General features: G+C 46.0%; 1 protein-coding gene and 1 long non-coding RNA gene across 2 annotated transcripts; one reads left to right on the top strand and one right to left on the bottom strand.

Annotated features, from left to right (window-relative positions):
- Positions 1 to 18,819: 18,819 nt before the first annotated feature.
- Positions 18,820 to 21,599, top strand: LOC147979203 (uncharacterized). Its single transcript, XR_015618578.1, has 2 exons — positions 18,820 to 19,843; positions 20,631 to 21,599. It is a non-coding gene; the product is annotated as an uncharacterized LOC147979203 (long non-coding RNA).
- Positions 21,600 to 57,698: 36,099 nt separating this feature from the next.
- Positions 57,699 to 58,967, bottom strand: LOC147979202 (uncharacterized). The gene is made up of 2 exons (XM_087515080.1): positions 58,648 to 58,967; positions 57,699 to 57,912 (listed from the first exon to the last, which is right to left on the bottom strand). The coding sequence occupies exons 1-2, from the start codon at positions 58,965 to 58,967 to the stop codon at positions 57,699 to 57,701; spliced, it is 534 nt and encodes a 177-aa protein (XP_087371206.1).
- Positions 58,968 to 72,089: the final 13,122 nt, after the last annotated feature.

Raw genomic sequence — 72,089 nt, 5'->3', positions numbered from 1 at the left:
TTTGTTTTTCCGCCCACCATGGATGAATGGGGAAATGGAGGGATACACTTTGAGTCAAACAGTTATTTCATCCAATACAATATGCTCACACGAAAAACAGTTCACCTTTTGTCAATCATACAAGTACTGAGGATTACCTCGCCTAAAAAATTCGGATCATTACAACGCATGGACAACATAGGGGGTCTTACAACATAATCCATTCAGAGACATGACACAACATGCAAGTACAATAATCTAATGACAATTTCAACTGCTATCTAAAGAAGAGCTGGGATTGCCCTGGGCTTCAGATAGCAGAAGCAGCAGGACCTCCTTCGTCTTCAAATGCAACATTCTTACTTCCTCCAATTCTTGAGTTGCTTGCATAATGCGTACAGCTAATTGCATAATTTCCAGCTTCAAGATCGAGATTACCTCATTCATGGCAGCCACACCATCTCTTTCTGCCTCTAGTAGAGCCTCAAGAACTATAATATCTGTGCTCAGACTGCTCTCCAGCAGTGTTGCCTCTGAACTGCTACCATCTGGTAACATGGATGGTGCACTGCTTCCACAAATAGATTCTGGGGTTGTACATTGTGTCCTAGTGTGAACGGCATCCTGAAAGGTTTTCGCTGGACATAAGTAAGAGATAGTTATCGCATGATCCAGGCAGTAAGCTTACATGGTAAATGACATACGAATTATTACCGAGCATGGCAAGCTATATTTAAATGGTTGGAAGCAGCATCAGCCGAAAAGAAATTAAAATGGTAAGATGAAACTAGGGATGTAAGTGGCAAATAAACGACATCCGCCAGTCCCATCTAGTTAGTTTTTGCTAGCTCCCTCGTTCCTTTTCCTCAAAAAACAAAAACTCTTTTGAACTATCATACCACTAGTGGACTTTAATCGGGATTAAACGGGACCCAGTTGACATCCCTAGTTGAAAGGGAGTGTACCACCGCTATATTTAAGTTGCCAAGGCATCTAAGCAGTTGAAATAATATGAGAAAACACTTAATAGTGTGGCCTCATATAAACTACGAAGACAGTCTTGTGATGAAGTTCAGAGGAAAAGTTAAGGACTCAAATGAACTAGGCATGCATTTCTTTACGATAGTACAGCAGGCACTGCTGACATATTGTCCAACTCAGGTATAGTGTAACAAGTAACAAACAAGCATTCGAATCAAGCAATACAACAAAGCAGACAACTGAACTATTTGTTATTCTGTAGGATTACAGGTTGAGGGCACAAGCCAAGAAAGCAGCCCACACGCATTACATTTCACATGTACTAAAACACACTGGCTTACCTTATGTTTCTGTGAAGCCTCGCTGCTGTTGCGATGTTCTTTGAAGATATCGTCAGCATCCCGTGGTTGCAAATCTACTTGTTGTAGTTTATTCTGCACCCTCTATTTAGGTAAAATTAATTTTAATCGCATGCGCTGGTTCGAATTGATCATCAATGGTTCATCTAAACTAATGAAAGAAGGGTGTGTGCATACACGACAATATATCTACCTCCCTCTATTTTTATGCTTGTTCGAGGTGCCATCCCCAAAAGAACAAATATTTTGCTTGATGGGGTTGGCAGCTCCATAATTAATAGAAGCATCAAATTAGTCATGCAACTTGGGAAGATCAAGAACACAAAAAAATTAATGAACAGAGGCTCGTAGCAGTGGTGTAATAGCTAGCATCAGAAAATGTAGGGTAAAACGAATAAAAACGAGCGGAACCACATGCTAGTTTGCTGATGTGTAATTAAGCATAGAGAACATGAAGCAGTCTGATGGAACCAATAGGTAGCATCAGAACAACACCATTATCATAAATATAGCATGCAAGAAGTAAAATAGTAGGCAGTGATATCTAGGAAGTACAATAATACTTAGGACAAAACGAAAGCATATTAACTATATGTGCACTGGTATGTAATTTAGCACATGTAACATGTTCACTTCCAGAAGTATGGCCCTACAGGTGCAAGCAAAATAACACGTCTCATGAAAAACTGAATGATGCCCTGAAGAAATTCAAAGGTGCGGTGCTTAAGCTAAGAAAGTGAACGTAGGCGTCGGCCGTTGGATAATAGTACCTGATTCTCGGCGGCGTATGGGTATAGTTGGCATACTTGATAGCTAAGGATCGTCGATGGTGCTCATCTTGCAGTTGAGTTTGGGTCGGCTGTCGCCGTCGCTGAAGCGGCTCTAGTGCTACGGTTGCGGCGCCTGTCGACATACAAGAAATCTCATCTGTGGTAAGTGAACATTTGCACGATAAAGAGATAAAACCAAAGGAGTACAGATTGAAATAACATGATGAGTGAGGGAGTCCTGGATTAGGGGGTCTCCGGACAGCCGGACTATATCCTTTGTCCGGACTGTTGGACTATGAAGATACAAGATTGAAGACTTCGTCTCGTGTCCGGATGGAACTCTACTTGGCGTGGAAGGCAAGCTAGGAAGTACAGATATGTATATCTCCTCCTTTGTAACCGACCTTGTGTAACCCTAGCCCCCTCCGGTGTCTATATAAAATGGAGGGTTTTAGTCCGTAGGACAACATACAATCATACCATAGGCTAGCTTCTAGGGTTTAGCCTCTCCGATCTCGTGGTAGATCAACTCTTGTAATACCGATATCATCAAGAATAAATCAAGCAAGACGTAGGGTTTTACCTCCATCAAGAGGGCCCGAACCTGGGTAAAACATCGTGTTCCCTGCCTCCTATTACCATCCGCCTCAGACGCACAGTTCGGGACCCCCTACCCGAGATCCGCCGGTTTTGACACCGACATTGGTGCTTTCATTGAGAGTTCCTCTGTGTCGTCACCGTTAGGCTTGATGGCTCCTACTATCATCGATAGCGATGCAGTCCAGGGTGAGATTTTTCTCCCCGGACAGATCTTTGTGTTCGGCGGCTTCGCACTGTGGGCCAACTCGCTTGGCCATCTGGAGAAGATCGAAAGTTACGCCCCTGGACACGAGGTCAGGTTTGGAAGATTAAATTACACGGCTGATATCTGCAGAGACTTGATCTTCGACGGATTCGAGCCCCTGCCTTGTGCGCTGCGCGTTCACGATGAGTACGATTTAGCTCTACCATCGGACCGTACTCAGAAGATCGCACTGGCAGCCGCTCCGAGCCTCAATTCGGAGCCAGTTGCGCCATCCATGGACGGGTGGATAGACCCCGCCACGAAGGTCGTATCCTTAGCGGCGATCGAGCCAAATATCGACCTTACCCTTCATGAGAGCCTGTTGCCAAACTATCGGATCCTTCTCCGGCCACGGACTCCGAACCGACTGCGCCCGTTCCTATCGAATCTGATTGGGCACTGATCATGGAGTGTACCTCCGCGGATATTTTTCAACACTCGCCCTTCGGCGACATACTGAACTCATTAAGGTCTCTCTCCGTGTCAGGAGGATCCTGGCCGAACTATGTCCGGCAGGATTGGGATGCGGATGACGAAGAAATTCGCCGCCCACCCACCACCCACTTAGTAGCCACTGTCGATGACTTAACCGACATGCTTGACTTCGACTCCGAAGACATCGACGGTATGGACGACGATGCGGGAGACGAAGAGGAACCACTGCCCACAGGGCACTAGACAGCCACCTCATCATACGATATATACATGGTGGACACACCCAAAGAAGGCAATGGCGACGAGGCAACGGAGGATGACCCGTCCAAAAAGCAACCCAAGCACCGGCGTTAGCGGCGCTGCTCTAAGTCCCGCCAAGGCAAAAGTGGTGATACCGGCACCAGAGATAATAGCACTTCGGACAGTGCCAAAGACAACAACAATCCCCTCCAGCAAGATTTAGAGCAGGAGGATGGAGGAGCCAGCCCTCCTGAGAGAGCGGAAGATGGAGAGGCGGAGGATGATAATTACATGCCTCCCTCCGAAGACGAGGCAAGCCTCGACTATGATGAATTCGTCGTGCCAGAGGATCCCGTCGAACAAGAGCGCTTCAAGCGCCGGCTTATAGCCACGGCAAATAGCCTTAAGAAAAAGCAGCAGCAACTTCAAGCTGATCAAGATTTGCTAGCTAACAGATGGACTGAAGTCCTGGCGGCCGAGGAATATAAACTCGAACGCCCCTCCAAGAGTTACCCAAAGTGCAGATTGCTACCCAGAATGGAGGAGGAAGCACCATCCCCGGTGTATGACGCGGCTAATCGGCCACCTCGTGGCCGCGACAGAGAGGCATTCCAGCCAAAAGCTCAGCCCACACCCCAACGCCATTCAAATAAAAAGGCATGGGGAAATACGCCAGACCTGCGATACGTATTGGAGGACAAAGCAAAACACGCAAGATCGATCTACGGATCACGAGGGCGCGCCACTGTGCGAGATGACAATCGTCATGTCGGATACAATAAAAGTAAGTCCGGCCGGGCCAAACACAGCGGGCAAGACTCATTTGAGTTGCGTCGCGACATAGCCCAGTACAGAGGTGCCGCACACCCCCTATGCTTCACATGAGAAGTAATGGATCATCAAATCCCAGAGGGTTTCAAACCCGTAAATATGGAATCATACGACGGCGCAACAGATCATGCGGTATGGATCGAGGATTTCCTCCTACATATCCACATGGCCCGCGGTGATGATCTACACGCCATTAAATACCTCCCACTCAAGCTCAAAGGACCAGCTCGGCATTGGCTCAATAGCTTGCCAGCAAAGTCCATTGGCTGTTGGGAGGATCTGGAAGCCGCATTCCTTGACAACTTCCAAGGCAATTATGTGCAACCCCCAGATGCCGATGACTTGAGCCACATAATTCAGCAGCCAGAGGAATCGGCCAGGCAATTCTGGACACGGTTCCTAACAAAGAAAAATCAAATTGTCGACTGTCCGAATGCAGAGGCCCTAGAAGCTTTTAAGCACAACATCCGCGACGAGTGTCTAGCCCGGCACCTTGGCCAGGAAAAGCCGAAATCTATGGCAGCCCTCACGACACTCATGACCCGCTTTTGTGCGGGAGAAGACAGCTGGCTGGCTCGCAGCAATAACATATCAAAGAACATGGTACTTCGGATACCAAGGATGGCAATGGCAGGTCACGTCGCAACAAACATAAGCGCCGCATTAATAGTGACAATACCAAGGATACGGCAGACAATGCCGGATTCAAAGGCTCTAAACCCGGTTAGCGGAAAAAGCCATTCAAAAGAAGCACTCCAAGCCCGTCCAGTTTGGACCGTATACTCGATCGCTCGTGCCAAATACACGGCACCCCCGACAAGCCAGCCAACCACACCAACAGGGATAGTTGGGTGTTCAAGCAGGCTGGCAAGTTAAATGCCGAAATCAAAGACAAGGGGTCACATAGCGATGATGAGGAGGAGCCCCGGCAGCCGAACACCTTAGGACAAAAGAGGTTCCCCCCACAAGTGTGGACGGTGAACATGATATACGCAACCCACATCCCCAAGAGGGAGCGGAAGCATGCGCTCAGGGACGTATATGCGTTGGAGCCAGTCGCCCCAAAGTTCAACCCATGGTCCTCCTGTCCGATCACCTTCAATCGCAGGGATCACCCCACTAGTATCCGTCATGGCGGATTCGCCGCACTGGTCCTAGACCCAATCATTGACGGATTTCACTTCACTCGAGTCCTAATGGACGGCGGCAGCAGCCTGAACCTGCTTTATCAGGACACAATGCGCAAAATGGTATAGACCCCTCAAGGATCAAAACCACAAAAACGACCTTTAAAGGTGTCATACCAGGTGTAGAGGCCCACTGCACAGGCTCAGTCACACTGGAAGTGGTCTTTGGATCCCTGGATAACTTCCGAAGCGAAGAGTTAATCTTCGACATAGTCCCGTTCCGCAGTGGCTACCATGCACTGCTCGGGCGAACCGCATTCGCGAGATTCAACGCGGTACCGCATTATGCATATCTCAAGCTCAAGATGTCAGGACCTCGGGGGGTCATAACAGGCAATGGAAACACAGAGCGCTCTCTCTGCATGGAGGAGCACACTACGGCCCTCGCAGCAGAAGCGCAAAGCAGCCTCTTAAGGCAATCCACTAGTTCGGCAATTTAGGACCTAGATATCTTCAAGCGCGCCCGGAGTAATCGGCAAATGGACCACCTGGCACGTTCCGAGCTCGCATAGCAATGCGGCCCCGACCCCGGTCCCATCCAAACGGCGAAATCCGTGCCACGTGTACATAATTACACATTAAAAATACCATGGGCACAGGAGGGGAGGGGGGCACGACTACGACACGCCCCAAGACGCGGCCTCAACCGCAGTAGGGGCAAGTTTATTCAAATATTACATCTTTCGCACACTCGTCCGCTACAAGACGGGCACCCTTCAGGACACCCTCATAGTACATCTCGGGGTGGCGATGCTCCTTGCCCTGCGGCGGCCCCTCCTTCACCAGCTTCACGGCGTCCATCTTAGCCCAGTGCACCTTCGCATGGGCGAAAGCCCGGTGTGCACCTTCGATGCAGACGGACCGCTTGATGACTTCCAGCCGTGGGCAGGCATCCACAAGCCGCCTCACCAGGCCGAAGTAGCTGTTGGGAAGGGCGTCGCCAGGCCACATCCGGACTATAAAGCCCTTCATGGCCTGTTCGGCCGCCTTGTGCAGCTCGACCAGTTGCTTCAGCTGGTCGCTCAGAGGCATCGGGTGTTCGGTCCCAGTATACTGAGACCAGAACAGCTTCTCCGTTGAGCTTCCCTCCTCGGCCTGGTAAAACTGTGCGGCATCCGACACGCTGCGGGGCAAATCTGTGAATGCTCCTGGAGAGCTCTGGATTCGGGTAAGTAACAAGTAATTTACTTTCACATGCTTGCTTTGCATATAGAATGCCTTACCCGTCGCTATATTCTTCATCGCATCAATCTCCTAGAGAGCCTTTTGGGCTTCAGCCTTGGCACTCTTTGCACTCTCAAGGGCCGCGGCAAGCTCGGACTCTCGCGTCTTCAAGTCAAGCTCCAACGCCTCGTGCTTCGTTACGAGAGCGTGGAGCTCTTGCTGCACCTCGCCCACCCGTCCCTCTTGTTTTTCCCGCTCGGTGTGCTCCTGGGCCACTTTGTTTTTGGCCTCGGATAGCGCTTGCTTCAGGGTCGCCACCTCGGTCGTGGCCCCTGGCAAATTTATGATGATCCTGTCATTTTGCAATCGCATTCTTTTTATATATATCCATAGACTAGGTACTACTTACCTTTGTTCTCCTCGAGCTGCCTCTTGGCTAGGCCGAGCTCTTCCTTGGACCCTTTGAGGTCCTGCTTCAGTGCGGCGACCTCCGCAGTCAGTGCGGCAGAGGCCAGCAGCAAAGCCTGCATACGCATATAGACATACTTATATTAGACTCCTGCGATATTGTTTGATCCTGTGTTCGGCTTTTCTTTGTGAACACCGAACAGAGCATCAGGGGCTACTGCCTATGTGGGAATATTTTTCCTATATTTCAAATACTTACCTCAAAGCCTGTTAGAAGGCTGGCACAGGCTTCAGTCAGTCCGCTCTTGGCGGACTGAACCTTCTGGATCACCACACTCATAATAGTGTGGTTCTCTTCGTCGATGGAAGCGTTGCGAAGCGCTCCCAGCAGATTGTCCAGTGCCCCTGGATGGGCAGAGGTCACCGGCACAGGCGTCTTGCCCCTTTTAGAAGGAGGCCGCCTGCCCAAGTCCGGAACCACTGGAGGTTCCGACGCGGTGTTCGGCTGAGGGCCGAACTCGGAGCCCTCGGGAGCCTTACTCCCTCTGCTCCTGGAGTCCGGAAGTTCGCCTTGAGGCGCCTCCGAGATTGTCTCCCCTCGACCCGGTGCCTCTTGAGACAATACCTTGGCATTGTCCGTAGGGCAAGGGGAGGTGGCGGTCGGAAGTGGATCGCTATCCATGTCCGACGATTCCAAGGAGCCGCCCGACGAAGATACATCGATACGGGCTTGGGGCGGTCTGCATAATCATATTCGGCGTTAGGGGAAGCAGTGCGACGAAGGTACACTATGAGTTACTCTGGTATCCAAATACTTACGACTTTGCCAGGGGCTTGGCCCTGAGCAGCCACTCGTCTTCGCCTTCGGCGGCGGTGGTGGAGTAGTCCGGAAGGAGGGTTCTCCACTTCTTGGACCCTTCGGCCCCCCCGGTCGGGGGGGCCTTCCTTTTCTTGTCTCCCCTGACTGAAGGGGGAGCATCTTCATCTTGCTCCTCGTCTTAGGGGGAGGAGTGCATCGCGGAGTTATCGGACGATGAGTCCGATAACACCTGGCGTCGGGAACTCTTTCGGGTTCCCTTGGCTTTCTTGGTCTTCTCCGGCACCTTGTAAGGAGCCGGAGTCAGCATCTCCGTCAGGAGAGCGTCCGCAGTGTCTTCGGGCAGAGGGGCCGAACTGTTAATCTGCCCTGACGTCTCCACCCAGTCCTGTCAAAGGCATGGAGCTCAGACCTCGCACATGGTTAAGCTAGGGGAAATAAATATCCTACCGGATGTATAGAACTCACCGAATGCGTTAGGCACTTCGTGCTTAGCCCGCGGTCCTCGGGAGAGAGGGAGGGACCTCGGCGCGCTTGAACAGCACCCTCTAGACGTCCTTGTGTGTCGTGTCGAAGAGCTCGCTCAGAGTCTGGTGCTGGGCCGGGTCGAACTCCCACAAGTTGAAATCTCGTTGTTGGCACGGGAGGATCCGGCAGATGAGCATGACCTGGACTATGTTGAAAAGCTTGAGCTTCTTGCTTGGCATATTCCGGATACATTTCTGGAGTCCGTCCATCTCCACCGATGAACCCCAGGATAGGCTCTTCTCTTTCCAGGAGGTGAGCCGCGTGGGGATTCCGGATTGAAACTTGGGGGCCAACACCCAGTTGGTGTCGCGCGGCTCGGTGATGTAGAACCATGCCGATTGCCACCCCTTTATGGTCTCCACGAAGGAGCCTTCAAGCCATGTAATGGGCATCTTGCCCACCATGGCTCCGCTGCATTCAGCTTGTTGGCCTCCCACCACTTTGAGCTTGATATTGAAGGTCTTTAACCACAGGCCGAAGTGGGGTCGGATGCGTAGGAAAGCCTCACACACGATGATGAACGCCAAAATGTTGAGGATGAAGTTCGGGGCTAGATCATGAAAGTCCAGCCCGTAGTAGAACATAAGACCATAGACGAACGGATGGAGGGGAAACCCCAGTCCGCGGAGGAAGTGGTGGAGGAAAACTACACTCTCGTGAGGTTCCGGGGTAGGAACAATCTGCCCCGCAGCGGGCAGCCGATGCGCGATGTTCGCGGCTAAGTATTCGGCTTCACGCAGCTTCTTGATGTGTCCCTCCGTAATGGAGGAAGCCATCCATTTGCCTCCCGCTCCAGACATGTTTGGAGAAGGTTGAGGGGAAGGATGTGGACTTGGGCGTTGGAGCTCCAGTGCGCAAGAACGGATGAGCAAGGAGGAAGAAGGCGTGGGTAGAGAAAGGTTAAACCTTATCCCTTTATAAGGGCGGCCGAAATTATGCACCCCCACTAGCCTGGTAAAACTCTCTTATCCCCCAAGCGCCGTAATTGATGGCGCGGTTGGGTTACCCACGCCCGTATTGATGAGAATCCTGTAATAAGGGGGACATGATCTCTGCTTTGACAAGACGTGTCAAGAAACTGCCTCGCGTTATGAGCGGGGCTGGTTAAAGAAAAACGGTTCGAATAATTACCGAGCCATGGCATGATGTCATGTTGCCAAAACGTGTCAGCGGATTAGATTTGTGGAAATATTATTCTCTCTACGGTGGTATGTGGAACTTATTTTGCAGGGTCGGACACTATCCTGTTATTCAAACTCTTCTGTGGTGTGTTCGGAGGAGGAACCCGCCTTGCAATGTCGAAGACAACACTGCGCGCCGGACTCATCGTCATTGAAGCCTGGTTCAAGGGCTACTGAGGGAGTCCTGGATTAGGGGGTCTCCGGACAGCCGGACTATATCCTTTGGCCGGACTGTTGGACTATGAAGATACAAGATTGAAGACTTCGTCTCATGTCCGGATGGAACTCTACTTGGCGTGGAAGGCAAGCTAGGCAGTATGGATATGTATATCTCCTCCTTTGTAACTGACCTTGTGTAACCCTAGCCCCCTCCGGTGTCTATATAAACCGGAGGGTTTTAGTCTGTAGGACAACATACAATCATACCATAGGCTAGCTTCTAGGGTTTAGCCTCTCCGATCTCGTGGTAGATCAACTCTTGTAATACCCATATCACCAAGAATAAATCAAGCAGGACATAGGGTTTTACCTCCATCAAGAGGGCCCGAACCTGGGTAAAACATAGTGTTCCCTGCCTCCTGTTACCATCTGCCTCAGACGCATAGTTCGGGACCCCCTACCCGAGATCCACCGGTTTTGACACTGACGATGAGGCAGTGGCGTCGGTAAAGCAGGGCCGGTGGAGTTGAATATGGCGTCCGTGGAGCGGGTCCGGTGCAGTGGACGAAGGCTTCGGTGGGCGCGTTGTACAGTGCTTTCGGTGAGGCGGATCTGTGTCGGCGGACGAGGGCTTGTATGAAGGGCCAGCGAAGGGACAGAAGAGGGAGTCAGTGAAGGGCCTACACTGTGGTGGACGAGGGCGCCGGTTAAGAAGATCCGGTGCGATGGACCATGATGGCGGTCAAGGAGATCTGGAGCGATGTACAAGCCAGTCGCTGAAGCGGCTCCGGTGAAGTGGTGAGTTGGCAGTTGGGGGTTCCAAGGTGCGAAAGGTAGATCCGTCAGGGTGTGAGGTCCATCGCTGCGGCAGAGGACTAGATTCGGCGGCTTGCCATGGTTGGGGGGGGTAGGGGAGGGGAAGGGGAGGGGCTCTGGTGAAGAATGTTGGGGGCAAAGAGGGGAAAACAATGGAGTTACTAAAGCAGCCCTTTTCCGTTCATGTGGCAGGGGTAAAACAGGAATATCGCAGGGCTAAACTTTCGGGCGCGAGATATTTCGATGTGAGCGGGAAGTTTGAAAGCTTTTGGCACCTGAAATTATATTCTGCTCTTGTACGACGGACTATGATATCATGGCCGAGAATTTGTTTGTTTTGCACGCAAAAAAGTGCAAGTTTTTAAAATCAATGTCTCCAACTCGAAACTTAGATTGTCTATTCAATTCAAATATGGATCATTGAGCTACTACAAGAAAATACCATCATATGGTCCAATTCAAATGAAATTCCAAATGTGTTTATCCTAAATATGATGACAAAAGCAAAAATGTGTATGTGTATGAATAAAGTGGATGATTATAAAGTTTGAACATGCCCGTATGTGTATATCTCTAGGTTTGATATATGAATTTGAAATCATGAAATCCCGGCTTAAAATTGTACCTCCGTTTACATGAATTACAAAAGCTAATGATGGAGTTGAATTCCAAAATTCCAATCTTAGGTTTGTAATTCTGGTACATCAAAGTATATCACGCATGTTCAAAAGTATCGTTATCTCATAGTCCAAACTGTGAAACAAATTGATCAACCTTGAGTGCACACACTATTGACCATGTATATCTCAATTATGCTAAAGTCCCTCAAATATAGACGCCTCACTCTTTATCTGAAGCCAACCCCCCCCCCCCTCATCGACCACCCCCCCCACACGCATAGAGAAGTCGTTCTCTCCCCCAAACACCAACACACGAGCACATTAACACCCCTCTCTCTTCTAAAGTCCGGACCCCAATATAGGTCTCTATCACTTTGTCTCTTGGGCATGCACACATCTCTTCCCCCACTCTCTAGCTAGGTCTCCCGGCATCTCTCTTTCCCAAGCACCCACACTATGTAGAGTGTATCTTTCCCATACACACAATACGTCGCCCCCAAACGTCTATCTCCCTAGTTATGTGGTTCTCGCACACACACCTCAAACACCACCCCAATTGCAAAACAAGCACACTTTGTCTCCTTGTGCACCACTCTCCTCTTTCTATCTCTCCCATATGCGGACCCGCCCCAGCTCCTCCCTGTATACATATATGTCGTGACTCTTTCCATAGCTCCCTAATGTATCATCGTTCTCGATCTCGCACATTGTTCTCTACGCCATCTATTCTAGATCTGTCATGAAGTCCCTATCACACACACATGATGACTCGCTTCCCTTGCGTCTCTGTACATAGGCGAATTTCAAACAACATCAACATTGTCTCCCTATCTATACGCCATTTATGGACACAAACGCCCCCTCTCTCGCGCCCTCTCTTTCTCTCTCTCTCTCCGTCGCTAGCTCTCTCTCTCTCACACACACCCCTCTCCCACACACAATCGATGTCTCTTCCAAATAGTCTGCTCCCCCCACCCGCACCCATGCTATCCCGCTACTATACATGTCACACCATTCCCCCTTCCCTTATACTAGGTTTACATCATTAGTGGTCTCTCTACTCCACATACACACTCCCTCTCACACACAAACGCGTGCACAAACACCCATTAATCTGGATCCTCATCTCTCCCCATGTCCGCATGTGTATCTCGCACACTCACTCTGTAATTATGTATATATGTCTCCATGTTACACAACACAAAGCCCCATGTACATGTCTCTCTCTATCCTCCACACATATAGACACAAAGAATCTGTTATCATTGCCTCAGTCTCTAGACATATCACACACGCACACTGTCTGTCTGTCTCTCTCTCTCTCTCGCAAACACGCTCAACAAGGGTTTCCCCGTGAATAACTTACCGTCTATTCATCAACAGTCGTGGCAGTACGGCAAACACGAGACGTGAAAAAGAATAAATCTACACGTGCTTAGACCACCTAGTATGACTACTAGGACTAGAGCAAGCCAAAAAGCGCGCCGCCGTCACCCCCTCCTTATCGGTGACGGGAAAACCTTTGTTTTACACAGTTGAGAAGTCATTGTGCTAAGGCCTCACATGCTGAGGCGTTGAATAGAATGTAGATGCTAGTTTACAGAAACAAGTATCGATAATACGTTTGTATCTCCATACTTATATTTCTTCTCTTATAAAAAACTGAGTTGGTGATGATGGTACGCGTGCCGTCTTGCAATATAGACCGTCCGATCTATATCTGACTGATGGAAATTAAACTAAAATATAAACGCACCCCTCTCCACATTTGCAGACAAGGCCTTCCCTCGTTCATCATTATATCAAACAACCTCATTGTTGAGCAATTAAGAAAGGAAGCCTTTGGAACAAACTGGTCTGGTGGCCGCTGCCGGCGTCGTCAATCCCCATGCCTCCGCTTAGTCCGACCACCAATCACCACCACGCCCCACTCCTCTTCACCTTATATCCTATTTCTCGAGATATCATTAGTTTTTACACATGGGATTACTCCCGCATGGGTCAATCACAACGAGTGTTTTTATAAAAAAATGCATCTTGATGTTTCGTGGAATGCACAGATCTTGCTAGTACTCCTATAGAAGACTAAGTTGGTGATGCTGGTGTGTCTGCCATCCGTCGTTTGTGACCATTAGATCTACATCTAACGACTGTGAGGTAAGTTGCTGCCTTTTCTCACAAACATCTCACTTGTGTACTAATTTGAAGAAAAACCCATAATTAGTATCTTAAAACCAACCACATCCCTCCCTGACCTCACCAAAACAGCCCAAGGAATATATTCTAATTGAAACATAATATATCTCTAGTGATATATGTATATCAAAATTAGAGTGTTTTGTATCAAGTTTGTGAATAAGCATTATTCTAATTATGATTCGTTGTAACGCACATGAACATTGCTAGTATTTCCAGCCATGCAATTTTTTCCCTAGTATTCCCTAGTTTCAAGTTTTCCATCAAGACATTAGTCACTCATGGTTGATATTTACTTTCAATCATGTACACATATGCACTATGTAACTAGCCTTGCTTATTGGATTCCAAAGCTTAACTTCCACTCCTACTTACAATATGTAGAGTATTTAACAAAAAGCTACCACTTTCAACCCGCCCTAGGAAGAATCTATTGTACAAAAAATAGCAAAAACATACCCAAAATTTCTTAATCCACGCCAAAAACTACTACCTACCGATTAGGTTAGTTTAAACCCATTTATGACAGGGTTGGCCCACACGTTCGTGCTAACGAGACAGCTTAAACCAACACATTTTGTTTGACCGTTGACACGAGGGACCCACATCTGACCTTCTATCCTGTTATTCCCCCTCAAATCATTATTTTTCCTGAACATTACTTCAAATAGTACTGATGCGTGTTTGTCGGTGGCGCCGGTGATGAGCGAGTTGACCGCTGCTCTGTCGGACGGGCCGGACGCCGCGCTGGCCTCCGCATGGGTTGGCAGGCTGGCCCGAGCGTGACTCACGAGCGAGGAAGCCGCTGCGCTTGCCTTTGCTCGAGCCAGATGGCTGGCCTTAGCATGGAGCGCGCGAGCAAGCCGGCGCGCCGCCGTGCCAATCTAGCTAGCAAACCTTGCAGACAAGCAGCTGGACGGAGCTATCTTGGCTAGCTAGCGGCCACGAGCGCCGGATGGAGCTGGCATCCGGGCTGCCGCAAGATGGGCTCCGCACCGCCATCGGTTTTGACCTCGCCTTCTGCCAGCGTCGGTAGCTACATCCCATGGCCGAGGATGACTAGGTGGACGGGCCGGAAGTAGGAGGTCACTCGGGGATTTTTGTGCAGACCGGCATGTAGGTCCCACAAGTCATAACGCCCGGTCGAATAGAAGGCATTGACTTAATGGGCGACATGGGCCCTGTTTGGATACTCTAAGTCAGAGGTTAGATTCTAACCCTGAACTAACTCTAACCAAAGTGGTCTTTGGATGGCAGGGTTAGATTGACAACAAATGTATCCAAACAGGGCCATGGGTTGAAACGTGCCTACAACGACACTTTGTAGAGTAGTCGTTTCTTGGTAGGGCTGGTTGGTACGAGCATGTACAATGGTTGATAAGGTAGTATTATCTTAAATCTGCCATGTATGCAAGTGGTAGTAGTTTCTTGGCATTATTAGTGGTTTCTTGCATTATTAGGGGTTTCTTGTAAGGAACAATGTACTACTAGCGACAAAAGGCGATTCTAGGTTGCGTTGTACTCCAACGAGTACTAGTAGTGGTCGCGGGAGTGTATACCTTGTTTTGTGGGTTTGGTCCCGGCCGAACGCACGGCGGCCTTTTTTTAAATAGTAACTTCGTTGTGAGCCAATATTTTACATGGGTAGTTTGAGTTTTGAAGTCAAACGGACGTGCGGCACCACAATCCAGGTGCACTTGATAACCTAGCCACGTGAACGGGTTTTCCTTCCCAGCATCTCGTGGCTCGCGTGCTCGCCCTAGCCGCACCTCGCTTGCAGCTTCCTCATCAGCTAGTACTAGCATATTTAAACTAGCGCCTCCCAATTAAGCCCAAGGAGACGGAAAAGCCTGGCGGGGCATTGGGAACTATGCAATATGGCTATGTATGTAAAGTGCTCTACTACTACTCTGTAGCTTGTGGCGTTGCACGCATGGACTTCACTCCATTATCGGCTCTACTATAAAAGAAATTCCTCTTGCTGTGTTTTTTCAAATGGAGGCAAAAGCTTTGCTTCATCTCATTCATAAAGAAGGAACTACTAACAAAGTTCGACGAGATCCATTACACCTCCACAAATGGAGGCGAAAAGCCTAGTCCCACTGTATCAAATAACTCAAATGCTCTGCCCCCGTAGTAATCGTCGCTCATAAAGAGGCTGCTAGTGTGTGCATGAGAGGAGTGGCTGAGTAGGCCAGCTACGTGAGAGGAGCGGCTGAATAGAGCACCGAGAGTACCCACTAGGCCACTACGCAGGTGTACTTTCCCTGCATTGATAGTACATCGATGGTTCTAGAGAATAGTACGTAGTACCCTCCACTTCCAACTGTAGCTCCTTGGCCTTGAGATTCAAGAGTTCAAAACTGGTGCACTATACTAGAAGTACAGTACATCGCACTACTAGTTGAGAAAGTAGTACTAGCACTACTACAGTACGAGTATGTACTCCTCCATCACATAATGCCAGACGTTTTTTGACACTAGTTGGCGTGTACAAAAAATAGCAAAACATACCCAAAATTTCTTAATCCACGCCAAAAACTACTAGCTAGTGCCAAAAATTTCTTACTAGTGCTATTATTTACAGTATAATGCAATCCCATAACATCCCATAATGCTAGTACTAGTAGTAAATAATAGCCTCACCCCTTCGCTAAGGAATGATCTACAGTTGGAAGGGACGAGGCCCTGCGGTTACTACGCTCTTGTCTCCTCCTCACCAGATCCCCTCCCTCCGAAGAGAAGGCAGTTCGTCCCTGCTCCCATGGATTCGCCAGGCGGTTCTTCTCCTCGTCGGGGCTGGGAGACCTTGGACAACGATCCTCTGGGAGAAATCGCACACCGCTCCAACTTCCTCACCGCCGCAAGACTCGGTGCTTCCTGCACAAGACGGTGCTTAAAAATGCTTGGGAAAAGGCCATGCTTGTTGGTCTTCCGTGCGTCCTCGAGGAGAAGGTTCTTCTATGGGACAATCCTTCGAACAGTCCACCGTCCCTGGCCATGGTTGCAGTTGACTCCGCTAGAGTTGCTGACGTTGAGAGGTAGTCAGATTTTGTCCGATGAGCAGGTCAGTAATGGAGTTTGATCATGTAGTACTTAGTTATTCCATTTCCATCCCGTAATTTCTCCGCTGCCCACCGTCTTATATATAGGTCTGGGTCGGTGCCAATGAAGATTGTCTTGCATACCCCCGGCCGGATACCACCATCATTTTGCACAACATCCACAGCAGTGCGGCCGTTCGGGTAGACCCCTTCTCCACCATTGGGATCGGCCTTCCGGACTGGCTGGGCTTGAATACGTATGATGATGCCTACATGAGATTTAAGAAGATAGCAATTGCGGACCCGCCAACAAAGCGACGCGGCTACGACGATTACTATCTCATCGCGGTGTTCGACATAAGGATTGCCATCAATGCAAGAGGCAGTAACGGCAGAGGCTGGCGCATGTTGGCGGTGGCAGATTTGTACCCCTACATGTTCGAAGACGCCGTGCGCCATCTAGGACGCATCTTCGCGGTGACAAGCCAGGGGACTTGTTTCATCTGGTTGCCATCCTATGGTACGGGAGATTACAAACGGAATGCACAAACCATCATTTGCATCCCTAATGGTACTCCATTATTTTGCATGGACCAGTAATCCCGCTATCAAAATAAGATCGCCGATCCTGGATGTGCATTTGCATCCACAATTCGGTCGAACCTGGAACCTTGTAGCTGACTTTAGCATATTGGGATCAACTATCTTAGCAGTCGTTACCCATGGTACCACTGATGTTCAACATGGTCACACAATCTACCATGATCGGACCGTCACCATCTACCCAGGTATTCCATTTTTAACCCTCTCGCCTTCTCTTTCATTGTTGTACTAGTACTCTACTTACGTACTAGTAGGAGTACTTTTTACCTTGGAGTACTTTTTACCCACTAGCTGCCACCATTTTTGTTTTTCCATGTCTTACTATCTCATCCATGTAACCAAGAGTGGCTATATATAATAAGCCGGTTATTTTACTTCCTCTATACCGGAGTAGTACTATTTGCTGCACAGTATTACTGACCGCCATATTTGAGCACAACATTATTATGCATGGACCTTGACTATGTACGTCACCATATGTCCAGATTTGATATGCCGTGTGTACCAGATGAACGGCGCCGAGTTCGACCCCCGTGATGCTACGTGGGTGCCGAGGAACACTCTTGGAGAGTACTCGCTTTTCATTGGGGACAACTACCCCATTATGAAGCGGATGCCACCTTCCGTGCACGACACGGAAGGCCTACCGTTCATGATGCATGGTTGTGTCTTCAGTGCGCACCGCCAGATGAACGACATGCTGGGACATGCTATCCCTGATTTTATGCTGCTTTAGTTTGGATGAGTCTCCATCGTGTGGAACCGGACTAGAAAGCTGCGACAATGATTCCCGTTGCCCACCGCTATGGATCGTGCCATCCATGAAGAACACCTGGGACTGGAAACTGGAGGAGGACATGTAGGTGTGATACCCCAAGACCGATGCGCCAGGTGTCTTTCAGTTATTCGCTGTTTGTTGCCGTGCCATTCGCTTGCGTGTTGCATCTTGCTATGTCATCATGTGCATTGCATCATCATGTTTTCAAAACTTGCATCCGTCCGGGTCTCCCCGTCTCTCTCCGTTGTCCATTCTGAGCCCAACCACACTCGCACGCGCCCGCGGCATGTCCGAAATAGTATTTTTATAAGTGGCCGGAAAATGTTCTCGGAATGGGATGAAAGTTGGCGTGCGGTGTTGTTATGTTGTCAGTAGGTCGCCTGCCAAGTTTCATCGCATTCGGAGTCTGTTTGACGCCCCAACGGATAACTATAGCGGCAGTATAGCCGGTCTTTTCGTCGGACGTTTTCGGTCTCCGAAAACTGCTGCCGGGTCTCTCTTTCTCATCTCTCCCGCAGCCCTCGGCCTTCTACACAGTCACAACCAGCCCACCTAGGCCTACCTATCCTCCCTCTTGATCGGATCCATCGGTCTCAATCGGAGGCTCCGAAAACCCTACTAACCCCCTTTATCTTTGGCCTTTCGTCAAACCCCTCGCGTGTCCGAAAGCTGCCCCGAACCCGAACCGCCCAGTCGTGACCATTGGGTCCGGATCATCCCCAAATATCCCAAAAATGTCTTTATTTGTTTGTTTGGACGCCCTAGCCTATTTATCCGGGACCGTCCGATTAAAACCGGAGGGACCAAATGCCCCTATCAAAATCCACTTGCTATATATATAAGACCACCTACGAAATCAACCTAATCCTAGAATCTAGGATGGCTGTCCCATCCATACCTCCTCCCCGCCGCCACTCCACCTGGTTCCTCGGGATCCATGTCGGTCCAACCAGCGAGCCCCCCTCCTCCTGCTTTGATCCCCGAAGGGATCGAGAGAGCTGTCGCCGCCTCGTCACCTCCTGCGCCTCTCGACCCCCGCCTCCTATGCACGCATCTCGCCGGAGCAAGCCCCATCCCGATCCAGCCGTTGCCGGCGAACAGCAGCAACACCCGAGGCCCCGCTCCCTGCCTCCTCACATCGGCGTCCCACCCGACGACACCAGGCCCTGTCTCGTGCCCCTGTTTCTTTCCTTCGTCTCCCTCAATGCTCCCTCTGTCTCACCCGTTTCTCTCTCTCTCTTCTCTGTAATAGCAACGTCGCCTGAGGAGGTCCTCGCCTGCGCCGTCTTCAACCTTGCCGAACTAGGCCACCCCGGCCAGCCTTCGGGCACCTGCAGGCCGACCCCGCCGCCGCACCACCTCCGGCAGTCCTCCCCGTCATCATGCCGAAGCTTCTGCTGCCGCCATCGTCTCTTCCCGCACCAACCGCTCCTCTCGAGCTCCTCGCGACGAACGCTACAGCGCGCCTCCAGTGTCACGCCCAAGCCCCTCGCGGCTCCGTCGGAAGCTGCTCCTCGCCGGCCTTCCCTGCACGCGCTTGCCGTCCATCGCCGTCAAATGCCAGCGCCGCCATGCTTCAGCCGTCCGCGTCGGCAAGTGCAGCGCCCAGCCGCGCCGACCTCCTGCAGCTCGTCCCAGTCCTAGACCTAGAGCCCGCGACTCCCGCTGGACCTCGCCTTGCCAGAGATACCCCAAGTCCACCGCCGCCTTTCCAAGTCCCGCGCCGCCGCCGACCTCCCCTGTTTCTGCCTCGAGTAGGAGGAGACGCTCGCAGCGCCGCTTCACCCGTGTTGACCGCAGCCGCGCGTGGCCTCCTGTGCCCTGGGCCACTTCTTGCGCCAAGATCCAGCCCAGCCGCGAGCTCCTGTAGCCCTGCCTCACCTCCTTGGGCCGAGCCCACTAGGTGAGCAGCCCCTCCAGTTCCCCTGTTCCTATCAGGCCAGCCAGATTCGGCCTGTGGCTTGTTTTTTTTCCGTGCTACGAATTTGTCATTAAATCCTAGACATGCTTATTTACAGAACTACCCCTTTTTGGAATTACTAATAACTTTTGAACCATGCATCCATTTAAAACATGTCATATATGTAACTTGCTTAGAATTTCGTCTAGTTTCATAATATGCAACTTTCAACCATGTTTAAAATGTTTAAAATGCTGTTTGATTAAGTTTGCTCAAATGCCATGCTAAAATGCTTTATTTCATAACTAAATAACCGTAGCTCGGATTTAAATAAACATTATATGTAGATGGGGTAGAAAAATGCATAGGTTAACTTGGTGGCAGTACTTTGCATATTTAACAACTCTAAAATTGTCTATAGGGCAGAACAGTACCAAATCCATAATTTGCACATGGGGATTTTCCAGACTTGTTGTTTGTTGTTCCGGCCTAATTTAAACTTTCTTAGATAGGTAGATTTCATATGCCTCACCTCTTGCCATGTTTAACAACATTTAATATTGTTGGGTACATAAAAGAGAGAGAACTAAATAAGTCATGTGGTCTTCCGTCAATATGCAAGTCGTTGCATATTGAGCCCCACTTAATTTGTAGTATTGTTTGTGCACTTTGCCATGCCATGCCTCATTAAACCGGACATGCATCATACTTGATTGTGCATCATGCCATGTTTATGTGATGGTTGTTTACTATGTTTTTTTGCTTCTTTCCGGGTTGCTTCTCTCGTTAGCTTCGGTTTCATTCCAGAGTTGTGAGGATCCGTTCGACTACGTCCACTTGTCTTCTTCATGGACTCGTTCTTCTTCCTTGTGGGATCTCAGGCAAGATGACCATACCCTTGAAATCACTTCTATCTTTGCTTTCTAATTGTTCACTCTATCGTTATGTTGATACGTCTCCGTCGTATCTATAATTTTTGATTGTTCCATGCCAATATTATTCAACTTTCATATACTCTTTGGCAACTTTTTATACTATTTTTGGGACTAACATATTGATCCAGTGTCCAGTGCCAGTTCCTGTCTGTTGCATGTTTTTTGTTTCACAGAAACGCAATATCAAACGGAGTCCAAACAGGATAAAAACGGACGGAGAATTATTTTGGAATATTTATGATTTTTGGGAAGTAAAATCAACGCGAGACGGTGTCCGAGGGGGGCACGAGGTAGGGGGGCGCGCCCCAGGGTGTCAGGTGCGCCCCTGACCCTCGTGACCACCCCGTAAGGCGGTTGATGCCCTTCTTTCGCCGCAAGAAAGCTAATTTCCGGATAGAGATCGTGTCAAAATTTCAGCCCAATCGGAGTTACGGATCTCCAGGAATATAAGAAACGGTGAAAGGGAAGAATCTGAGAACGCAGAAACAGAGAGAGACAGATCCAATCTCGGAGGGACTCTGGCCCCTCCCGTGCCATGGAGGCCATGGACCAGAGGGGAAACCCTTCTCCCATCTATGGAGGAGGTCAAGGAAGAAGAAGAAGGAGGAGGGCTCTCTCGCCCTCGCTTCCGGTGGCACCGGAGTGCCACCGGGGGCCATCATCATCACCGTGATCTACACCAACACCTCCGCCATCTTCACCAACATCTCCGTCACCTTTCCCCCTCTATCTACAGCGGTCCACTCTCCCGCAACCCGCTGTACCCTCTACTTGAACATGGTGCTTTATGCTTCATATTATTATCCAATGATGTGTTGCCATCCTATGATGTCTGAGTAGATTTTCGTTGTCCTATCGGTGGTTGATGAATTGCTATGATTGATTTAATTTGCTTGTGGTTATGTTGCTGTCCTTTGGTGCCCATCATATGATTGCGCGCGTGGATCACACCCTAGGGTTAGTTTGTATGTTGATAGGACTATGTATTGGAGGGCAAGAGTGACAGAAGCTTCAACCTAGCATAGAAATTGATGCATACGGGATTGAAGGGGGGCCAATATATCTTAATGTTGTGGTTGGGTTTTACCTTAATGAACGTTAGTAGTTGCGGATGCTTGCTAATAGTTCCAATCATAAGTGCATAGAATTCCAAGTAAGGGATGACATGCTAACAGTGGCCTCTCCCACATAATACTTGCTATCGGTCTAGCAAAGTAGTCAATTGCTTAGGGGCAATTTCGCAACTCCTACCACCACTTTTCCACACTCGCTATATTTACTTTATTGTTTCTTAATCTAAACAGCCCCTACTTTTTATTTACGTACTCTTTATTGTCTTGCAAACCTATCCAACAACACCTACAAAGTACTTCTAGTTTCATACTTGTTCTAGGTAAAGCGAACATCAAGTGTGCGTAGAGTTGTATCAGTGGTCGATAGAACTTGAGGGAATATTTGTTCTACCTTTAGCTCTTCGTTGGGTTCGACACTCTTACTTATCGAAAACTGTTGTGATCCCCTATACTTGTGGGTTATCATATGTCGCGCTACCTACCACTTGTTATATCATGCCTCCCATATTGCCATGTCAAGGCTCTAACCCACCTTCCTAGCAAACAGTTGTTTGGCTATGTTATCGCTTTCGCTCAGCCCCTCTTATAGCGTTGTTAGTTGCAGGTGAAGCTGAAGTTTGTTCCATGTTGGAACATGGATATGTTGGGATATCACAATATCTCTTATTTAATTAATGCATCTATATACTTGGTAAAGGGTGGAAGGCTCGGCCTTATGCCTGGCGTTTTGTTCCACTGTTGCCGCCCTAGTTTCCGTCATACCGGTGTTATGTTCCTTAATTTTGCGTTCCTTACGCGGTTGGGTGTTATGGGAACCCCTTGACAGTTCGCTTTGAATAAAACTCCTTCAGCAAGGCCCAACCTTGGTTTTACATTTGCCTAACAACCTATTACCCTTCCCTTGGGTCGGCCGACCCAAGGGTCATCTTTATTTTAACCCCCCCGGGCCAGTGCTTGTCTAAGTGTTGGTCCGAACCGGGCAGCCTGCGGGGCCACCTCGGGGCAACTCGAGGGCTGGTTTTACTCGTAGCTTGATCTATCCGGTGTTGCCCTGGGAACAAGATATGTTCAGCTCCTATCGGGATTGTCGGCATATCGGGCGGCTTTGTTGGTCTTGTTTTACCATTGTCGAAATGTCTTGTAACCGGGATTTCGAGTCCGATCGGGTCTTCCTGGGAGAAGGAATATCCTTCGTTGACCGTGAGAGCTTGTGATGGGCTAAGTTGGGACACCCCTGCAGGGTATAAACTTTCGAGAGCCGTGCCCACGGTTAGGTGGCAGATGGGAATTTGTTAATATCCAGTTGTAGAGAACTTGACACTTAACTTAATTAAAATGAATCAACCGCGTGTGTAGCCGTGATGGTCTCTTCTCGGTGGAGTTCGGGAAGTGAACACGGTTCTTGTGTTATGCTTGAACGTAAGTAGTTTCAGGATCACTTCTAGTTCACGACCGTTGCGTTGCTTCTCTTCTCGCTCTTATTTGCGTAAGTTAGCCACCATACATGCTTAGTGCTTGCTGCAGCTCCACCTCACTACCCTTTCCTACCCATAAGCATAAATAGTCTTGATCTCGTGGGTGTGAGATTGTTGAGTCCTCGTGACTCAAAGATACTTCCAAATAGTTGCAGGTGCCGATGATACCAGTGCAGGTGACGCAACTGAGCTCAAGTGGGAGCTCGATGAAGATCGTGTTCGTTGTGTTGTATCGTTTCCTGTTGATTAGTAGTGGAGCCCATTTGGGACGATCGGGGATCTAGCATTTGGGGTTGTCTTTCTTTATTTTGGTTTCGTAGGCGGACCTTGATTGTATTCTGGATGACGTATGTTTAACTTGTATTTGTGTGAAGTGGCGATTGTAAGCCAACTCTTTATCCCTTTCTTATTCAGTACATGGGATTGTGTGAAGATTACCCCTCTTGCGACAAACCTACCATGCGGCTATGCCTCTAAGTTGTGCCCCGACACGTGAGAGATATAGCCGCATTGTGGGTGTGACAAGTTGGTAATCAGAGCCTTCCCCGACTTAGGAGCCCCCTACTTGATCGAATCACTGACGTTGTTGAGTCTAGAACAAAATGTTTTGAGCCTTAGGATTATATATCGGAGAGTAGGATTCTTTTTACTCCTCAGTCCCTTCGTCGCTCTGGTGAGGCCTCCTGACGTAGAAGTTTTGACTTTTCTCTCCTCAAATTTCACGATTTTTTTTAGGATCACGCGGGTATCTTGGAATCGTTCTGATATTATTGTGACGAGAACATTGTTCTTGGTGCCTCCTGACATTTAGGGGTTGTGGAAGTGTCCTGGGGAGTTGAGCTCCGAGGTGTCGTCGTCACAATTTTATCGTTGCAGTTCTGGAATACCTGAGTTTCGCCGACATCGAAAATCTCTTTTATGCAGTTGTTGGTGAGATAACCTCAACGCCACCCAGCACTGGGGCGGGAGTTCATGAGTATTGCCATAACTTGTATAATGGATGCTTTTCGAAGGTTGAGGTACATGATTTCTGAAGGTTTCTTGGTTATGTGTTGAAGGATGGATACAGCTGGATGTAGGAATTGTTAGTTTGGGTGAGATATTATGCTTCCCCTGTATCCCCAACACCTGATTGCATAACCAGAAAGTTTTAGGAGTTTATAAGTGGGAATTCAAGTATCACGTAGGAATTCTTTCCAACAGACACATGATACGATATGGGATCTATCATATGTTTGTTTCCGGTTTATTCTACAAGCCAATCCTTTGTTTTGTTTTGAGTTGTGGTATTCGAGTTGCTTCAATGTCAAGTGTTGATTCCATACCTTTCCTAAGCGGTGTTCTCATATTTCTATGTGAATACTAATCCTTCATGATAATCGAGATTGTCATGTCAATCCTTTTCAACCGGCGTGTTTCTCTTCAAGTGGATCCGATCATTTCAACATCCGCAAGATCAACTCTATGTTTTATCAACGGTGTTTGTTTCATTTGTCCCAAGTTACCTTTGTTTTTCCGCCCTCCCAACCCCTTTCCTTCAAGGAATCAGATGTCTTAATCAAGTATCCATTTTATTCATGTGAAGTCTCTTCATTCTTTTCAATCAATGTTCTTACCCGGTGGTTCCCATGAAGATGCTCTACAAGTTCATCATTCTTCGTTCTCTTTCTTCTCCGGTGGATTCAAGTAAAGCTTTGTTGATCATATCCTTTCCTTGTTTCAAATGTTTTCTCATACCGGTGCACCTCTTAATCATCCACTTCTCACTATTCATTTGTTCCGTTGTGTTGAAGATATCTCGAAATATTCACGTTGCCATTCTCAATCGTTCAAGATATGTCGAGGTTGTTATCTCATTCAAGCCATTTAATTCAACCGGTGCAATCTCTCTTCAAATCATTTCAATGGTGTTTCTCTTGAGTGGGCCCTAACCCACATGTCTTTTCCCAGGATCTTACCTGACTCTTCTAATTTTTCTGGAGTTATTCTCAAATACATTTCAAAGTATGACGTAAGTATGAATTGTCATCAGTAATATGTCCTTCTCTAAGATCTCTCAAATTCTTTTCATTGTTGGTTCAACCTTTCTAATTGTTATTCCGGAGTGTCTCAACAATTCATGGTTGTGTTTCTCGTCGCCATTCTCGGATTTTGAAGACCGAAGAAAAGCTCCTCTTAAATCCTTACCCGTTATTACAAAGATTCATGGTGCTAGATTTATGCCATCCTCTCATAATTGTTTTCTATTGTGAGAATTCTTTTCACCCATCTGGAGCAATTCAGGAGTCTTTTCAGTTTGATTCTCCGGAGCCCACCATCTCAGAATTATTCATTCCAGCTTTCAGCTCCCGTTCTCCAAATCTTACCGGTGCATCGTTCAAATATCCTCTAATCAGTTCATGATCTCTTCGTTCTCATGTATCTAAATCCTAGCAAGTATCTTCATTCATTTTCCAATTCTTCCTGGTGAATTGTGATTTTGCTACTTTCTTGTTCAATTCTTACGGTGGTTCGTTCAAGAGTTTTCTTCCTTCGTTATCATACATATTCATTCGTTCTGTCCAATCCTACCGGTGGTTCGTTGAAGACCTTTCTCAAGTTTACGCTATATCTCTCTTAATCCTTTCTACAAGAATAAGTAGCATGCCAAATCCGTTGCTTGTCATCAATCTAAATTGGTGAAGGATACGCATAACATAATTCTTATTCTTGCTTCATCCAAGTGATTGATTCATTCTTCCGAAGTAAATTCACGATGAGTAAATTCTTGGTTCAAGTGCTTCATACTTTTCCCGAAGTTCCAAGATCTGTCAACTATATCATCACGAAGATTCATCTAATCATTGCAAGGCTTCAATCTTCTTCTTTGCATCATTCACTTCCTTTTGATCATTCTTTTATTACCAGTGTTCTTCATGGAGGCTACATGGTGGTTCGTCAAGGATTCTTTTCATTCTTCAATTGTTCTTCAAGATTTCTCTCGGAGTTAAGATCTGCCAAGCTATACTCAAAATTAAACATGGTGTTCAACACATGTCTTGTTTTGAGGAGTTCAAGCATTCTTCATCTTGCATTCCAAAGTGCAATTCTTTCTACCTTATCATTTGAGGTGGTGTTATGTCATTGTTGATAATTTCCCCTTCGTGTTTCATGATTCACAAGTTCTCAAGATTGACATATCTAAATCCATCATTTTCTCTTTGCTCAAGACATCTTTTCAATCCATCAATCTCTTCATTGGAGTTATCTTGGGTTATATTTCACCTAAACTTTTTCCCTAAGGATTTTTCTATTTATGGTGCTTATAAATGACCCAAGTTCTTCATTTATCCTTCCGGTGAAATAAGGTTCTTGTCTTCTTGTTGATATCAATCCAATATTTTGTTTCCATAGTGGCAGAATTTCACCTCATAATTTCGAGAAGTTTTACATAAGCCCACAACAAGCTTAATCTTTTCGTTGTTGGTTTTCCAACAACTCCGTTATAACCTTCTTGGAAGGGTGCTCTCCAAGCTCTTCTGTGGCTGAAGTTGGCATTTTCTTCTACATTCTTTTATTCCAATGAGCTATCTTCTATTCTTTCTTCCGGAGGCATTGTGATGTTTCTCTCTTCGACCCATCATCTTGTTTTGTCAAGATCATGTTCCTTTCCTTGCTTATCCGTTTAACCGGAGTGTGGTGTTCTCCTTTCAAGTTGTTTTCATCTTATCGAGTTTTGCCTCCCTTCTCAACCGGAGTGCTGTCTGAAATCTTTCTTACCTCTTGTGCCATGCTTTCAATAGCTCTAGAGGCAGTGTGTTGTTGATTTCATCAAGTATCCTCTCATCTTGTCAAATCCATGTTCAATTCCTACCATTTACAGTCGGAGTGCTGTCCAAATTATATATTCTTATTCCTTCTCTATCTTGTTTTAACCGGAGTGTTGTGGCTATCATTTATCTTCTAACCGGAGTCTCATCCAAGTGCTTTCATTTTGCCAAGTTCATATTTTTGCCTTTCATTTCCAACCAGAGTGTTTTCAACCTCGTTCATCTTCGTTGTATTCTTTTCTCAAAATGGTTTAACCTCGCAAGGTTCTTTGGTTTCACTCATTGGTCAAAGAAGCAACTTAGGTTTACCTCTTCTCTTCCTCTTCCGTTTCCCTCTGGTGCCATCGTAGATCTCGGGACGAGATCCTCTCATCGTGGTGGAGTGTTGTGACGCCCCGAGACCGATGCGCCAGGTGTCTTTCAGTTATTCGCTGTTTGTTGCCGTGTCATTCGCTTGCGTGTTGCATCTTGCCATGTCATCATGTGCATTACATCATCATGTTTTCAAAACTTGCATCCGTCCGGGTCTCCCCATTTCTCTTCGTTGTCCGTTCTGACACCAACCACACTCGCACGCGGCTGCGGCATGTCCGAAATAGTATTTTTATAAGTGGCCGGAAAATGTTCTCGGAATGGGATGAAATTTGGCGTGCATTGTTCTTATGTTGTCAGTAGGTCGCCTGCCAAGTTTCATCGCATTCGGAGTCCGTTTGACGCCCAACGGATAACTATAGCGACAGTATAGCCGGTCTTTTCGTCGGACGTTTTCGGTCTTCGAAAAATGCTGCCGGGTCTTTCTCTCTCTCTCTCTCTCTCTCTCTCTTCTCTCCTGCAGCCCTCGGCCTTCTACACAGTCACAACCAGCCCACCTAGGCCTACCTATCCTCCCTCTCGATCGGATCCATCGGTCGCAACCGGAGGCTCCGAAAACCCCTACTAACCCCCCTTTTTCTTTGGCCTTCCGTCAAACCCCTCGCGCGTCTGAAAGCTGCCCCGAACCCAAACCGCTCAGTCGTGACCATTGGGTCCGGATCATCCCCAAACATCCCTAAAATGTCTTTATTTCTTTGTTTGGACGCCCTAGCCTATTTATCCGGGACCGTCCGATTAAAATCAGAGGGACCAAATGCCCCTATCAAAATCCACTTGCTATATATATAAGACCACCTACCAAATCAACATAACCATAGAATCTAGGATGGCTGTCCCATCCATACCTCCTCCCCGCCGCCACTCCACCTGGTTCCTCGGGATCCATGCCGATCCAACAAGTGAGCCCCCTCCTCCTGCTTTGATCCCCAAAGGGCTCGAGAGAGCTGCCGCCGCCTTGTCACCTCCCACGCCTCTCGACCCCCACCTCCTATGCACACATCTCGCCAGAGCAAGCCCCATCCCGATCCAGCCGTTGCCGGCGAACAGCAGCAGCACCCGAGGCCCCTCTCCCTGCCTCCTCACATCGGCGTCCAACCCGACGACACCAGGCCCTGTCCCGCGCCCCTGTTTCTTTCCTTTGTCTCCCTCGCTGCTTCCTCTGTCTCACCCATTTCTCTCTCTCTCTCTTCTCTGTAACAGTGCCGTCGCCTGAGGAGGTCATCGCCTGCGCTGTCTTCAACCTTGCCAAACCAGGCCACCCCGGCCAGCCTTCAGCCACCTGCACGCCAACCCCACCGCTGCACCACCTCCGACAGTCCTCCCTGTCGTCATGCCGGAGCTTCTGCTGCCGCCATCGTCGCTTCCCGCACCAACCGCTCCTCCCGAGCTCCTCGCGCCGAACGCTACATCGCGCCTCCAGTGTCGTGCCCAAGCCCCTCGCAGCTCCATTGGAAGCTGCTCCTCGCCGGCCTTCCCTACACGCCCGCATGCGCTTGCCGTCCGTCGCTGTCAAATGCCAGCGCCGCTGTGCTTCTGCCGTCCGCGTCGGCAAGTGCGGTGCCCAGCCGCGCCGACCTCCTGCAGCTCGTCCCAGTGCTGGACATGGAGCCCGCGACTCCCGCCGGACCTCGCCTCGTCGGAGATACCCCAGGTCCACCGCCGCCTTGCCAAGTCCCGCGCCGCCGCCGACCTCCCCTGTTTCTGCGTCGAGTAGGAGGAGACGCTTGCAGCACCGCTTCGCTCGTGTTGACCGTAGCCGCGCATGGTCTCCTGTGCCATGGGCCACTTCTTGCGCCAAGATCCAGCCCAGCCGCGAGCTCCTGTAGCCCTGCCTCACCTCCTTGAGCCGAGCCCACTGGGTGAGCAGCCCCTCCAGTTCCCCTATTCCTATCGGGCCAGCCAGATTCGGCCCGTGGCTTGTTTTTTTCCGTGCTGTGAATTTGTCATTAAATCCTAGGCATGCTTATTTACAGAACTGCCCCTTTTCGAATTGCTAATAACTTTTGAACCATGCATCCAATTAAAACATGTCATATATGTAACTTGCTTAGAATTTCGTCTAGTTTCATAATATGCTTTGGAATTGCTAATAACTTTTGAACCATGCATCCAATTAAAACATGTCATATATCTAACTTTCTTAGAATTTCATCTAGTATCATAATATGCAACTGTCAACCATGTTTAAAATGTTTAAAATGCTGTTTGATTAAGTTTTCTCAAATGCCATGCTAAAATGCTTTATTTCATAACTAAATAACTGTAGCTTGGATTTAAATAAACTTTATATGTAGATGGGGTAGAAAAATGCATAGGTTAACATGGTGGCAGTACTTTGCATGTTTAACAATTCTAAAATTGTGTATAGGGAAGAACAATACTGAAATCTATAATTTGCACATGGGGATTTTCTAGACTTGTTGTTTATTGTTTCGGCCTCATTTAAACTTGCTTAGATAGGTAGTTTTCATATGCCTCACCTCTTGCCATGTTTAACAACATTTAATATTGTTGGGTACATAAAAGAGAGAGAACTAAATAAGTCATGTGGTGTTCCGTCAATATGCAACTCATTGCATATTGAGCTCCACTTAATTTGTAGTATTGGTTGTGCACTTTGCCATGCCATGCCTCATTAAACCGGACATGCATCATACTTGATTGTGCATCATGCCATGTTTATGTGATGGTTGTTTACTATGTTGTTTGCTTCTTTCCAGGTTGCTTCTCTCGTTAGCTTCGGTTTCATTCTGGAGTTGTGAGGATCCGTTCCACTACGTCCGCTTGTCTTCTTCATGGACTCGTTCTTCTTCCTTGTGGGATCTCAGGCAAGATGACCATACCTTCGAAATCATTTCTATCTTTGCTTGCTAGTTGTTCGCTCTATCATTATGTCGCGCTACCTACCAATTGTTATATCATGCCTCCCATATTACCATGTCAAGCCTCTAACCCACCTTCCTAGAAAACAATTGTTTGGCTATGTTACCGCTTTCGCTCAGCCCCTCTTATAGCGTTGTTAGTTGCAGGTAAAGCTGAAGTTTGTTCCATGTTGGAACATGGATATGTTGGGATATCACAATATCTCTTTTTTAATTAATGCATCTATATACTTGGTAAAGGGTGGAAGGCTCGGCCTTATGCCTGGTGTTTTGTTCCACTCTTGCGGCCCTAGTTTTCATCATACCGGTGTTATGTTCCTTGATTTTATGTTCCTTACGCGGTTGGGTGTTATGGGAACCCCTTGACAGTTCGCTTTCAATAAAACTCCTCCAGCAAGGCCCAACCTTGGTTTTACATTTGCCTAACAACCTATTACCCTTCCCTTGGGTCGGCCAACCCGAGGGTCATCTTTATTTTAACCCCCCGGGCCAGTGCTTGTCTAAGTGTTGGTCCGAACTAGGTAGCCTGCGGGGCCACCTCGGGGTAACTCGAGGGCTGTTTTACTCGTAGCTTGACCTATCCGGTCTTGCCTTGATAACGAGATATGTGCAGCTCCTATCGGGATTGTCGGCACATCGGGCGGCTTTGCTGGTCTTGTTTTACCATTGTCGAAATGTCTTGTAATCGGGATTCCGAGTCTGATCGGGTCTTCCTGGGAGAAGGAATATCCTTCGTTGATCGTGAGAGCTTGTGATGGGCTAAGTTGGGACACCCCTGCAGGGTATAAACTTTCGAGAGCCGTGCCCGCGGTTATGTGGCAGATGGGAACTTGTTAATATCCGGTTGTAGAGAACTTGACACTTAATTTAATTAAAATGAATCAACACGTGTGTTGCCATGATGGTCTCTTCTTGGCGGAGTCCGGGAAGTGAACACGGTTCTTGTGTTATGCTTGAACGTAAGTAGTTTCAGGATCACTTCTTGATCACTTCTAGTTCACGACCGTTGTGTTGCTTCTCTTCTCACTCTTATTTGCGTAAGTTAGCCACCATGCATGCATAGTGCTTGCTGTAGCTCCACCTCACTACCCTTTCCTACCCATAAGCTTAAATAGTCTTGATCTCGTGGGTGTGAGATTGCTGAGTCCTCGTGACTCACAGATACTTCCAAACAGTTGCAGGTGCCGATGATACCAGTGCAGGTGATGCAACTGAGCTCAAGTGGGAGCTCGATGAAGATCGTGTTCATTGTGTTGTTTCGTTTCCTGTTGATCAGTAGTGGAGCCCAGTTGGGACAATCGGGGATCTAGCATTTGGGGTTGTCTTTCTTTATTTTGGTTCCGTAGGCGGACCTTGATTTTATTCTGGATGATGTATGTTTAACTTGTATTTGTGTGAAGTGGCGATTGTAAACCAACCCTTTATCCCTTTCTTATTTAGTACATGGGATTGTGTGAAGATTACCCCTCTTGCGACGAACCTACCATGTGGCTATGCCTCTAAGTCGTGCCCCGACACGTGGGAGATATAGCCGTATTATGGGTGTGACAGTATCCCTTCTATAACGTGTAAGTGGAGTACGGTAAATTGTGAACGGTAGCGCTGTGAATATATGTAGACTAGTCATGCACAAATTTATCACATGAATTGGAGATGAACTTGTGTGGCATACTGGCATTTGTCCTTTAGAATTTATTACTAGTAAATGTGTTATGTGTACGTGCAACTTGTGTGGTTGTTGCACGGGCCCCAACACGCTCTTTGAGAAAAAAAAGGTGGCACAACTTTGGATATACGTGATGTGGCGGCATCATACAGTAGCATCATTCGCTATAGTTGTAGTATGCTCCTAATAGGACGACAACTCCTATAAAACCTTGCGCTTGGCTCTTTACCTCTTCGGGAGGTTCAACAGTTCGTACTCGTGTGAACCTTGCACTTGGCTCTTCGCCTCTTCGGAAGGTCAAACAATGATGATACTACAGTACACATTATGCTTCTGGCAATCTGGCACCAATTGAACTGCTGCACGTCCACCGCAAGGGCGAGGGTGAGGGAGAGGGAGAGGGAGAGGGAGAGGGCGCTGTAGTCAAAACCCTCTCCTCGTCCTGCGAACCACCGCGCGCGTGGGCGAGGGAGAGGCGCAGTAAGCAAGCTTCTCCTCGTTCAGCGAGTTGATGGGACACATCAAAGTAGTACTAGTACAAGTCCATACTGCATCCTTTCTGGTTAATATGTCTTAATTTGAAACGAGAAAAGTACACTGGCGGTCAACGTATGTAACAATACGCTCCTTACGGTCACTATATATAGTTTTGCGGTGATTATACGATCACTAGATCATCGTAGAGCACCGTATTGCACCCTACTGACTGGCCACATAGTCGACGTGGCACTTTGTTGACTGGTTAAATTGTCACCTGGTTTCTGGGTCCCACCTGTCAGTTGGCAGAGCAAAGAAATCTGCTAAAAACAAAGAGTGTAGTACATCTACACTTCCAATGCATTTAGCCTTTAATCTAAATCGATATTGATTGACTAATGCACCAACTTGTGCTCTAGGTATAGGCTACATGTCTATCCTTAATTACAGCATGCAACGACCTTCATTTAATCTTCTTCTCTCAATGGTCGCATGCACACAAAAGTTTGCTACTTTTGGGCGTTAATTATGCCCTGGTCAATGTGTAAATCTCTAAATGTACAGTCTTTCACGGACGTAGGGAGTAGGTTGAGCACTTGAGCGTGAGCGTGTGTGCTGCGTCGTGTGCTGTGTGCCGGATGGGTGCGTGAGTGTTGCATGTGTCCATGTGTACATGTGAGTGTTGCTTGTTGCATGCATGCATGTATGCATGGGGCTAACTCCCTCCCATTAACATGTTCATATTTCAAGCTTCCTCTGTTCCCTCCATATGGTGATACTCCCTCTGTTCCCAAATACGGAGTAAAATCCTCCCTCTGTTCCCAAATATGGAGTATTGGTCTTTCTAGAGATTTCAACAAGTGACTACGTACAAAGCAAAATGAGTAAAGTGAGCGTAGAGGCATAGGCATAATGTAGAAAGGAAGTCTTCGCGATCCATTATTCCCCATGTCGGTCAAAGATAACTATTTAACTAGTCTTCGAAGTGAAGTGACAATACATGCTGCAGCAGATGGGACACTTAATTAATAAGCTGAACCAGCGTGTTGGTGTTACTGAATCAGCCTTACCCAGTACTACCGTCATGTTTGCCAGTAGAGCACGCTTTTGTCCTCCATTAACTGACATATGGGCCCTTTTCTGGTAGAGACATATGTCCTCGGTGTAACTATTTACACCCCGAAGGACAGTATATCCTGGTTGTAGTAGTAGAATTGAGATTTAGTGCACTTTCTTCCCCGTCTTCCACTCTTCTTCCTCCTCTCTTCCCCATCGTTGGCCGCACACCATTTCCCCCCGCTCTCTGCTCACCCGCCCGCGCTATCTTCCTTGGTAGCTCGCGCGTACCATACCCCCCCGCTCACTGCTCGGCCACACGAGGAGAAGCTTCTTCGCTCGCCCGCCCGAATCCACTTCCCCGCTGGCTCGCAGTCATCGAAAACCCCAATGGCAGGACCGACTGACACACATAGCCGTGATTGGAATTCCCTCCCCGATGTTCTCTTGGAGCAGATTTGTAATCGTATGGACCTACTCAGCACCGTCCGTCTGGCCGCATGCTCGGTGTCTTTGTACCTTCTACTCGTCTGCAACCGGTCGGCTCTTTTCAAGACACCCTGCTTGCTGATGCCCGATCCTCGCAGGTGGCCCAGACACCGACTTGACGATCCTACGGAGGTTGCCGTGGTGCCCCTCGACATGCTACCAGTACCCATCCACCTGTCCTTCATTCGCGGCCACTACTGGGCAGGCATGAAGGCCAACTGGATTGTTCTCATCCACCAATCTGGTTGTCTGTGGCGTCTCGTGGATATCTACACCCAACGAGAGATCACCCTTCCATCTTTGGATACCGCCGCCATCGAGCCTCGCGGCCCGCCGGACACTCCTGCCTACTACGCACGAGACGCGTCGAGCTTTTGGCTCGACGTTTGTTTGCTGAAGGTTGTAATCTGCGAAGTGCCCACACCATCAGAAGACTACATGGATTACAAGCTCATTGCCGTGTTCAACATGGGATTAGTATATCTGGAATCCGGTCGCCATACATGGTTATGGCTCATCGTCGATCCTCTTTACCCAACACTTCTGTCTAATGCTATATTGCACGATGGCATCGTTTATGCGGTCGACGCACAGATTGGCTGCCTATACTGGTGGAATCTATCATCGTGTAATTGTTCTATCTCATCTCATCTTTACCTTAAGAATACGACTGCCTGTTCATTGTTACAAATTTAAAATATATAGTATGTCTATAACCACATCATTGCTATATGTTCCTCTCATTTCCTAGATTTTTATGACCACACATGTTATTGTTAGAGTTGATATGAGAACAATTGGTATCTAATGATTGTTAGAATAGGTATTATGAGTATAACCTCATGATTGCTATATGTTACTCTCATTTCCAGGATTTTTATAACAAAACATGTTATAAAATAGAGTTGATATGATAACTGTAGTAAGTGCTATGGTAGAATATGAGTAGGCCCTATCATATCTGTTTTCCTCTCATTGTTACATGATGTTTGAACCATGATATATTTCTAGAATATGAAAGCCATTGGCTTATTGTTTTTAACTTGGGGTATGATTATGACCATGACATTGCAATTCTCTGTCTATAATATGTGTCACTGTTATAATAATCTTAATTCCACACATACTCTGAACATGATTCTTATTTTTGTCATTTTGGTCTCCAATTTGAATTGTTGCAGCAGACGCAAATGCGCTGGCCTTCATGATTCCAGGACTTGGAATCATACCAGCCGATGGGTGGTGGTTTATCGCTCGTTCAGCTGACGGTGGTCATTTGATGCTCATTTGCACGTACCAAAATGACCAAACCATTTCATCAAACCACATGCAATACAATGCCTGGGGCGTTCGTGACATTGATGGCTATGGCTGCTTCATGTTCGAGAAAGATCCCAGCTCCGTTGGTCCAGGCGTATTCAACTGGAGGCGGGTTTACAGCCTCAGCAACCACTCCATGTTCCTCGGGCTCAATTATCCGATCATCCAACCAATCATCGGTCATATCACTGGCGATGATTACCGTGCTATACAACTTCCATTCGCCAGGGGGCTGTGTTTACACATCATACCTTGGGTTTCATGAATCACCATATCCAGAGATTCGTCGACACAGCTTGTTGCCAGATAATCTTCAGTGTGTGAAAGGCATCAAGCTTCCATGCGATGGATGGCTTTTTCAATCCCGGCATGCGGCGATGTGGTTCATGCCAACAGAAAATATGCACAACTTGATTCGTACTGATATGTAGACTGAGCCATGTATTCTGTTGCTGTAGCACGACCCTCTTTTGTTTGATATTATGTACTGTTGTTAGTTTGAAGCACTCCTCTGGTTTGAAGGATAGATACCTTTCTAGGATCAAGTGCATCCTAACTCACTTGCACATGATGTACTGATAATGATGATGGAGATGCTGTGCAGTATATATATATTGCATATATATGGCATATATATACACACATCTGGGCTATTTTGTTACCCTTCTTGAACTGACGTGGTGTACAGGTTGGACTGACGTGGTTTTCTACTTGAACCGATCTTCCTGCGTGTACGATGGGCGGAAATAGGGGATGCAACGTGGAGCTTCCGGGCATTCTCCGGCGCGATGCTGCGGGCCATTCGTTGCCAGAGGGACATGTAAGGGGTTCCGCATGTGCGCATGCTCAGTTGGTCGTGTTTTGCGATCTGTAGTCACCGGAGGTGACTGCGTGGGCATTTGGAGGCAGACGTGTGTTGCGCATTTGTATTTACCATGGTGTTCATAGGCCTCAATTTACGTCTTGTTTGTTGTTTTGGATGTGAGAATGATCTGTGGGTGAGAGTTTTTCGATATTATTTGACTGTAATTTCTGATTAGAAGTTTTGGTGTTCTTGGTTGTTGGCCATCGCCGCCATGGAAATGTGCTCTTCTTTTTCTGATGTTTTATTTTTGAATTGGCGTTGCAGGGAGATAGTTGAGGATTGTCTGATTAGATTTTTGTTGTCAACTTTGCTTCTTGAGTTGTTTCCACCCCGGATTCCCATGTGATTTGTTCGTTGGCGGAGGTGGTGTTTGGTGGCTGACTGTAGCCTACGATTTCTTGTAATCTGGTCAAATTGCGTAACTAAGTTGTGTGTTTTTCAGTGTTGTTTTGAATTACTGCCGTATGTGTAGTTGGACTGCTCCATGTTAAAGATTGTATTACTGTGCGTTGACATCAGTGCAAGTATTTTGTACTGGCTGCCTACCCCATACTCTCTGCACTTTGAGTATAAAGCCCGAGCCCTCTGCCACTTTCGTTCCACCAGCTGCAACTAAAAGAAAAGCCAGATGGATCCTGAGCTCGGAGAGGTCACAGAGGAGGAGGGGGAAGCCGTCGATGTGAGGGATGAAGTAGCGGAGCAGAGGAGGAGGAGGAGGAGGCGCAGGCGCAGGCAGATGGCATGACGTGCTCCCAAGGAGGAAGTGGATGCAGAGTTCAACAGACGCCTTGCGTGCGAGGTGATGGATACTTGCAACTCCAATGAACTGGAGCTTCTTTTCCCAGAGGGCAGGGGAAGGAACTGTGTTCAGATCATCAGTTGGGCTAGGGCGAGAGCAGCCACGGCTCCACATCCATCCACCATGGCTAAATGGCGTCGTTTCTTTGATCGTTATGACTGAAGTAGTGAATGTTATGTTTTTAAGATTTGTGTTGTGAGGGAGCAGATGTTTGAATGAATAAATGAATTCAACTGTCTCCCCTCTGAATGTGTTGTTTTATCTGCATATGTTTTGACATGTGCAGTTTTTGAACTACTGTTTTATCTTAAGGTGAACTGATTTGTGGTCAAAAGTTGCATGGCTTGTATAATAATTATTTTCTACCAGCTGGCTGCCCACCTGCCCATTTATTAGTTTTATAATCTACGAGTCTCCCTGGCTATAAATTCCATGCATCTATGTTTGGTGTGTGGCTCAGTCTCCCCATCCTTTTTCTTCCTTCTTCCAGAGTCAGATCTAGGTTCCTCTCTCTTATCTCTGTTGTTTTCTTCCCTGTTCTTGTGTTTTCCATGGAGGACTATTCATGCGGATGCCTGGCAAAGATGACGCGCATAGCTGAAGGCTGTGTGTACGAAACTGGTTTGGAGCTCACCCAGACTCAGCGCCATGGGAAACTTTCTTGTCTGCTGTACTACAACCATGGGTTTCGTGCGCCATATGTTTGTCTCCTGACGGTTGGTGACTTGAAGGAATCATGGGTATGTGTTTCTATTCGTTTTGTTTTCTACTTTTTTGTAGGTCTCTTTTTGAATGCCATGGACTGGATCTGTAGTTTAGTGTTATGAATAGTTTGTCTATATTTTTTATTTGGTTTTGTCAGGATTTAATAGTAGGGATTTCTGTTTGTATTTGTTCATTACTAAACAGTTTTTTATCCATTTTTGTATAATCCTTGATCTGTTTTTTGTCAGATGTATTTACTTTAGGTGTGTTGATATGTATATTTCTTCAGTTTAGTCAGTTCACATGACTAGTCAGTTATGTGTTATTGTTTTGGTTTATATTTTTTCTTTTCAGTTTGTTATGCAAACTGTTCATATATCTGTGTAAAAATTCAGTTATGTCAGATGTTCACTTTTGTTTTGTACTCCCATGTCCATTTACAGAAAATGTCACCCAGAATCAGGATTGTTGCTCATAGTTCCGGTGTTCTGAAGATGGAGACTTCCGACAAAAATGGGTATCAGTTGATGGAAGTTGCCTACCACATCGACTTTGATGGTTGCATCAACCTAACTACTGGGTGGAAGGAGTTTTTGGCAGAGTCTGGATTTGAGGATGGTGATGTGGTTATGGTTATGTTCTCCAGGGAAGATGACTTTCTGACATTCAGAATTTATGTGATGCAGGTTTAAATGTGGCAAATGACGCCGGTTTGTGAGCTTTGTGTGTGGTTGATTATGTTGCAGTATTTATTTCTTTAAAACTTCTGCATGTGAGATGGTTGAATTCTATTGTATTATCAGATGGTTTGGAACAACTTATGTAATGCTTTTCCTATCTGTTTTGCTCAAGTATAACTGTTTTATTTATATATTCTTTATTTTAGTACTGGAACAATTCTATAGTTGAACAGATGGGCATCCTTTGTTTTGACTGGTATATTTTCATGTATATAGCTCGCAGGAGGAACTATACGCTGATGATGTTTGTAGAACCCCTTTTTTTGGGTTCGAGATTGCTGAACTTACATTCTGTTAATGATAGTACTGAACTATTTTAGGTTCTCAATTACCAATCAAATGTGTCTGTTGTATAACATTTTTTCTTACTTTTTTAGATGAATTTTGGATCACATTTTTTATAGTTAAATAATGATATTTCTAGTATTTTTTACAATTAAAAGATTTTTATCTTTGCTGCACAGTATTTTTTTTACTTGAACCATATGAATTGTAGTAGTTGAACTTTTTATAATTTTGCTTCTGAAATTTTTATTTACAATTTTCTACATTTAATTTTCCAAAAAAAAATATGTATTTCTATTTTTTTAGTTCTTACAATTAAGATGTGTTTGAACTTTTTACATTATTTGTGTTTGAACTTATTTCTTGTGAGGTTTTTTTAAAATATCTGCATTTTTTGTCATGTGTGATCGGCTGGAATTTTGTAATGGGGCGAAGTACTATGTTGGGCCATCTGGCTGAGTCGTTGTTTTCGGCCCAGATAGCTCGTCCGCGCGGCTGTGCAGCACGGCGTGCGCGTGCGCTATGTGTTTAGTCCCACCTCGCTAGTCGAGGGGGTTCTAGACCTGTTTATAAGCGCAGCCGAGGCTCACCAGTCGAACTCCTCTGATAACTTACCAGAGCGCTTATACACGGTGCTCGCTCTCTCTCTCTTGACCTATGGGCCCTGATCGGTGGGCCCTGCGTTGTGCGGACTACTAGGGATTCGCCTATGGGCTCGAGTTCAAGAATCTAGCAGCGTTAGGGCATGTGCCTGTCCTTGGGCGGTCAATTTTTTTTCTTTTTTTGTTGTTTGAATCTAGTACTTGACTCCATCAGTAAATTGGACTGATACTTTTATGATCCTTGGGCGTTAATTTTTTCTTTTCTTTTTTTGTGTTTTTGTTTGAATCTAGTACTTGACTCCACCAGTAACTAGGACTGATACTCTATGATCCTTGGGCGGTCAATTTTTCCTCTTTGTTTGTTGTTGTTTGAATCTACTACTTGACTCCACCAGTAACTTGGACTGATACTTTTTTGTTCTAGTTCTTGTGAGTTTTGTTCTAGGAACGAGCTGTAACATGACTTGCCCCCACACCGAACCGCACCAAAGGGCATAGTTGTACTGACACATCTTCCTTGTATGGACTTGCCCCCATTATCTATCTTTTAGGGGGTGTGTGGGTGCGTGTGGGGGGGGGGACAGAATAACCGCACCGCGCCTGTCAAACGAGCGCACTGCCGCGTTAGCGTGAGGCCGAGTCGGGGCGGAGGGACCCCCCTCCCCCATCCCGGCGAGGCCGAGCCAGGAACGAGCCGTAGCAGGCGACGACGCGGCGTGCCGCGGCGTCGCATGCGGAGGCGAGTCCGTAACATGACTTGCCCCCATTATCTATCTTAGGGGTGTGTGGGTGCGTGTGGGGGGGGGGACAGAATAACCGCACTGCCCCTCGGTGCATAGATGTACTGACACATCTTCCTTGTATGGACTCACCCCCATTATCTATCTTTTAGAGAGGGGTGTGGGTGCGTGTGGGGGGGACAGAATAACCACACTGCCCCTCGGTGCATAGTTGTACTGACACATCTTCCTTGTATGGACTTGCCCCATTATCTATCTTAGGGGTGTGTGGGTGCGTGTGGGGCGGAAACAGAATAACCGCACTGCGCCTGTTAAACGAGCGCACTTCCGCGTTAGTGCGAGGCCGAGCCGGGGGGGAGGGGGGTCAAACTTGCGACATTGCTTTCAATGCGGTTATGTCTCTAAGTCGTGCCTCGACACGTGGGAGCTATAGCCGCATCGAGGGCGTTACAAGTTGGTAATCAGAGCCTTCCCCGACCTTAGGAGCCCCATTGCTTGATCGTTTTTAGCGGCCGAGTTGAGTCTAGAAAAATGTTTTGAGTCATTTAGGAATTATATATCGGAGAGTTTAGGAATTCTTTTTACTCCCCAGTCTCCTCATTGCTCTGGTAAGGAATTCTTTTTACTCCCCAGTCTCCTCATCTCAAATTTCACTAAATTTTTTTTAGGATCACGCGGGTATCTTGGAATCGTTCCGATGGTTTTGTGACGAGAACATTGTTCTTGGTGCCTCCTGTCATTAGGGGTTGTGGCAGTGTCCCGGGGAGTTGAGCTCCGAGGTGTTGTCGTCAGAATTTTATCGTTGCAGTTCTGGAATACCTGAGTTTAGTACGCCGACATCGAAAATCTCTTTTATGCAGTTCATTGGTGAGATAACCTCGACGCCACCCAGTACTGGGGCGGGAGTTCGGGAGTATCGCCATAACTTGTATAACGGATGCTTTTCGAAGGTTGAGGTAGATGGTTTCCGAAGTTTTTTTCTCGGTTATGTGTTGAAGGATGGATACAGCTGGATGTAGGAATTGCTAGATTTGGGTGAGATATTATGCTTCCCCTGTATCCCCAACACCTGATTGCATAACCGGAAAGGTTCGGGAGTTTCATAGGTGGGAATTCTTGTAGCTCTAGTTCTTCTTCCACGGATATTTGGTTTGAGATTGGGATTTCTTACCGAGTATTCGTTCTTGACCCGTACCTTGTTGATTTATTTCTCTACCTAAATTCTATGTGGCTTCTCAATTTATGGATATGTGACCATTTCAAGTGGAATGCATTCGTTCTTATGTTCGGATGTGAAGACTTTATGTTGCAATTTCAACCCGTTTGATTCAGCTTCATTTTATCTTTCAATGTGCTAACGGTTGTCACCCTCTTTAGGATGGCTCCCGCTAAGAGCACCAACCAGAATCAGAATCAAGATCCGCCACCACCTCCTCCTCCTCCGGAGGCATGGCAAGCTGTGATGGCCGCAACCAATGCAAACGCACAGTTGATCATGCAAATTCTTCAAGAGCGCAATCAAGCGAACCAAGGCAACCAAGGCAACAATCAGAATCACTTTGCTACACTCAACCAGTTCCTTGCTAACGGGCCAAAGATTTTCAGCAATTGTGTTGAGCCAACTGATGCTGACGATTGGCTCGTGGATCTGTGCAAGCATTTCGAGTGCAGTAACATCAGGCCTGAGGACTTCGTCAAGTTCGCTTCCTTCCAACTCAAAGACCAAGCTGCAGAATGGTTCCAGCAGTATAAGGATTCCAGAGGAGGCCGTGCGATTACCTGGGATGAATTCCGTCAAGACTTCGAAGCTCATCATATTCCTCAGAGCGTGGTTGAGAGCAAGCGTGAGGAATTCCACAACCTAAAGCAAGGCTCTTTGTCTGTCTATGACTACAACAAGTTGTTTCAGAAGCTCGCCCGCTTTGCTAAGCAGGACGTCCCCGACGAGAAGAGCATGATATACTAGTTCAGGGGTGGTCTCAGAGAAGAAATTCAGCTAGCTCTTGTTCTCTTTGAGCCCTTGAGGTACGATGACTTCTACAACATGGCATTGAAGCAAGAGGCCGCTCAACTGAGGTGTGATGCTTCCAAGAAGCGAGTCAGAGACACTACTCCTTCTTCCTCTACTCAAGTGGCCAAGCAGCAGAAGTATTGGCTTCCTCCTCCTCCGTTCCGTCAGCCGTATCAGCAGAAGAGCAAAGGTGGCAGTGGATCTTCCCACCCACCCAACCCTGGCTTTTAGAACAAGACTTCGTCTCAAGCTCCAAGATGAGTGCTCCGTATCACCGTCCGCTTTCAGAGGTCACGTGCAACAAGTGCCAACAGAAGGGTCACTATGCCAAGAAATGCTTCAATCAGAGGCGTCTCCCTCCTCCTCCTCCTGTGAGATCGGCAAGTACAGCTGTGGTCAAGCATAACCCCAAGCACGCCAAGGTCAACTTGATGAATGCAGCTCAGGCAGAGGACTCGTCAGATGTCATCATGGGTAACCTTCCTGTTAACAATATTCCAGCTAAAGTTCTTTTTGACACTGGTGCATCGCATTGTTTCATCTCAAGACCGTTTACATCTAGGCATGAATTGACTTCGCAAGTTTTGCCTAGTCCGTTAGCAGTTGTCTCTCCTGGTAAGCGCATGCATGCTGACTCCATCGTTCCGGATGTTACTATCACCTTGGGTGACTACAAGTTTCTGGCTTCTCCAACGGTTCTTGATAACTCGGATATTGATCTTGTTCTCGGAATGGATTGGCTTTCTAAGAACAAGGCGCATCTTGATTGTGCAGCCAGGCAGATTCAATTGACTCATTCGTCTGAGGATGTAATTGTCTTTGCCGCTCGTGATGATACCATCCGTCTGTTTTCTCTCAGTGAGAAGGGTGAACTGGATCCTATATCGCAAATTCCAGTCGTTTGCAAATATCAAGACGTCTTTCCAGAAGAGCTTCCAGGAATGCCTCCGCACCGGCCAGTTGAATTCGTCATCGATCTTGAGCCTGGCACGGAACCGGTTTGCAAGCGTCCTTACAAGCTCGGACCTGAAGAGTTGAAGGAGCTGAAGAAGCAACTCGATATTCAAGAGAGAATGGGTCTCATCCGGCCTAGTTCTTCCCCGTGGGGTTGTGGTGTTCTTTTTGTGAAGAAGAAGGATGGAACGGACCGACTTTGTGTTGATTACTGTCCATTGAACAAGAAGACCATCAAGAACAAATACCCACTTCCCAACATCAACGAGCTGTTCGAACAACTCAAAGGTGCCCAAGTATTCTCCAAGCTAGATCTCCGTATGGGTTATCATCAGATTCGTATCCGTGAGCAAGACATTCCCAAGACGGCTTTCAGGACAAGCTTTGGTTCATATGAATACACTGTCATGTCTTTTGGCCTCGTCAACGCTCCTCCAACTTTCTCTCACATGATGAACTTCATCTTCAATGCCTACACCAATGACTTCGTTTTGGTCTATCTCGACGACATTCTGGTCTTATCGAAGAACAAGGAAGATCATGCCAAGCACTTGCGTTTGGTACTCGATAAGCTCAGGGAACACAAGTTCTACGCCAAGTTCTCCAAGTGCGAATTTTGGCTCGATGAGGTTCTTTATCTTGGTCATATCATCTCTGCCAAGGGCATTGCGGTGAATCCTGAGAAGGTGTCTGCAATTGTGAATTGGGAACCACCTCAGAACGTGAAGCAACTCCGTAGCTTCCTCGGTCTCGCAAGCTACTGTCGAAGATTTGTTGAAAACTTTTCTAAGATCGCGAAGCCTCTCTCAAATCTTCTCCAGAAGCACATCAAGTACGTTTGGTCTCCGGAGTGTGACATTGCTTTCAACACTTTGAAAGAGAAATTGGTCACTGCTCCAGTTCTGACTCCTCCTGATGAATCCAAGCCGTACGAGGTCTTTTGCGATGCCTCTCTCCAAGGTCTCGGCGCAGTGTTGATGCAAGAGAAGAAAGTTGTGGCTTATACCTCTCGCCAGTTGAAGCCCAACGAGAAGAACTACCCCACTCATGATCTCGAGTTGGCGGCAGTTGTGCATGCTCTTTTGACTTGGAGACATCTCTTATTGGGAAGAAAAGTGGACATCTTCACTGACCACAAGAGTCTCAAGTACATCTTCACTCAGCCTCATCTCAACCTCAGGCAGACTTGATGGGTCGAAATGATTCAAGAGTATAATCCAAGTATCGAGTATACTCCAGGCAAGGCCAATGTGATTGCTGACGCATTGAGCAGGAAGGCTTATTGCAACAGCCTGATTCTCAAGCCTTATCAACCCGAGCTTTGTGAAGCTTTCCGCAAACTTAATCTGCAAGTTGTTCCTCAAGGTTTCCTCGCCAACCTTCAAGTCTCTCCTACCTTGGAAGACCAGATTCGCCAATCTCAGCTTCTTGATGCTATGGTTAAAAAGGTGAAGATTGGGATTGCCAAGAGTCAACCCAAGTACAAGTTCTACCGCCTTGATGACAAGGACACTCTCTTCTTCGAGGATCGTATTGTTGTGCCCAAAGGTGACCTCCGTAAAGTGATCATGAACGAGGCTCACAATTATCTTCTCTCCATCCACCCTGGGAGCACGAAGATGTATCAGGACCTCAAGCAGGCTTATTGGTGGACTTGAATGAAGCGCGAGATTGCTCAGTTCGTGAATGAATGTGATGTCTGCAGAAGAGTGAAGGCAGAACACCAAAGGCCAGCTGGTCTCCTCCAACCTCTTGCCATTCCAGAATGGAAGTTTGACCATATTGAGATGGACTTCGTGACTAGGTTTCCAAAGTCCAAGCGTGGCAATGATGCCATATTCGTGGTCATTGACAAACTCACTAAAGTGGCTCACTTTCTGCCTATCAAAGAGTCAATCACTCCAGCTTAATTGGCGGAACTCTATACCTCTCGAATTGTCTCTCTGCATGGTATTCCACAAGTGATCTCTTCAGATCGTGGCAGCATCTTTACCTCCAAGTTTTGGGAATCTTTCCAGAAGGCCATGGGCACCAACAGCCGCTTCAGCACAGCTTTCCATCCGCAAACTAGCGGTCAAGTCGAGCGTGTCAATCAGATTCTTGAAGATATGCTCAGGGCTTGTGTGATCTCCTTCGGCATGAAGTGGGAGGATTGTCTTCCTTATGCTGAATTCTCCTACAACAACAGTTTTCAAGCAAGTTCGGGCAAGGCCCCATTTGAAATTCTGTATGGCAGGAAGTGCCGTACCCCTCTCAACTGGTCTGAAACCGGTGAATGTCAACTTTTGGGAACTGACTTAATCACAGAAGCAGAGGAATTGTGCAAAGTCATTCGAGATAACCTCAAAGCAGCCCAATCCCGCCAGAAGAGCTACTATGATAGTAAGCACCGTGATTTGGCTTTCGAGATCGGAGATCATGTTTACCTCCGTGTCTCTCCAATGAAAGGTACTCGTCGCTTCGGTATCAAAGGGAAGCTTGCCCCTAGATACGTGGGACCTTTCAAGATCGTCAGCAAGAGAGGCGATCTCGCCTATCAACTCGAGCTTCCTTCAAACTTTGCAAATGTTCATGACGTGTTCCATGTCTCTCAGCTCCGAAAGTGCTTCAAGACTCCTGACCGCACCGTCAACTTCGAGGACATTGAGCTCCAAGAAGATCTCTATTATCGTGAGCACCCCGTTGCTATTCTTGAAGAGACTGAACGCAAGACTCGCAACAAGTCAATCAAATTGCTCAAAGTCAAGTGGTCACACCATTCCGACCGTGAAGCTACCTGGGAACGCGAGGATCACCTCCGTTCTGAATACCCGGCGTTCTTTCAGTCCTAGATCTCGGGACGATATCCTTTCGTGGTGGTGGAGTGTTGTAACACCCCGGATATGATTTTCCCAATATGTACTCCAACTCTTGCCGTTTCCGGTGTTAAGTTATTTTATTTTCTCGGGTTCGGGTTTTTGTCTCCGTGTGTTGTTATCGTTGTCATGCATCTCATATCATGTCATCATGTGCATTGCATTTGCATACGTGTTCATCTCATGCATTTGAGCATTTTCCCCATTGTCCGTTTTGCATTCCGGCGCTCCGTTCTCCTCCGGTGGTCATTTCTACATTTCTTTTGTGTGTGGGGATTAAATATTTCCGGATTGGACCGAGACTTGCCAAGCGGCCTTGGTTTACTACCGGTAGACCGCCTGTCAAGTTTCGTACCATTTGGACTTCGTTTGATGCTCCAACGGTTAACCGAGGGACCGAGAAGGCCTCATGTGTGTTGCAGCCCAACACCCCTCCATTTTGGCTCAAAACCCACCAAAACACTCTCCATCATCTAGAGCATTCGATCATGATCGCGTGGCCGAAAACCGCACCTCATTTGGACACTCCTAGCTCCCTCTACCTCTCTATATAGACCCCTCCTCCAAAATTCCGGATCCCCTTCGTCCAAACCCTAAAAATCGGATCTCCGCCGCCGCCGGACACGTCCGGACGGCGCCGGACGCGTCCGCCGCATGCCGTCGCCAATCCTAGGCCGCCACGTGGCCCGCCGTGCCGCCTCCCACCGCCGGCCCGCGAGGCCCGGGGCCGGCCCTCTCCTCCGCCCGACTGGGCCCCGAGGCCCCTCGCGCCGCACCGCTTCCTCCCAACTCCGGCCGCCGCTCCGCCCCGCCGGCGGCTACCTCCTCGCCGAGCCGCCGCACCTCCCGCAGCCGGCCTCGCCCGCGCCGCCCGACGCCACCACCGGCCGCGTCGCCCCGCCGCTCCCGGAGCCCGCGCCGGCTACCTCTCCGGCGAGCTCCACGCCGCCTCCCCGAGCACCTCCGGTGACCTCGAGCTCCGACTCCGGCCAACCTCGTAAACCGCGCCGGCCGGATCTAGATCTGAAAAATTGGATCGGTTGACTTTTTTGCCCGAAAGCCTAATTAGTTTGCCCCTGTTCATCGCGTCGTAACTTTGCATCCGTAGCTCCGTTTTGGGCGTATAACATATCAAAATGTTCGCCTCAAAGAGCACATCATTTCATGTCATTGCATCATTTTCATTTGAGTTCATCTTGATGCCCGAAATGCTGTCGGAAGAGTGCTATTTGAGATAATTGTCAGATCTGCTGCTCCAATTAGATATTTGTCATTTTTGCCATGATTATTGTGTGCATGATATGCCCCTGAGCTCTACATGAGTTTTGTTATATGTTTTTCCATCTATCCAGAGGTGCAATCCATGTATTTTTGTGATGTGTGTGGTGACTAGCACAAGCTTGTAAAGTGGTGCATTCGTTAATACTGATTTCAGGGACTTAGCATTTCCACTAAGTCCTTGATCTGTTTATCTCAATATGCCATATGTTCTTGTTGTTTCCTAGTGATCCGTGCCTCTTTTGAGGATAATAAGTAAGGATGTTTTGTTAATCTTGTACTTCTGTATCCATCCATGTCTTTGTTTGCAATTATGGAGCACCCTAGCTTGAGTCAATCGAGCTCTACTTTTGTCATTTCGTGAATCTGGGCAGATTGTCTACTTGTTAGCAATTTTGCCGAGGATGTTGTAGTTGATCCGTGCATGCTATATTATTGTTCTTGCCATGTCTAGCTTGTATTTTGTGTATTCTTGATGGGTGTTTGCTTAGTTTGTCATGACTTGCTCTGTAGTGAGTGCATCGAGCTCGTTAACATGCCTACTTGATATCTGTTTCAGCATGCTCCAGTTTTCACTAAGTCTGAGAACTGATTATGTTTTTGCCATGTTCACATGCTTGCAAATGTATTTTCTGATCCCTTTTGGCTCAAGGTCACTAAGGGACTTTTGTTAAGCTCTTTGAGTAGCTCCATGCCATGCTTTACTTTGCCATTTTAAGGTCCTGTAGCATATAGTTTTCATGCTCCAAAGTGTGCTATCTGATCTGAAATTCCAGATAAGTGTTAATTTCACTAAGTCTGAAATCTGTTTACCAAATGCATTTTTGACATGTTTGTTTGAACCTGTTAATGGGTGAATTGGCCGTAGCTCAGTGCTAGTCTTTTGTTAAGCATCATGAATGGATCCCTGCCATGTATTTTGATGCCATGTTTGGGTGCTGTAGCATGTTCATCTTGTTGCATTTAGATGGCTACTTGCTGTAAATCGCAGAACGTGGTCATATTTGAATTGCTTGCCATTCCCAAACCGTAACTCCAATTCCGGCGTTCTTTATATCATTTTCAAGCGATTTCATCTCATATTTCCAGTGGCACACTTGGTTTTCCAAGTTGAGGCCAGGTTCATGCATTCCTTGTCAAATCTTGCATATGCATCACATATTGCATCCCGCATAGCATACCATCTTTGCATCATATTGTTTGAGACTTGCACGTGGTTGATTGTGTCCTTGTTGTTTGTTTGTCTTGTTTGGGTAGAGCCGGGAGACGAGTTCGCTAACGAGGAGCCCGTTGAGTTTGCTTTCGAGGATCCAGTCAACTCTGACAACTTTGCAGGCAAGATGATCATACCCTCGAAATCACTACTATCTTTGCTTTGCTAGATGCTCGCTCTTTTGCTATGCCTATGCTACGATGCCTACCACTTGCTTATCATGCCTCCCAAATTGCCATGTCAAACCTCTAACCCACCATGTCCTAGCAAACCGTTGATTGGCTATGTTACCGCTTTGCTCAGCCCCTCTTATAGCGTTGCTAGTTGCAGGTGAAGATTGGAGACCCTTCCTTGTTGGAACATTATTTACTTGTTGGGATATCATTATATTGCCTTGTTATCTTAATGCATCTATATAATTGGTAAAGGATGGAAGGCTCGGCCTCTCGCCTAGTGTTTTGTTCCACTCTTGCCGCCCTAGTTTCCGTCATATCAGTGTCATGTTCCCGGATTTTTGCGTTCCTTACGCGGTTGGGTGATAATGGGAACCCCTTGATAGTTCTCCTTGATTAAAGCTTTTCCAGCAATGCCCAACCTTGGTTTTACCATTTGCCACCTAGCCTCTTTTTCCCTTGGGTTTCCGGAGCCCGAGGGTCATCTTATTTAAACCCCGGCCCCCGGGCCAGTGCTCCTCTGAGTGTTGGTCCACCTGTCGGCTGCCGGTGGCCACCAGGGGAAACTCTGGGCTGGCCTACCCGTACCTAGGACAATCTGAGTGTGCCCTGAGAACGAGATATGTGCAGCTCCTATCAGGATTTGTCAGGACATTCGGGCGGTGTTGCTGGATTTGTTTTAACTTGTCGAAGTGTCTTGTAGAACCGGGATACCGAGTCTGATCGGAATGTCTCGGGAGAAGGTCTATTCCTTCGTTGACCGTGAGAGCTTGTCATGGGCTAAGTTGGGACTCCCCTGCAGGGATTTGAACTTTCGAAAGCCGTGCCCGCGGTTATGGGCAGATGGGAATTTGTTAATGTCCAGTTGTAGATAACTTGAACCTTAACTTAATTAAAATGAATCAACTGTGTGAGTTACCGTGATGGTCTCTTCTCGTCGGAGTCCGGGAAGTGAACACGGTGTTGGAGTAATGCTTGCCGCAGGTTGTCCTCTAGTTACTCGCTCGCGCTTTGCGTCCTCTTCTCGCTCTCTTTTGCGAACATGTTAGCCACCATAAATGCTAGTCGCTTGCCGCAGCTCCACATATATTATACCTTGCCTTACCTACAAGCTTAAATAGTCTTGATCGCGAGGGTGCGAGATTGCTGAGTCCCTGTGGCTCACAGATTACTTCCAAACCAGATGCAGGGCCTGATGACTCCGTTCCAGATGACGCGCTTGAGCTCAAGTGGGAGTCGACGAGGACTCACGCCGTTACTACGTGTCTTTCCCTGATGATCAGTAGTGGTGCCCAGTTGGGGTGATCGGGACCATGTCGCATGTTGGGTTATCTTTTATGTTGGCGCCGTAGTCGGGCCATGAGTGTTTGATTGATGTAATGCTATTTATGTACTTTGATTGACGTGGCGAGTGTAAGCCAACTATGTATCTCCCCTTTTATTATCTATATTACATGGGATGTTGTGAAGATTTCCTAACTTGCGACATTGCTTTCAATGCGGTTATGTCTCTAAGTCGTGCCTCGACACGTGGGAGCTATAGCCGCATCGAGGGCGTTACACTGACATGCGAGTCCCCCACATATGTTTCATGGATCCTGTCAAGCTTTCTGATATGGTTGATGTAGATTTGATAAAAAAAGGCAATGCAGATCCAAAGACTTGGGTGTTTGGGAAGCTTCCGGTGAGTTTTATTTGTTTCGTGTCTTGGAGTCCTTTTTTATTATTTTAGGTATAGCTATTTTTTCTGGAGTGAACATGTGTCCCGCAGAGTTACCTATTTAGATTTTTGTCATTTCTTAAGCTTTGTGAGGTTTAGGTACGATTTTAGTACTATTTTTTCATGTGTGGTTGAACTGAATATCTTTGTTCAACTATCCTGTTGGTAAATACTAAGAAATTGGCACTGATAGTTAAAGATTGATAGTGTGTTGATTTAAATTTGTTAATATCATGTTTTATTTTTCCCTGTGTGTTGCATTAATTAATTAACTATTTTTCCCCTTGTTTGTACTGGAAAACTCAAGAGGAGGTTGTCTTTTTTCGAGTGTATAAACGGCCAGTCCTGGAGATGCCGTCGTCTCAGGTTCCCAAGTCTTCATCTCTGCACGATGAGTTGAGAGGTGGCCATGGTGTTGAGGGTGCTGGTTATGCTCCCCCTGGCCCTAGTAATGCTAGTACTTCACAGAGGCAGGGTTTTGGTATTGATGTTGTTGTTTCTACGTTGGAGCGCGCTGAGCATATTTTAAGTAATGTGTGTTCTGAGCTGCAAAAGGTCCCAACAACAGTTGAGCGTCTGAGCTGTATCAATGGTATCCTTCCTGAAGGTCATCAATTTAAAGCTAAGGAAGCAGTAGACTATATTGAGATGGAGAGAATTTTTATTGGTGATATGCGTGAGGTGCTGCTGATCTAGTTCAGAGCTCGGTTCGTCTGTTGAACAACATGAAGCGTTTCAAAACTATGCAAGACTCTCGCTGCAAGCCATATGAAGAAAGTGCAAAAGTTGTTATTAAGCAAATTGAGAAGGATGAGGCTGCTGCCACCGACAGCAGGGCTGGTGATGGTACTGAGGCTAATGTTCCTGATCACAAAACGAACGATGTTGTCTTGGAGCACCCTATTGTTGAAGTGAGTCTGTCATCGGTGTTTGTATGTTTTTACTATGTTGTTCTGCTGTCAGTATTGTAGTTGAATTTCCTGATCTTCATCTGTTTATTAATTTTTCTTCCATGCAGATTGAGCAGGATGAGGCTGTTGCCACCGACAGTAGGGCTGATGATGGTATTGAGGTTAATGTTTCTGATCACCATATGAACGATGTTGGCTTGGAGCACCCTGTTGTTGATGTGAGTCAGTCCTCGGTGTTTGTATGTTTTTACTATGTTGTTCTGCTGTCAGTATTGTAGTTCAACTTCCTGATCTTCATCTGTTTATTAATTTTTTGTTTTGATGCAGGAGACCAGTCATAATGTTGACGCTGCTGTTGACCGTGGAGTTAATGATCCATCTACTGATAAATGCAAGGTTATTTTTGTTTTTAATGTGTTTATTTATATTTCTTGAATTTTCATGCGCACCAATGTGCCTTACTTGTTCATTTTTCTATTCCACACCGTTAAGGGTTTTGCAGGGATACCTACCTTTTTTGTTACTGTGGTTTAATTCCTTGTGTTTTATTGTTGCTAATAATAGCATTGTTTTTTTGGTTCATTACATATGAAATCAGGGTCCTGTTGTTGGCGACGAGCCTTGTTCGCCCGTTGGTGATGTTGCTTTGAATGTTAGCAATAGCAAGATCGATGATGTTTCTGTGAATGCTTCTAAGGTTTTGTTTTTCTGTACACCTCTCGCTAGCTTATTTTTGATTGTTAGTTTTGCTCATATTATTCACTTTTTCTGAATTTTTATTTCTTCAGATGACTGATGTTGAGCGTGAGGCTGTCGTTAGTTGTGGAGATGATGCTCATGGTGTTCCATTGAGTAGTGGGCACGATGTTGGTGCCAAAGTTGATGATGAGGATGTTGGTGCTGCTAGCATACTTGATGCCAAACCGTCTGGGAATGAAAATCTTTCTGATTTTGAAGATTTGCCGCCAGAAAATTTCCCGCCTGGAGGGCTTGATTATGGTGATGCATTGCAAGATGCTTCTAGCATGGAGGAGGTGCCATCCGAGGATGACGATTTACTTCTGTCGGTTTCTTATGGTCCCTTGATGCAGGAGGCGCTCGTGTCGTCCCAGGATTTTCTTTCCATAGACCCTGAAAGCGCAGCAATATTGGTGTCCTCTCAAGATGTGCCATCGTCAAACCCTGAAACTGGAGGCATATTGGTCTCATCACAGGAACTACCATCGTCGTCAAACACTGATAGTGTAGGTAAGGACTTGTAAATGCGGCGTACTTCTCAATTTTGGCATTTTGGACATGTTCACTTGTAGTGCTTGAACTTATTATTTTTCTTCTTTTTCTGCAAGCAGAAAGTGGAAATGTTGTTAAGGTTGATATGTTTTTCTTTGCTGTTATGAGGTTGCGCACGAACCGTACGAAATGGTTAGTTTGGAATTTTGCCCGTACCATTTTTATCTCTTTTTCTTTCTCTCATATGAGAATGGTTGTTGTTGTAGTAGTTTTAATTCATGTAATCTTTTGTGTTTTTCTAGTCACAAGCCGATGTTTCAAAATAAAGAATGTGATGCCAGTGTTGGTTCTATTGCTAAAGCGTTTGTCCCCACCGGCATGCTCAACTCAGACAGTGCTGATGTTGTTTTATATTCTCTACGTCAGAAGTACCGAGACACTGACAAGTCGATAGTTCCCAGATGGGTGACAGTCAGTATTTTGCTTTTGTAGATAGGATGATGACTTGTTTTGCCAATTTTCTAACTGTTGTTGTTCTTTTTGTACAACAGACCAAGATCTGTGATGGAAATATTGATTCCAATGTGCTAAATTGGTTCACGAGATCGTGCGCTGATGGTTTTGACCAAGTAGGTGAACTTGTACTTTTTGTACTCATGAACTAGAACTGTCATGTTTTCTTGCAAGTTTGGGAGGTGGCGGAATGAACTTGAGCAGCCTGCTTTTAGCCCTGCACTTATGAATGATGTGTGCTTCTTTTTTTGAAGCTGAACTTATTTTCGCAAGGAAATTGAACTAATATGTTTGTTGCAATTTTAACTAGAGTAGCATATATTGTTTGTAGTGTTTTGCTTACTCAATTAGAACTTATGATTATGTTATTTTTTGTTTGTACTTCTGAATTTAAATTTTCTTCTTTTATTTTATTGTTTGGAGGCTGAATTTTGTGTTTCATTATGATTTGTTAAATTCATTTTTCCTCTGCGATTTTTTTGTCAGCTTCTCTTCCCTACTTTTGATCCGCCGTCCATTGCGGCTACCATGAAGCCTAGCGAAGTATCTGGGCATTGGTGCTTGATTGTTCTGAATTTGAGGTTCCATCGTTTTGAGTGTCTTGATTCACTGCGCGGTGAAACCTGGAGTGATGCAGTTAGATTCTTAAGGACTATGACAGATAACATGAAGAAGCTTTGGAGGGGGTCTAGCGTAGACAGGGCGAAACCGTTCTCGCTGGCGCATATTGATGGTTTCTCTGGCGAGTTTGTGCGGGTGCCGCAGCAGAAAAACACGTGAGTATCCATTTTTAATGAGTTTTTGTTAGTAGTTTTTGTTGCTGGGAGGGTGGTGTTACTGTGTTTTCGGATTTGTGATGTACCCATTTGTTTTTTCTTTTGTTAACATGCATGATTGTGGATTCTTTATGCTACAAAGCTGCAAGACCTATCATTGCCGGGAGGATGGTGTGATTGAAATGTTAGATTACAGCCACGAAGACATTATTGACATTAGGAAGACTTTTCTGTATACCTATGCAACTAGCGATGTGTTTGATGTTGACTTCCGTGGTTTGTTTGGCATCGAACCCTGTACATAATGCATGACCTTTTGTAATTTTTTGCAGCTTGTACTTCTTTGATTGGTACTGTCATGAATTACATATTTGAACTTTACCCTTGATGCGGTCTTTTATTTTTTTATTTTTGCAGGTGAGTGGCTGGATCTTAATGAGCATGACTACAGGATCTTTGGCAGCTAGTTCTCGGAGTCGAGCGCGTATCTATTGATCTTAGCCAGTGGCGTTCTCCAAAAAAGACAAGGTCTGGTGTTATTAAGGGGCGGTTGGGAGCTCTGAAAGGTTCTACGGCTGCTTGTGCAGAGAGCCCCTCTACACCCAAGAATCCCATTGTGGAATTGATAGACAGCGATGATGATGCGTTTGACAAGATTGCTGGCATGGGAAGAGTCACCAGGAGCGCTGCTGCTGCCAAGGGTTTATCCCCACTTGCTGGAATGGTGGCCCGTAGAGCTGGTGGTGCTAGGAAGGATCCTGCTTTGGATTCTGGCAATGTTACAAGCACGAAGCGTGCACCCAGAGCTCCTATAAAGTTTTGCTCCCCTGTGCAGCAGCTTCACCCTCATAGATTCCCTCACATGGACAAGGCTCGCTAGTTGTATAATCTGTTGCTTAGCGATGAAGCATGTGAGATGTATGCCGAGTGAGTATCTCTCATTACGTTTCCTCTTCTTTTCCTCTGTTGTTTGTAACTGCTAGATAGATATGACCTGAACTGTTACTTTTTATACAACTTGAACTGCTATGAATGCCTTATATTGCTTCCCCTACTTTTTGTTCTTGTCCGTGCTGCAGCAATACATTCTCAATGATACCTCAGCCCGATGATAGCGTAACCAGCTTCACTGGGAAACGCATCTGGGATGTTTTTGCACCTGGGAAAATGATGGAGCGTGATGTAATGGACTTCCTTATTGATGATTGGAAGAAAGATCCCGATAGGAATGTTGATTTTGCGTCTGGAAAAAGGGTATTGCTGAGTCCATATTTCATCACGGTAATCAATCAGATTGTTTGTTTCTCTGAAACAAGACTGCCTATTGTTTTACGAGTTTTAATAATACTTTGCTTGTTGATCCTTTCCACCTGTCTATTTCTTTTCTGGGCTTTTTGCAGGTTGTGCTTGACTGTACGTTTTACGGTGCTGTAAATAAACCATTTAATGTCGAGAGTGCAGGGAGAGATTTCAAGAGCTATGTCAAAGAAAAGGAAGACTTGCTCACTGCCGACCTTGTGAGTTCTACTAGCTGATTTTTGGTTTTAATTGTTTGTTTGTCATGCTGTTTTTTATTTTGAATATTTAACATCTCTTTTTTGGTTATTTGTTTTTAGATCATGATGCCTCTATTCAAGCCTATAGTTTTAGGAAAGAATAAGAAAGTGAACCACTTTTCCTTATATGTCATGAATCGGTACCGAAGTAGCGTCGACATCCTTGACTCTTTACCTTATCCGAAGAACCATCGTCCTTCAAAGAACACCTATCATAAAGACTGCGAGAAGATTGTGAGTGACATTTATTATCTGTACTGGATTAATTTTTCCGCGTCTTTGTTTCTGCTTTTCTGAGACCTGAAAATGTGTGGTTTCTTTTCTCTTTTTACAGATCTCCGGGATGGTCCAAGTAATGAAGGCTTTTTATGGTGATGCTCAGTACAATGCGAGCAAGCAGCCCAAATGTGACTTTTTGCAAAGAAACCAACGTTTGTGAAGGTTCCACTTCAAGGGGCGGATGAATGTGGCCATTATACTCTGAGTATGCAGAATGCTATGATGGTGAAAAGATCGTTGGCAACATTCGAGATAATGATGTGGGTTCTAGTCGAGCTTTTCACTTTTTTGTGTTTGGCTTATTTTGTATTCTTATTTTTTAATGTGTCATGATTTTTAATAATTTGTTTTAATGTTTTGCAGCCTCGTATTGTTGATTGGAATGCTGAGGATCTTTATAGAGTTGTGTTCAACTGGAATAACCAACTTCTGATGACTGAGCTTCCCAAGGAGTTTCAGCCTTTGTCTCCTGATGCATAGAAGAAATGGCCATCATTTGCGTAGTGAAATGGATAGTTGTGTGATATATCTCTTGAAAGCATTGCAGGCTTTGATTGTAGTGTTTAGATGTCGAGTCAAGTACTATGTAATTACTGGTATATTTTGTGTTGTGTTTAAGTGTGGCACAATGTTTAACAATGTAAACTAGTTGAACTAAAAACACCTTTTCCCAAGTTCATTACGAGTTGTTGCTGGAAAATTGAGATTTATTTGGTTTTCATCTGTCCCAACCTAGTTTGGACCTTTATAGTTTCTGTATCTTCTTTTATTGTACTTATAGGATAGCTATGTTAGTACTGAATTGTAATGTCGTTCAGCGTAAGGCTTTTAATATTTGGTGTCACAATAGCACTTGTGGATCTAGCATCAGTGGAGTGACGCTTCCTTGTTATGTAGAACTGATTTCATATAATGTATTAGAACTGAAGTTTTTTTTGTGATTGAAATTATTTACGACCAAGTTACTACGTCATCTCTAGCCAGATTTTATTCAAGTATAAGAAATTTAGCAAGATTTGAGAGCCAAATTTTTGTTTGAACTTCTTGAATTGTAGTAGTTGAACTTCATAGTAAAATTTAAGTACTGGTTTAAATTAGCTACATTTAAATATGTCTCCGCGGGGGGGGGGGGGGGGGGCTATTTTCTAGGTTGTGGTTCTTCTCAAGGCAATGTTTTGTATGATCATAGTACTTGCCTTACAGACTAAGTTGTACTGACATTTCAGTTGTACTATTAGTGTTATTCTTGAGTGTGTCAATGTTTTATGGAATGTGAACTGAAGCTTCCCGTTCCTTTTTATATTTTGTAGAATGAATGTACCGTTTGTTCAAGTGTACCAGAACTCTCAGTCCTAGCATGCTAGTGGCTTGGAAATATGTACTAATTGTTCTTTGCTTTTCCTCTTGCAGTACTCAGTAAATTTCTAACTACAATTAGCATGATGCTGTTAGTAGTCCTCAGCTGAAACTTAAGTCTTTTTAGTGTTCTTCTGAAACTAAAAACTGATTTCTTAGTGTGATAGTACTACCGTAAATGTCTAAGCTGTACTGAGCGTCCAATTCTACTATTTTGCTATTGTCCTTAGTTAGTCTGCCACTGTTTTTGTTTTTTTGTGAAAATATCCATGTATGATTTTTGTTTCTGCATGACTAGTTTCAACTTCAACCTAGTTCAACTTCAAATGATGGATGAACAAAAATAGGAAGCTAGCAAACTTGTTGACTGACATAAGCAAACGATGTACATGATAGACATAGGCAAACTTGTTCAAACCCCAACAGACATAACATAAGCTAGCTGGTTCAACATAACGAAAGCAAACTACGAATCTGAAACAACAATATTAAGGACAGGCAGAAGTGCGAGGAACACGAATGCAGACTTTCATGCATCTTCATCTCGCGAAGTTGAAGTGGTAGTAGGGGTCAGCCTCCTACTCTTTTGAAATATCCCAACCTATCACAATGTTGTCGATTGTCTTCCATGACTTGTAGGTGGCATACGCATCTATTCCTGCATACGTGATGAGGTTGTCTGGCAGCGGGCTGGTCCCCCACAGTTGGTGTTCTCCCTTGTCCATCTTCTTCTTCATGCCGCTTTAGAATGGGTGGATTACACCGCCTGCAACATCGGCCAAGGAGTCGTAGTATTTGCTGGTCTTTGGATCTTTCCACTTGCGCTGCATGTCAATGAAGTTGTTGGGGTTGATCTCCAAACCAGACTTGTTCAGCATCCGCTTGTCGCCTCCAATGCTGAAACCGACAAATGTGTACAATTTCTCCTCCAGCAGGAAGTCTTTGAGGCGCTTGGGCCTGCAAGGGGGGAGACACACATTTAAAGATTAGTCTTCTTTTTTGAAGATTTAATTCTTCTGCTTTTTGGTTTTGAAAGTGATAATCCATGAGGTAGATGCTTATATAGTATAAGTTATGGATGAATGTAGTCCAGAAACTAGTACACAAAGTCCTGAAATTAAATTCAACTACATGATGTTATTTTACTTTTTTCCTATCTTCAGTGCTTCACAAAATTCAAGAATCATTTTACCAGATTCAATGATGTATGTGCTGCTTGATTCAAGTTTAGTTTTCTTTTTCATTGAATAAAACACCTATACCAGTGATTGATACATCTTTGTGCATCAGTTCTATACCAAGTTCAGAAATTAATTTGAGAAACATGTGCATCAAGATATGGACCTATACCACTTCAGCAAACATCTTTAAATACATCAATTCTATAAACTATACTAGTGCATCAAGATCAGAATCTATTCTAGCACATCAAGTTCAGAAATTAATTTGGTGCATCAAGTTCAAAATTCTATAAACATTTTTTCAGATGCTAATCTGGTGAAACAATCCACTTCACAGTTTCAGAAATGCATGTAAGTTGACAAACATGTACTCGTGCATACATTTCATAAAGTATAGTAGTTCATCTAGTTGGGAAACTAGTTTAATGATGTTTTTAGTGAGTAGTACTAGTACAACAGATGAATGAACAGTAGTATGGGTTAACATTTTGTGGCTGCTGCGATGTGGTACACCAAGCAGAGTTCCTCAACGCCCAACTGCAGGACTGCCGCCATCTGTGGAGGTTCATCATCCCTGGTGAACTCCACATCAACTCCGATGAAGCTTTGATACAAGCCGCCGCCCTTCATCCCGAGCCTGCTCATCACCTGGTCAGCCTTGTCTGGTTTGCTGGTGCAGACGATCTCCAGCGTCTCCTTGCCGTGGAGCTCAACCCCTGTGAGGGTACTCGTGTACTCGCGCTTCTCGCCGGGGACGTGAACATCGACGAGGTTGCTGTTCTTGTCCGACGGCTCGCCATGATGACGCTTGGCGAACGGTTCCTCCGCCATCGCCTTCCTGCGTCGACTGTGGGTTTCGGAGAGAGAAGTTTGTGGTTTGTGTGCAGTGCAGATTGAAGCGGCAATGGTGGTTTCTGGGAATGAGGCAGAGATGGAAGACAATGGGGTGCTTTGAAGGTGCATCGACGGGGATGTGTGGGAGGCGGTTCGTCGGGGGGCGTGGGTGTGGTGGTCGTGGGGGTGCCTGTTTGCAGTCCCTTGTGGCAACCGCTCAGTGGGTGGCGCGGGTGGTGGCCTGGAAGATGCAACCGTCCAATTCAAATGGTTTTACTGCTGCACTAACTTGTCTTATCAAGCTGTACTTATGACCTGCTAAATCCCACTTGCATGTCTCAGGGGTGGTGATGACAGCATTTTGGACTGTTTAGCTGACGTATGCTTTGTGATGTTTTTCCGTGAGGATGTTAAGTCTTGTTTTTCCACTGAAGTCTTATAGACTAGTTTATCTGAAGACATTTTTCAGTGCCCTGGGAGTTGTTGCTCAAAACTGGTACTTATTTTATTTTTGTCTGTACTTACCTAAGTTAGGCCTTTATAGTTTTTGTATTCTCATTTTAGTGCACTTATGGTTTAGTGCTGTGTGAACTGAAATGTAATTTCATACAAACATGCGATTTTGAAATTTGGTGTCGTAGTGGTGTGAGTGGCCTGACTGATCCTGCTTTTTTAGTACTGATGTCATATGTATGTTTGAACTGAGTTTTTTTTGTTTTTTTGGGTGGTTTGTGGGATTGAGATTGTTTTACGACCAGATCGTTCGTTGAGGTGTGTACAGATTTTATATAAATTAGAAATTTAGCAGAAGTGACAAATAAATTCTATTTGAACTTCTTTTATTTTAGTAGTTGAACTTGTCAGATTTTATGTAAATAAGAAATTTAGCATAATTGAAAAACATTATATGTTTTGAACTTTTTGCATTTTAGTAGTTGAACTTTTCAGATTTTATATAAATAAGAAATTTAGCATAATTGACAAACAATATATGTTTGAACTTTTTGCATTTTAGTAGTTGAACTTGTCAGATTTTATATAAATAAGAAATTTAGCATAATTGACAAACATTATATGTTTGAACTTTTTGCATTTTAGTAGTTGAACTTGAAAGTAATATTTAATTCGGTTTTTTAAATTATGTACATTTAACAGATAGGCTATTAAGTTCTCTTCTTTTTAGAGGTTCATTGTTTTTGTATCATATTTTCTCCCTTTTATCATCCGTGGTGCAGAGCTAAAATTATTTTTATTTTTATTTTTCATATTCAAAGTTATTTCCCGTGAACTAGCATTTGAATTTATATATTTTCAGTTTCGAACATTTTTCTTGTAGTTTATATTTCTTTGCCTCGCCCTCTGGTTTGTTTAACTGGGCTTATTTGGTGTGGTGTTTGTAAACGATGCAGGCTATTAGGCCGTTTTCCGGCCCAGATAGCTCGTCCGCGCGGCTGTGCAGTGCGGCGTGTGCATGCGCTCTTGGTTTAGTCCCACCTCGCTAGTCGAGGGGGCTCCAGACCTGTTTATAAGCGCAGCCGAGGCTCACTAGTCGAACTCCTCTGAATACTTACCTGAGCGCGTATACACGGCGCTCTCTCTCTCTTGACCTGTGGGCCCTAATCGGTGGGCCCTCCGTTGTGCGGATTACTAGGGATTCGCCTATGGGCTCGAGTTCAAGAATCTAGCAGCGTCAGGGCCTGCGCCTGACCTTGGGCGGTCAGTTTTTTCTTTTTTTGTTTGTTTGAATCTAGTACTTGACTCCAGCAGTAACTTGGACTGAAACTTTTTATTCTAGTTCTTGTCAGTTTTGTGTAAGTGTAATCTAAGATGTACTTGCATGTAGACTAAGTTGTACAGATAGTCCATTCATAGTAGCCCTTACGGACTGATGCTTCTATGTACTTTTTATTGAAGTAAGTATGTACTGTCCAGTCAATTGTACTAGTACTGTCATTCTTAATCTGCAAGCGACCAACATAAGTGTGTGCTGATGCTTCTTAACTTTTTCTGTTTGTAGTACATGTTAATTTTCTAGCAGCTACATATGAATGAGAACACTACATGAAGTACTAAGAATTTTTGCTTCAACTTTTGAAGTGTTGTTAAGCAACTCAAATTGAGCTGATTGATCTCAATGTTATGTTTTCTATACAATACTGAATCGAAACTAGACATAGAACAACGTTGTGTGATTAGTTGCATCATAACTAGTACTTTAGAGCAGCCACAAAGTTCCATTCAGAAGCTACTTTTGAATTTGAAATGATGGATTAACAACATACGAAGCTACCAAACTTATATAATGACATAAGTAAAACATTGTACTTGATGACATAAATGAACTTGTTCAACCATGACAAGCACGACATAATCATACTGGTTCAACCCAACAAGAGCAAACTACTAATTTGAAACAACAAGATAAAAGGCAAGCACTAGCGGAAGGAAAACGAAGGCACGCTCTGATGTATCTTCATCCCTAAAAGGGGCAATAGGGGTGGTTGTAGAATTTCGCAGCCTCCCTCTCTTTTGCAAATCCCGAACCATCTGTGATGTAGTCGATCATGCTCCATGCCTTGTACGTCGCGTATGCATCTACTCCTGCGTACCCGATGAGGTTGTCTGGCAATGGGCTGGTCCCCCACAGTTTGTAGTCTTCCTGCGTGTTGATGTTCTTCTTCATGCCTTTGTAGAATGGGTGGATGATGCTGGCTGCAACATCAGTCAAGGAGTCGTACTATTTTCCGGTGTATGGAACTCTCCACTCGTGCTGAATGTCGATGAACTTGTTGGGGTTGATCTCCAAACTGGACAACTTCAGCTTCTCTTTGTCCCTTTCAGTGCTGAAACCGGCAAATGTGAACAAGTTCTTATGCTGCAGCAACTCGTTCAGGCGCTTGGGCCTGCAAGGGGAGAGACATTTTTGAAAATCAGCATTACTTTGATGTTTGAATTATTCATTTTTGTTTTGTTTTACAAGCGATGAATCCATTAAGTAGATGTTTATGTAGAATAAATAATGGATGAATGTACTTCAAAAACTAGTAAACAAAGTTCTGAAATTAAATTAAGTACATCATGTTATTCTTCTTTTTTGGATTATACATAGTTTCAGTCAATGTTGTATGTTCTGCTTTGGTACTAGTTTAGTTTACTTTTGTTGAATAGGTAACACATAAATAGTGCTTCACCAAGTCCATAGTTTATTTTCTTATGAGGATAACATTAGATCAAACTCAGAAAATACTCCGCTACATCAAGTTTAGAAACATCTTTTTAATACATCGAGTACATAAACTACACTATTGGATCAAGTTCAGAAACTACACTAGTCGATCAACTTCAGAAATTAATCTTCCGCAAGATTTTCCAAATAGTAATCCGGTGCATCAGGTTCAAAAATACATTGATAGTGTATCTACTTGAGAAAATACAGCAGTGCATCCACTTTTCACAAACCACACTAGTACATCTACTTGGGAAACAAGTTCGATGAAATTTTCAGGATACAGTACTAATAAAACAGATGAACCAAACAATGCAAATGAGTAGGGTGGATCACCATTTTGTGGCCGCTGCGATGTGGTACACCAAGCAGAGCTCATCGACGCACAACTATAGGACTGCTGCCATCTGGGGAGGTTCGTCTGCTCTCGTGTAGTGCACACCAACGCCCGTGATCTTACGCATCTTGCCGCCAGCCTTCCTCCAGAGCCTGGAGATCATCTCGTCGACCTTGTCTGGTTCACTGGTGCAGACGTTCTCTAGCGTCTCCTTGCCGTGGAGCTCAACCTCTCTGAGGGTTTTGGTGTACTCGCGCTTCTCGCTGGGGACGTGAACGTCGACGAGGTTGCTGCTCTTGTCCGACGGCTCGTCTTGATGACGCTTGGTTGACGGTTCCTCCACCATCGCCCTCCTCCGGCGGCTGTGGGCTTGTGAGAGAGAAGTTTGTGGTTTGTGTGCAGTGGAGATGGAAGGGCAATGGTTGTTTATGGGGATGATGGAGAGATGGAAGAGAATGGGGTTTTTTGCAGTGTGTCGACGGGGATTTGTGGGAGGCGGTTCGTCGGGGGCGTGGGTGTATTGGGTGTAGTGGCGTGGGGTCGCCATTTGCAGTCCCTTGTGGCAACCGCTCAGTGGGTGGCGCGGGTGGTGGCCTGGGAGAAGTAACCGTCCAAGTCCAATGGTTTTTACTGCTGCACTGACTAGTCTTGTCAAGCTGTACTTATGACCTGCTAAATCCCACTTGCACGTCTCAAGGGTGGTGATGACGACATTTTACTGTCGCACTGATTCGTCTTTGTCAAGCTGTACTTATCAGCTGCTTATCCCACTTGCACGTGTCAGGGTTGGTGATGATGGAGGTATGTACTCCTCTACTGTGGTACTTGGACTGGTGATTGAAGTGTAATTGAACCTACCAAATACCAGTGAGACTATGTCTGATGTTAATATTTTTTAAACAATTTTTGTATTTTTAAAGGATTGTTTATATCAAGATAATCTTTGAGTATTTTTTACAGATAAATTAGATTTTCATCAGTACAGAATGTATTATAATCACATTTTTGTTTGAGGTAATTATTTTTATGTACTGATGGTCTTTCTGAATTGGGACTGGCAGAAGCAGACATAGCTTTGTTTTTTCAAAACAATGTTTTTCTGAGGTGTTCACGGGTGTGTTTGTTTTACTCTGCCTTTGTACTGACGACTGAGAATTATCAGTACTGATGTACTATAAGAGTTTAAATTTTCCTTAAATTTTTTTTGCTGAGTTACTGGTCGACAGTAGTGTTTTTCGTCAGTACAAATGTATTTTGTGACTGCATTCAAAAGGATTATTAAATGGTTTACATAATAATGTGACTGCTCCCACGGGCACAAATCACAAATTATATCAGTACTGATGTGTACTCTGCCTTTGTACTGACGACTGAGAACTATCAGTACTGATGTACTATAAGAGTTTAAATTTTCCTTGACATATTTTTGCTGCTGAGTTACTAGTCGGCAGTAGCGTTTGCGTCAGATAAATCCAGATAAGTTTTTTCAAATGTATTTGTGACTGCATTCAAAAGGATTATCAAATGGTTTACATAATAATGTCACTGGTCCAGCAGGCACAAATCACAAATTATATCTTAACTATAGTACTGATCGAGAAAGCGACGATAAAGCTAAATAAGTTTTGGTAACGACAGTATTTCTGAAATGTTTCCTCATTGTGTGCCGAGGCAACTGAGACCACTATGTATTGTTCAGTTGTTCAGCCTTGAGCTTCTCCTAACTGGCCCCAAATGTTGTGCCTTTCCCGCGCCCTTTCCTGGTTGAGCCTTGGCAGCTTCATCGTCAGCTTCAGTTTCCTCGTCCCCGACACTGTCATTTTCATTATGTTTGTCTGATTGGTCGTCATTCTCGTCAGACTCTTCTTCCTCATCGTCTTCATTTGATTTTTTGGAACTCTGCACCTTGCCCTGTGTTTGTTCAGCGCCAATGACCTCCTTGCCCACTTTGCACGTGTGGGCATTATGCCCGTCAGTTCCCCCACACTTGCGGCAAGTGGAGTTGTTACGTGTGTTGTCTCCATTGGTAGAATCCTGGGTGGCTCCAATCTGCTTGTGCTTGTTGACAGTGCCATCTGTGCGGAGTGGGCATGTGCGGTAGTTATGGTTGCCCATGACGTTGCAGAATCCGCATGCCCTTATCCCGAGAGGTTTGTTGTCCAGGCCAAATTCCACACGCTTGATGGGGCGTGGCGGCTTTTTGGCTGCTGCTTTCGCTGCTTGCGTCTTGCTCTTCCTCCCCTTAGTATTTGAGAATATGGGTGGTTTAATCATTCTTTCCTGCTGCTGCTGGTAGGATGTGCTATTTTCAAGTCATTCGCCTACAGCACCATCAAGCTCATGATCTCACATGTGAGCTTGTTGGTGCTCTTGAGTGTGCACATGGGCTAGCTCTGGTTGCTGCTGCTCCTCTTCCTCCTTATCAAACGAGTCAACAGCTCCCAGATGATTCATCTCGGATAACATTGTAGCAATATCCTTCTCAATGGCTTCATTGTCCGTCACACCTCCATTTTCAGCAGAATGCATGGCATCGAGTTCTTGTTCAAGTTTCTCCATGATGACCCATGACCTCGCCATTTTCTCTTGGCTTCTCAAACTTTTTCTGTGCACCCTCATGTTGTGCGTCACCAGTGAGCTTTCAATGCAGTATTGGGATGCCTTGTTTGACGCTACTGTCCTCAAGTCATTTCTGTCGAATGTTGGCTGGATGTTTGGGCGTTTGGCGTATCTCCTGAGGATGTATTTCTCTAGAACACTGGCAGCCTTAATTGTTTGCATCATGCACATGACATGCACGTAGAAAAGACCTGTATTGTTTTTGGAAGAGGTGCATGTTTTTTGTCATTTCATTCGAACAAAAACTTTGCAAATAAAGTAGTACAGTATGTAACATCTTTTTTGTAGTCCTCACCTGTGTGGTCCCATAGCCTGCACTCGCACTCATATGTTTCTCCCACGGGGTCTGCAACCACCTGGAACGCGTGCTGAGACCATGCAGACATTTTTTGCGGGTTGTTGTAGCGCACAAGGTACTTTGTGGGCTCTTCCGTCTCTGTCGCCGTGAAGAGTGTGCTCAGTTTTAGCCTTTTTCTGATCTCGCTGTACACAACTCGCGAGTAAACCTTTGCCATCTGGGTGTCAAACCCATAGAAGGTCAGCTTGTTTTGTTCCTTCTGCACATGCAAGAATGATGACCAAATTGTTAGTTTTCTCGCAGCAAAAACTTGTCTAACTAATAAAGTTTTACTTTAGTAAGCATGTTTTTTTGTCTCACGACAGGTGATAGAGCTATACCCTGTTACCCATTGTCTCTTGGTTCTCTGTCTGCCTCCTGGTTTTGACGCATGAGTTTACCTGGCTGACAAATCGGTGTAGGTTTTGTCTCTCACTTACGAAGTTCTTCTTGAGCACATAGTTCATGCTCTCACTTCGCTGAGTGGATATCATTTTGGCGCAGAAAATTTCTTTGAAGTATGCTGATATCCATTTCTCACGCTTGTTCCACATGGCCAACATCGTGGCATCATCATGGAGGTTGTACCTATCCACGAGTCCTTTCCAGGCATCCTCAAACTCAGTTGGCATGAGGGGCTAGTTGAGGATTGATGTGAATTCATCCTTAATGTCTTTGTGCAGGTAGTATAGGTATGCGAGGTGTTCCCTGCACTTCTTCATAATGTGCCAGCGGCACAGCTTGTGTACTGTGTTCTTGAAAACTTTTGGTATCGCCAAAGCCATTGCCGGGTACTGGTCTAGTAATGAGAAAAGAGATGTGGAGTGGTCAACATATGGTGGTGCATATATACAAATAGAATTGACACAACATTTTTTACCGTGTTATTTTCCTTTTATTTTTTTTGGGGAAGGGGGGGGGGTAGTGGTGGTTTGGGGTGGTTTTCGCGATTGTACGTGTGAGGATGCATGTAGAAGCCTTCCCTCTCATGCACCTTAAAAACGTCTTGAACAACCATCTGAATGATTCTGCATTCCTCATCTCTTATCAGGGCGAAACCAAAGAATGTAGTCTATAAGTGGCTCTTAGTACCGACAAACACACCAAGTGGCATATCGTACTTGTTGGTCTTATATGTGGTGTCAAATGTTACGCAGTCACCGAAGTCCTGATAGGCCCCTCGGCAGCTTGCATTCGCTCAGAATATGTTCTTAACTCTGTCGGACTCATCGAATTGCATGTCACAGAAGAATTCCCTGTTTATAGCTTTCATCTCCCTAAAGAAGTTGACAGTCTTTAGGACATCGTCCCCATCATCCATCCTTGAATTCTTTGCTTTCCTGCATATTAAAAGTTCATTCAAAAATGCATGTTGAACTGGTGTCAGGTCATGCGTTGCGTAATATGTTTGTACTGATAGAGGAAAAAAGACATAGGCGGTTTATGGGAGGAGAACAAGTTTGTACTTACAGGTTAATCGGGTCTTTGGCATTCATTTCGAGGAAGTAGCTACCAGGGTCATCACTGCCCAGTATGCTCATGATTTGCGCGTGTTCAATGCCTTTGAACTGCAGGTACTCGACGTACTCCAAGATTGTTTTGTCAAAGTTTTTGTGGGAATGCAAGAAGACAAGCATTTGCGGAGTGAGCTGTAGCCTATGGTTGTGTTCCTAGACTATCTCTTTTACGACAAATGTTCCATCTTTTTCCTTCTTCAGCCTCATTTTAGCCCCGCAGTTAGTCCTAGCTGTCGTTTTGTTCCGCTGTCTATTTGCTTCAGACACCTTCGATTGATAGACTCCATAGCACGTGCAATAAAGGTAGACTCTGGTCTTAAACTTGGAGCCTTCCCTGACAGCAAAACCCGCGTGCTTCGCATAGACGTTGTAGAAGTTCTTTGCTTCTTCAAAAGTTTCAAAGCGCATCTCTAGCCTTGGCAGAACATAAGCTTCAATGTTAGGTGGCTGCACGCAACAGTGAGCAAACAAAAACGTAGTTATGAAAATGCTAGATGGGGTGGTCACAGTACCATGGTATGGACTGTGCTTGTATGTTTTTTTCTATATGGATACTTACATGTATATAGCTCTATGCTGCCTCCGGTGTTTGCTGTTCACCCTGGTGTATGGGTGCGGGTGGTGTCACCCTTGGCACATGTAGCAATGCATCTCTTGGAGGGAGCAATGTTGATGAAGATCTCCGTCTCTCATTGTACGGCCATCTCCCCTCAGATTCGTTGTGAGGTTGCTCCTCTCTATATGGCTCATATCTTGAACTTTGGAACCTGCTAGAGCGGCCAAAATTTCTGTCTCTTTGGCCTGGTCTTCCCGTCGCAACCGCTTTTGCAGCACTGATGATTGATGTTGACGGAGCGACTGGTGGAAGCCTTGTTGCAACCCATCCACGGCTTCCTGTCCTTGGCTTTCTGCATGCGCTAGGGAAGGAAAACATTTGTTGTTGGGGATATTGTTGGCCTTGTTGCAACCCACGAGTGACAAAGCTTGTATTCCCAGATACTGGTGTTTGCTGCATAAAAAATTTGTCCATGCTTCTGATGATTCTGGTGTATCTTGAAATCTGCCTATATTGTTGAACTATCCAGGTGGTATTTCTGGTGTTACCCAACTAGGTGGTGCCCCATATCTGATTGGCTCATCAAACGCTCGCTGCGTGTGCCGCCTTGCTCGCTTCTGCAATGACATTCAACAGTTTTGGGATTCATCTTTTCTGCATTTTTCTCGTATACATGCTATGGGTAACATGTCATGCACTGAAGGCATTGTACAAGTTGAATTTGCATCGCTGGTTGTTATTTAAACTGTTGTTCTCTATTTTGTATCTGGTTTCGTTTTCACTCAAACAGTATAACCGTACATGCTCAACACTGATGTACTATTTTTTAGCACTACTTGTAAACTGAACATTGAACTTCAGAGATGTATGGATATGCATATATATAAAACTGATGGATGTCTTCTCTTTTGTTCATCTATAACTTATGCAACTACATTAGAAGTACTCCTAGTTTATGTATCATTGAACTTACTATAACATGTGTATAGTTTTTTTCAACAACATTCTTTCACTAGTTCGAACTGACGCAACTACACGGCATGCACTATTAGAAATAACATCATACAACTTACAGTGGCAGCTAAACCTTATATAAAGCCTAGTAGCTCCATGGACTGATGCATAAGTTTATGTTTTTTGGTTTTGAACTAAAGCTATCATATTAGAGGTACTGACAGTAACCTTGACATCCAAATTGTGCATCAAGTGACAGGGGTGTAATGAACTGATCAGGCATTTGCAATGTACTATCAGGTTCTTCTTCATAGCAGGACTGATGAACTGGTGTACTGACACAAACGTGGGAAGCAGACATTACCTCCAGTGGGCTGACTTCTTCTTCTTCTTCCTCTCGTGGTCGGCGTACTGGCATGTTCTTGGGAGGCGACGCCATTGATGCAGCTCCTGCTTCTGGTGGACGTCTGGCAAAGAGGTCCGGGAGGCAGCGTCTTGCGGGGATCACTGCCCCGGAGAAGGAGCCCCAGCGACGGAGGGAGCCAGGAGATGACGGATCATGGCCCTGTCATTGGACCCGGTGACGAAGGGAGGCAGGAGACGGCGGATCACGGCCCCGTCGTTGGATCCGACGATGGAGGGAGCCAGGAGACGACGGATCACAGCCCCATCGATGAATCCGGCGACGGACGGAGGCAAGAGACGGCGGTGGATCCATCGCCGGCCAGTCACGGCAATGCGGGCTCCCTCGCTCCGGCTGCCGCCGTCGCTCGCTTGCCCACGACGGCTGCCTCCGGCGGAAGAAGGCGGGTTGGGTTCGGGCTGGGTCGGGGGGATTCTACGGTGGTCGGCACGTCGCGCCTATATAGGGCGGGGGAGTAACAGAATATTATTTTGTTACTAGTAATAGAATAGTCCAGCCCTATATATATGTATATATATATCACTTAGGCTTCAAGTGCGTACTTGTTAGTTAAACCTATGGTTAAAATGTGACACTAAATACGACTAGTAAGTAGTACAATAGCAGTACTAGTATACATCATTCAAATTATTCATCTTGTCCACACATTGAATTGACGTGACAACACGCTGCGCGTGAGGTGACACAAGAATCCCGGCGGCGTGTTCGGGTATTCTGGACTTCAGATTTGGAGTACCACTTATCTGTCGAAATCTTTCATCATTCACTTAAAACAGTCGATTGATCATACATTGAGTACCATATAACTGGAATTAACCGATGCAAGTCGAAGAAGGATTGGCCAGTGCTGCCGGCTGGCGTCAAGTTCGATCCCACGGATCAGGAGCTGATCGAGCACCTTGAGGCCAAAGTGAGTGATGAAAGTGTATAAAATGGGTTGTAATAAATTACTTAAGAATTAGCAAATGGGGTGCAAATTATAAAAAAAAAGCAAATGGGCTCCATGTTGTCTGCCACAGATTTGGAGGCTGACTTGTGGGCCTACTAAGTTCATGCGTACACAAGGTTTATCAAAAAAGAAACTTAGTCAACAATCGACTCTACCAGCGTCAGATCGTTAGATGTCAATCTAACGACAATCGTGCTTCTTCAGTATCTGATCTTCCTGCCCCAGCCGCCCAAACCAGCGCCGGCGGAACCGCCTGCTCCCGCCTCCCGTGGCTGGCTGTGCTGCCGGGCAGGCCTCACGGCCTCATCGTATACTCGCATCCCTGGACTGTCTATCCCTCTACTCACCCACACCTCATGTTATTTTCCGGCGACGGCAACCGAACCAGTCAACCCTCGTACTCTCCACCACGTGGACAGCCACTGCCGTGTCTTCCCCGGCTCCATGTCGTTCCCTTCGTAGGCCTCGCCATCGTCCACCGCCCTGGTGCTCTCGGCGCGGCGTGGTCAACATGGTCAACGAATGACATCCATCGGAAGTGGATTGTACGTGGAGAGGCTGACAGCTGGGTCCACGGCCGCACACAAGGAAATGCCTCCTTATTACGCACAAAATAATGGTTCATCCACCTGGCATCTGGGACCTGCCGGAAGGGCGTCTGTATTTCGTGAAAAAAACGTTCCCTCCGCTGACAGGTCGGACCCACCAACTATATCTTCGCACGCAAGGAAGTGCCTCCTTATTGCGCACAAAAAAATGAATATCCCCCTGCCAGCTGGGACCCACCACAGTGGGAGGCTGACTTGTGGGCCTACTAAGCTGACGAGGACGGAGGGCTTTGTCAACTTAGTCAATTTGTTGGATTTTATATTGATATACATTTATTTTTAAAATCAGTTTGAATGTGACTCAAAATTTTGGGATTAAAAACAGTTTGGACCGCACCGAAATATGCAAAATTTCGTATAATTTTTTAACCGTGGCCACAATATCGGCTGTAATGCTAACAAAAAGAATATAGGCTCCAAAAAAAACCTTAAGAATTAGCAAATGGGCTGTAAATTATTAGAAATAATGGCAGATGGGCTGTATGATGTTTTCCACAGATTTGAGGCTTTCCTAAACAAAGGTTGACGCACAAGCAGTGACTATTGGATGTCCATCCAACGGCCGTCGTGCTTCTTCAATCTCTGCTCTTCCTACTTCAGCCACTCAAACAAACGCTGGTGGGACTACCTGCTCCCTCCTCCTCGCGGCCGGCTATGCTGCCGTGCAGGCCTTACCGCGGCACCGTACTCCCATCGCTGGCCTATCCATCCCTCTACTCACCCACACCTGCTGTTATTCTCTGGTGACGGCAGGCGAACCAGTAAACCCTCGTATAGTCATACTCCCCTTCGCGTGGGAAACAACTGCCGAGTCTTCCCTGCCTTTGTGTCGTTCCCTTCCTAGGCCTCGCCGTCATCCACCGCCCTGGTGCTCTCGGCGCGGCCTGGTCAATGTGGTCAACGACCGACATGCATCTGAAGTGGACTGTACGTGGAGAGACTGACAGCTGGGTCCACGGCCGCACGCAAGGAAATGCCTCATTATTACACGCAAAATAATGATTCCTCCACCTGTCATTTGGGACCCACCGAAAGGGCCTCCGTATTTCGTGAAAAAAATGTTACCGCCGCTGACAGCTTGGACCCACCAGCTATATCTTCGCACGCAAGGAAGTGCCTCCTTATTACGCACACAAAAATGAATACCCCCTGCTAGCTGGGACCCAGTATAGTTGCAGGCTGACTTGTGGGCCTACTAAGTTGACAGGGACAGAGGGCTTTGTCAACTTAGTCAATATGCATGATTCTAGATCCAGTGACCGTACGATGTCCATCCAATGGCCGTAGTGCTTCTTCAACCTCTAGTCTTCTTGCTCCAGCCGCCCAAACCAGTGCCGGTCGTGCCTCATACTCCTGCCTCCCTTGGCCGGCTGCGATGCGGCGGAGGCCTCACCGCCCCTACTACTCCCACCGCTGGCCAGGCCATCCCTCTACTCACCCACACCCCCTGTTATTCTACGGCAATAGCAGCCTCACACCGCAACGGACCAATGAAGCCTCACACTCCTCTACGTGTGGGCATCCACTACCGCGTCTTCCCCGGCTGAAAGCACAAGTGCTCCCTAGGTGGTTTTGGTAATTGATGACAACAT

Source organism: Triticum urartu, chromosome 3A (genome assembly GCF_056163025.1).
Source record: "Triticum urartu cultivar PI428250 chromosome 3A, HENAU_Tu73, whole genome shotgun sequence".
In the NCBI taxonomy this organism is placed as follows: domain Eukaryota; kingdom Viridiplantae; phylum Streptophyta; class Magnoliopsida; order Poales; family Poaceae; genus Triticum; species Triticum urartu.
The sequence above is the reverse complement of the archived record's forward strand: the minus strand, read 5'-3'. Positions and strand labels throughout refer to the sequence as shown.

What these genes read in the sequence shown, in the direction of transcription:
- LOC147979202 (XM_087515080.1), bottom strand. Translation starts at nt 58,967, where the DNA reads ATGGCGGAGGAACCGTTCGCCAAGCGTCATCATGGCGAGCCGTCGGAC. An exon ending in GTTGAGGAACTCTGCTTGGT is followed by an intron (nt 57,913 to 58,647) that starts GTACCACATCGC and finishes CCCCCCTTGCAG; the next exon opens with GCCCAAGCGCCTCAAAGACT.